Below are 71,387 nucleotides of genomic sequence, written 5' to 3'. Positions count from 1 at the left end.
CCTGGAAGTATTCTGCTACGCCAGGTACCACTGAAGACAGCAGGTCACACACACACACACACACACACACACACACACACACACACACACACACACAGAGGGGACAAACCTCTGCCCCACCTCTCCATTATTCTCATTTTCAAACAGTCTCCTTGACGAGGGCTTCATTCAGAATAAAGGACCACAGAAAACTCTTCCTACAGGAATTAGCTTACACGGCACTGCCAATGGCCATTTCTAGTTTTGTTTCCACACCTACAAACCTGTTTTAATGTCCTCCTAACCTGCTTTGTGTTGTTGGCAGTGAGGAGCCTGAGGAGGAGGTGAATGAGGCTGAGGCTGCGGCTGCAGCCTGGTCCGTCCCTCAAACACCAGACTCAGAGGGGGAGGTAGAGAGGTGTCTGCTCGAGAGCAGTTCTGTGGAGGAGGAAGAGCCAGTGGTGGCCAGTGATGAGGCGTCTCCAGCCTCTGGACCTGATGCTGGGGCAGAGCACACCCAACAGGAGGGGCAGGAGGGAGAGGTGCCCAGCCAGGCAGAGGAGACCCAGGGGGAGGAGCAGCAGGCCAGCCCCTCTCCAGCTGAGAGCCAACCAGAGCCCAAGAAAAAGATCACCTATACCAAGATTGTTAAGGAGGGACGGAGGTTCAACATTGACCTTGTGTCTAAGGTTGGTACAGTATATTGAGGTGTTAAAACATTGAGGGGCAATGCTGCAAATTAACACATTGTTCTGTGTAAGTGTATTTTTTTTCCCCCTGTAACCTAATGTTTAATTGACTTTAAGGCTAGACCATTTGAAATGATGCAGCTAAATGCATTCTGTTGCTTATTCGTTAAATTGTGACCGTCCCCAGCTCATGTTCTCTCGTGGCTCACTGGTGGACCTCCTCATCAAGTCCAACGTCAGCAGATACGCAGAGTTTAAAAACGTCACCCGCATCCTTACCTACCGTAACGGGAAGGTGGAACAGGTAGAGAACACACACACACACACACACACACACACACACACACACACACACACACACACAAATGCAGAACTGTGATGTAAGATCTGTCAGATTTAAGTGACTTTCCGATTAATGTCAGATTAATGCTGTGGCACAAACAGCTTTTTAATCTCTGCTGAATTAAAATTTTATATGATCTTCAATGTGTTTACGTTTGATTTACTGAGTGGTGGTTATGACCATCGGTTTTTAATTTGAGTACTTCAATCACTCTGCTCAAGATAGCTGTCCCATGTTTGACCCCACACACTCTCACTTCTCCCCTCCCCCCTGCCTTTTTATTTTTACACCTCCCTCACACAACCTCACAATTACTTTCTCTCGCCCTTTCTCTCTCCCTCTCTTTCTCTCTCCCTCCCTCCCTGGCTGTCTCCAGGTGCCCTGCTCCAGGGCTGATGTTTTTGGCAGCAAGCAGCTGACTGTGGTGGAGAAAAGGATGCTGATGAAGTTCCTCACCTTTTGCCTGGACTTTGAGCAGCACCCAGAGGAGTACCAGGGTAGGAACCCCCCACCCCTGGTGATTTTTCTCCAGTCTTCTACCCCCAATGTTCTCTCTCCCTATCCCAGTCCTTTACCCCTGGTACTCTCTTTCAGTGCTCTCTCTCCCTATCTCAGTCCTCTATCCCTCACTCCTCTACTTTCTCAGAATGGCGCTACAATGGATAGCAGCCGTTTTACAGGCTCTGGTCCAATTCTGCTACTTTGTGGGGGTGTTTGTATTGATCTGAACTTTTTTTTTGTACATAATGTTTCCGCCATTGTTTCCTATGACCGGAAAAAGCTTCTGGACATCAGAACACCAGTCACTAACTTCGATTTGGATGAAGATTTCTACTTCAAAGAGTCAGAGGCACAGGACTTACTGCTCACCCCAGGCCACAATCATCGAGACTCTAAAAAGGCAGTGTAAGAGAGGCTGACGTGCGGGGGCACCCTGACGAAACTAAGTCGGCGAGTACATAAACCGCCTCTACCCTCCGTTCTATTGGCGAACGTACAATCACTGGAGAACAAACTGGACGAGCGCCGTTGGAGATTATCATATCAACGTGACCTGAAGAACCTTAATATCCAATGTTTCTCGGAGTGGTGACTGAGCAAGGACATGGATAATATGCATCTAGCAGATTTTTCATTTCATCTGCAGGACAGAACGGCATCATCGGGTAAGCTCAAGGGGAGAGGTGTGTCTCTCTTTGGAGGATGTTTTGAGGTTCTGAATATCTCATGATAAGCTGTAGGCGATATTATTTACCCAAAAAGTTTTAAATCCGTCATACCTAATTTCTACCAACATGTCACCTGAGGCGAAAAAAAAAACTAGATTGCCTTTACTCCACGCATAGAAACGCATATAAAGCTCTCTCTCGGCCTCCATTTGACAAATCTGACCATAATGCTATCCTTCTGATTCCTGCTTACAAGCAAAAATTCAAACAGGAAGTACCAGTGACGCGCTCAATACGGAAGTGGTCCGATGAATCTGATGCTCAGCTACAGGACTGTTTCACTAGCACAGACTGGAATATGTTCCAGGATTCATCCGATGGCATTGAGTAGTTTACCACATCAGTCGTCGACTTCATTAATAAGTGCATCGACGATGTCATCCCCACGGTGACCGTATGTACATATCCCAACCAAAAGCCATGGATTACAGGCAACATCCGAACTGAGCTAAAGGGTAGAGCTGCCGCTTACAAGGAGCAGGACACTAATCCGGAGTTTATAAGATATCCTGTTACGTCCTCCAACGAACCATCAAACAGGCAATGCATCAATACAGAACTAGGATCGAATCCTACTACACTGGCTCTGACGCTCATTGGATGTGGCAGGGCTTGCAAACTATCACTGATTACAAAGGGAAATCCAGCCACAAGTTTCCCAGAGACGCAAGCCTACCAGGGGAGCTAAATGCCTTCCATGCTCGCTTCTAGGCAAGAAACAATGAACCATGCATGAGAGCACCAGCTGTTCCGGACAACTGTGTGATCATGCTCTCCGTAGCCGATGTGAGTAAGATCTTTAAACAGATTAACATTCACAAGGCCACAGGGCCAGACGGATTACCAGGCTGTGTTCTCTGAGCATGAGCTGACCAGCTGGCAACTGTCTTCACTGACATTTTCAACCTCTCCCTGACCCAGTCAGTAATACCAACATGTTTTAAGCAGACTACCATAGTCCCTGTGCCCAAGGACGCCAAGGTAACCTGTCTAAATGACTATCGCCACCTTGGCACTCACATCTGTAGCCATGAAATGCTTTGAAAGGCTGGTCTCAACACCATCATCCCAGACACCAAGGACCCACTCCAATTTGCATACTACCCCAACAGATGACGCAATCTCTTTCACTCCATACTGTCCTTTCCCATTGACTAAAGCTAAGGTAAGTTCCCTGGGACTGAACACCTCCCTCTGCAACTGGATCCTGGACTTCCTGACGGGCTCCCCCAGATCGTGAGGGTAGACAAACACATCCGCCACGCTGACCCTCCACACGGGGGATCCTCCGGGGTGCGTGGTTAGTCCCCTCCTGTAATCCCTGTTTACCCATGACTGAGAGGCTGCGCACGACTCCAACATTATTAAGTTTACCGGCGACACAATGGTGGTAGGCCTGACCACCGATGATGATGAGACCTGGCATTGTGATGCCAGGACAACAACCTCTGCCTCAACATCAGCAAGACAAAGGAGCTGATCGTGGACTACAGGAAACGGAGGGCTTAGCATGCGCATTCACCTCGAGGCTGTAGTGGAGTGGGTCGAGAGGTTCAAGTTCCTCGGTGTCCACATCACTAAGGATCTATCATGGTCCACACACCAACAAAGTCGTTAAGAGGGCACAACAACGCCTCTTCTCCAGGAGGCTGAAAAGATTTGGCATGGGTCTTCAGATCCTCAAAAACATCTACAGCTGCACCATTGAGAGCATCTTGACAGGCTGCATCACTCCTTGGTATGGTAACTGCTTGTCATCCGATTGCAAAAACTACAGAGGGTAGTGCGTATGGCCCAGTACATCACTGAGGCCAAGCTCCCTGCAATTCAGCACCTCTATACCACGTGGTGTCAGAGGAAGGCCTTAGAAATTCAGACTCCAGCCACCCAATTCATAGACTGTTCTCTCTGCTACCGCATGGCAAGCAGTGCCGATGCACCAAGTCTGGAACCAACAGGACCCTGAACAGCTTCTACCTCCAAGCCATAAGACTGCTAAATAGTTAGTCCGGGTAGCTTTTTGGTTAGCTATTTAACTATCTGCCTTCACCCTTTTTGCACCCTTTTTTTACCCATCACATACGCTGCTGCTACTGTTTATCTGCTACTTTATTCCTAGTTATGTGTACATACAGTATCTACCTCAATTACCTCGTATCCCCTGCAAATCAACTCTGTACTGGTACCCCGTGTATATAGTCATTACTCATTGTGTGTTACTCATTGTGTGTTTATTACTTTTATTATTACGTGTTTTAACTTTATACTGAACAAAAATATCAACGCAACATGCAACAATTTCAACGATTTTACAGAGTTACAGTTCATATGAGGAAATCAGTCAATTTAAAGAAATTCATTAGGCCCTAATCTATGGATTCCACATGACTGGGAATACAGATATGGAGATGTTGGTCACAGATACTTAAAAGAAAAAAAAAATAGGGGGCATTAATCAGAAAAACAGTCAATATCAGGTGTGATCACCATTTGCCTCATGCAGCGTGACACATCTTCTCATAGAGTTGATCAGGCTGTTGATTGTGGAATGTTGTCCCACTCCTCTTCAATGGCTGTGCGAAGTTTCTGGATATTGGTGGGAACTGGAACACACTGTCGTACATGTCGATCCAATCCAGAGAATCCCAAACATGCTCAATGAGTGACATGTCTAGTGATTCCAAGAATTGTGTAGATATCCTTGCGACGTGGGGCTGTGTATTATCATGCTGAAACATGAGTTGATGGCGGTGGATGAACGGCACGACAATGGGCCTCAGGATCTTGTCAGGGTATCTCTGTGCATTCAAATTGCCATCGATAAAATGCAATTGGGTTTGTTGTCTGTAGCTTATGCCTGCCCCATACCATAACCCCACCGCCACCATGGGGCACTCTGTTCAAAACGTTGACATCAGCAAATCGCTCGTCCACATAACGCCATACATGCAGTCTGCCATCTGCCCGGTACAGTTGAACCCGGGATTAATATGTGAAGAGCACACTTCTCCATGGTGCCAGTGGCCATCGGAAGTAAACATTTACCCACTGAAGTCGGTTACGTCTCCGAACTGCAGTCAAGTCAAGACCCTGGTGAGGACAACGAGCATGCAGATGAGCTTCCCTGGAACACGTTCTGACAGTTTGTGCAGAAATTCTTTGGTTGTGCAAACCCATCAGCTGTCTGGGTGGCTGGTCTCAGACGATCCCGCAGGTGAAAAAGCCGGATGTGTAGGTCCTGGGCTGCCGCGATTACACGTGGTCTATGGCCGGTTGGACGTACTGCCAAATTTTTGAAAATGACATTGGAGGTGGCTTGTGCTAGAGAAATGAACATTCAATTATCTGGCAACAGCTCTGGTGGACATTCCTTCAGTTAGTATGCCAATTGCATGCTCCCTCAACTTGAGACATCTGTGGCGTTGTGTAACAAAACTGCACATTTTAGAATAGCCTTTTATTGTTCGCAGCACAAGGTGCACCTGTGTAATGATCATGCCGTTTAATCAGCTTCTTGATATGCCACACTTGTCAGGTGGATGTATTATCTTGGCAAAGGAGAAGTGCTCACGAACAGCGACCTAAACACATTTGTGCCCAAAATTTGAGAGAAATAAGCATTTTCTTTTTAATGTATGGACAATCACTGCGATCTTTTATTTCAGCTCATGAAACATGGGACCAAGACTTTACATGTTGCGTTTTATATTTTTGTTCAGTGTATAATTTTTATATATTTCCTTTCTCTCTGCATTGGTGAGAAGGGCCTGTAAGTAAGCATTTCACTTACGTAACTCTAAACCTGTTGCTAATGAAGCATGTGACAAATAACATTTGGTTTGATGATTTGATCTCTCTCCATCTTAGGCCTCTCCCTCACTCCTACCTTCTCTCCTCTCCAGACTTCTCGGAGCATTCCTTCTGGGACTTCCTGCAGACCAAGAAGCTGACGGACAACCTGCAGCATTTCATCCTTCACTCCATTGCCATGGTGATCCCGGAGGTGTGCACGGTGGAAGGCCTGAGAGCCACGCAGCACTTCCTGCGTTGTCTGGGGCGCTACGGCAACACGCCCTTTCTGTTCCCCCTCTACGGCCTAGGGGAGATCCCTCAGTGCTTCTGCAGGTCAGTGGTTCCTCATGTCTGGGTTTACCTCACCCCACTGGTACATGATGATGAGTCTATCCTACTGTACATAACAAAATGTACACACGACTATAAAGTCACTGAATTCCAACTATGTATTTGGATTGGGGGCCAGACCTATATTGACAGGGTACTAGAGATGGGAGGTGATCTTTGTGATTAGGGGAATGGGGATGAGACCTGGGTTTGTGCTCTGACTCCGAGGCTCTCTGCTCCGCTGGGCTCTGGATGGCAGCTTTTAGCACTGCAGGTCTTCAGGGAGCTCTCCTGTGAAACTGTAGCACTTAGAGCCGAGTGAGCTTCAGGATGTGTCCCCCACGGCTGCTGCTCATACTGCTGCAGGGGCCATGGCGGCTCACAGCCAGGCAATGGGAGAACAGCTCCCCAAAGGCCGTGGATGCAGCTGGATATAGCCTAGCCTCGAACACTTGTCCCGGGGTTAGGCATATGACTCTGCCTGCCTGCCTGCATGTGTTTCCATCCTCTGAATGGGAGATATCCACACCATGGAGGTGTGTTGAGCTGAATGCATGGGTGCCAACATCCCGAGCGGAGCTGCACATACGACAGAGCAGCCTTGACCCTGGAGATGGAAGGTAATGTTCTTTTGCAGCTGCAGTGCTGTCAAAGTCAGTGCCATGCCGCCGATCTATCTGCGACGCAATCAATTTGCATCCAACTAAATCCATCATGGAGATTGGCTGCACACCTCACGGTACAGAGGTGTAATAACACAGACCAGGTTTTAACCTTAAATGAATCATGTTGGAAATGAGGGCAATATGTGCTTGAGCTGTGTAATGCATTTATTCCCTGAGAAACTGGTTTTGGTTGAAGCAATTATAGCAGAATTGTTGCTTTATTATAATACACTTTTTTTTCTCTTGCTATATTGTTCTAGTAATTCATAGACAATTATGAATACATAGTTAGAGCAACGGAATGGAGCCATGTCTTGCTCGTCGGGCTTTTATCTGTCAGAGTACATGTAGAGACATAACTCCAACATGTAGGAGATGGAGGTTGGATTCATCTTCCACCTGACTTTTAGAATTTTAATAAAGGTCCTCTGCTCGAGGCTCAGTCATTTGCATATTTGATTCCCACTCCTTCCCCCCTAATCTACTCCTCCGACGTTCAGATAAGCAAGGTAAAGAGCCGACACATGATCACACCTGTCTGTCGCTGCACAACTCTCTCTCTCTCTCTCTCTCCCTCCCTCCCTCCCTCTTAGTGGCAGTGAATATCTGTTGTTCATGCATACTGGATTGCCATGTCTTTATTTTTGTTCTACAGGTGATAATAGTTGGAATTGAGCTGTTACTTTAACCTCCCTAGTTTTATATTGTTTGAATGAAAACGTCACGCCTCACCTTGAGTTCAAACCCTGACTCTGTTGGTCTGTAGGCGAGGTAGTTTTATTCTCAGTGTCTCCTCCCAAACATTTTAGGTAGCTACGGTTCCAATGTTTGTGTTTTTGGAACGTTAGAACGGTGAAGAAGTGGGTGGAGAGAACAAGAAGAAGCAGTAGAAAATGTCTGATGGGTAAGGTGGAGTCTGAAAGTGATGAACAAAAGAAGCGGAGGTAGGGAGTACGAGGTATAGGGAGAAAAAGTATTTGAGAGCGGTGTGAGTGAGGGGTGGTAGTGAGGCGGGATCATCCATCAATGTGATACCTGCCTTGCAGGTGATGGATGGATAGATGGCCGTGCAAACTCAATAATGCTCACTCTCTCAGGTTATTCACAGATCAGCGAGCAGCACTGCTAATAAAGTGATGAAATGCTTTTGTGTCCTTGCCTGGATTATTCCTCAAGTTTTGACAGGGAAGACTCTTTTTAATTTCTAAATAACCTTTGGCGCTTTGACTGCAGTAGTCCGTCTTCTGCCTCTGTCCCTCGCACCGTTCTATGGCGTGTGACCGCGGTGGTGGGGTGGGGGTGGGGGGTAGACCTCCATTCATTTACCCTGAAAAAGAATTTGGCCGTGACACGCTTTGATTTGCATGCCGTGTTGCCACGCTCCAATCAGACAGCAGTCAGAATGAAACAGATTGAGAGGATGGGGGAAATGCATTAATTAGTGCAGATGATTGTCTGTTGAGCATTCAGTCACAGATCATATTTCCTCATCTTTTTTTTTCCCACTCATGGAGCAATAAACATCTAATTTATTCGGATCCAACAGGATTTAATTTTGTGCAGAAGGCCTCGCCAGGCGCCATGGTGCTTTGTTTTCTTTTAATTATTGGCCAACCATTAGCCCCCCACTCTGCCTCCCAGCTCCCCAGATTACAGCAGAATCTTCCAGCAATGATTTTTGACAGGTAAGTGCTCTGTGTACGCACTGTAATTTTGTTTGTTTAGCGTGTCCTGGACATGGTGAGGATTTATTGTCCACGTCCGTGACTGCCGGTTAAACCCTCTGAAAACCATCTGAAATCCTCCCAGGACCCTTTAAAACCTCCCACCCTTTTCTCCTGCTTGGCCGTGGTGGATGAATGCATGCATCTACAGAACCTGCAGCTTCTCTTCCACCTGGTCTTCTAAGGGTTGAGTCGGGGGGCTTAGTTCAGCACTGGAACATCTACAGGAGACCCAAAGTGAGTTTCAGGAGACCCAAAGTGAACTTGAAGCACACGGTATTGCTAAGCAGTGGTACTCAATACACCCACTCTGTCATACACTTTAGATTTATCTCTGAACTGTAAAGGAACCGAATGGATCATTTTTCGAGCATTTCTCCATCTGAGGAGGAGGAGGTATGCACAGCACTTGCTGGCCCTACAGGTTTGTCGAACGTTGAGAGAAACACCCCCGGACGTCAATGTCATGACTGAGAGATGAGAAGTCTAGCGAACACTGCAGCGATTCAAGACCTAGAGGTGGACACGTCCAGTGTAAACTTGTAAATGCATTCTCTGCCATCATCTAAGGTATGGGATTGAGTTGTCAAGAAAATGAGGACTGCCAGCCTTTTTTAAGGCTGTTCTATTTATTTCTGCCTTGCTTGAGATACTGCCGCTAGAGCCTCGAGCTTATTTCTGCTCTTGTTACATTACCTTTTAATTACAGAAATAACTAGTTGGAGGCAGTTGTTTTGTATGAGAGGGGAGAGGAGGGTTGTCGAAGATTTATTTTGGATGTGACCTTCTCCACACTAGCTACAGCTGTAATCAGTGGAATTAATAGCGTAATCAAATTATACACAAACTCATAAATCATCGCCGAGCGCACTGTCACGGAGTTCGGCTATTAATGGCCCCTATTGTTTTGCCACCGTATTAAAAAATCACGTCCCCTGATTCCCGCCTTGATAGGAACTGAAATGCCATTTAGAGGCTATAAAGACCGGGGGCTCAGAGGGGTCCCAGATTTTCACAACTGTTAATTTAGCAGCGATGCAGAGTGATGTCGCAGATGCCAAGGGGGGGGGTGAGTCAGGGCCGGCCGCGCTGCAGCGGCGCCTTTTCAGCCGGGGGATGGCATCATTGGGACAGACAGCGGCCAGTTAATTAGAGTAATATCAGCTTAAACGTCTGTCAGTTAGGGTTAATGACATCAAAAGGGGTTCCCTGGCGTCTGAATGGGGTTCTGTAGAGGCCATGCGATGGGCCTGGATGATTGCCTGTGAGTTTTATTCTCTTGATGTTTTATTAAGATGCCATGTCTGGTAATTCATCTATGGGGCAGGTACAAACCTTTTTAGGAGCAACGGTGATGGTTGTCTGTGGGGTAGGCGTGTCTTGGTCCCTCCTCTCCATTCCTCCCTCTGTTTTCTCTCGACCTGCTCTCCCCAGTCCGTCACAGCTGGCAGAGCTCCCTTAAACCCCAGCCATCTCTCTCCGTTATTCCCACTGTGTTGAAAGAGCCAGTGCCAGGCTCATAGACCTGTGCTGTCTGTATGCAGCTGCGTCTCTGTGGGTGGAGCACACATTAACCTGGCCAAAGCACACAGTCTGCACTGTGTTCGCCACTGTTTTACTTCAAAGTAATTCAACCCAAGTATACTTGATTTTTGCAAAGTTTTGCCAAAGCAAGGATCATCCACAGTTTTTATATGTAATTGTCACCACATTAAGTTGTTTGAGGTGATTTGGAAAAAAGTCACATTTATTTGTCATACACATTTTGGAGTATTTTATAGTGCATTGCAGTGAATATCCTATATGTTTATTCACTGACTGGCCACTGTCTTAAAGGACTCTTTTGTGTATTTTTCTCAGGATGTGTGCTGTCTTTGGAGGGATCTATTGTCTTCGCCACTCAGTTCAGTGTCTGGTTCTGGACAAGGAGTCCGGCAAGTGAGTATTCCATCGCCAATTCACCACAACACACACACCAGTCCCCTCCCTTCCCCCCGCCACAATAAAGAAGTGTGAGAACAAAAAAAAAGTGAGAACAAAGCAGTAACAGAGAGCTGGATTTGTGTTCTGGGCTGAGATAACAAAAAAGCAGCCCTGTTCTCGTCAAGCCCCTTTGTTCCAGCCCTCCAATCAGGGAGCAACCTCGATTAGAAGTAATTTGTGTATGTGGTCCTCCAAAACAAGGAAAGAAGAGGGGGTCCGGAATATAGATACGAAATTAATTCTCTGGGAGACGGGAGAACCAACCCCCCCCCCCCGGCCCCACCTGAAGCAGCCAAGCTCGGAAGACAAATCACAGGCCCTGCCACTTGGGCTGGCGATGAGTGATGCTGGTTTTTCCTCGTGGCCTTACCTCCACTAATTGATTTTCATCTGAAGACAAAAAAGCCCTCTGTTACTGCCTCTTAAAAAATGAGAGTTCATCTCCAGTCTCCCTTGATTAATCTGTGCTGATAATGTGCGTCAGGCCCTACTAGAAAGCCCTTTTAATGAGTTTCAAAGGTAGATTGTTGTCATAAACTAGGTTAGATTAGTTTTTTTTTTTTGGAAGGCTCGATATTGAGATTCTTTCATCTTGGTGGTGGGTGACCCTGGGGGCTAGGAATCTTGTGGTGGAGCAGCGTCGTGAGGAGTAATACTGTATGTGCTCTCTCTCTCTCTAATACTCGGCCCAAAGACTGAAACTCCCAGCCCCTGTCTCTACAGCCAGTCTCTGATGTTGGCCATTGGGGAAATACTGCCTTCTGGGACCTCAGACTGGAAAGTGCAGTTCCTTTGATAATGTGTCCCTCTTTGTGCAAAATGCTAATGGTACTCAAGTCTTTGGTTACGGCTCTCTTTTTCATTTGACGTATCCACGTGCGGCCGGTTGGGATTTCCTAGAGTGCTCGTGGTTCATGGTTTTTATCTACTTACTACCCAGCGCTCTGCGAAGCCTAATGCGCGCCACACACTGACTCGTCCCCTCTAGTCAGAAGTGCCATTTAACACATTGATACGTGCAAAGTCAATGGCAAGCGCTAAAGCACAGACCCGAGTCAGAACCAGCCGCGGTCTCTCCTAGTTTTCTGTGTGAACGGCGTTTCAGGTTGGAGCTGATCCAATGCCATGTCAGTCAGCACTAGAGAGAAGTCCATAAACGAGCGGTGAGGCGTGGCCGAGAGGGCCGCGCTGTTCTCCACGTGCGCCGCACAGGTGTCCACTCTGCTCCTTGTTCCAAGGCAAGCCTAATACATCATCAGTGGGGGAAAAAGTTTTGCGAAGGTGAAAAAAAAAATACAAAAAAATGGCAAGGTGTCTGCCAGGCTGAACAATGATTTTAATTTCCCCGGCGTCATAAATTACCTCCTTATGTCTCCTCTTATTACATACATAAAGCTGAAAAGGGTAGAGGGAGATTAATAATGCAGCACCAGCAGTGGATGATGTGACCTAACATCCCAGCTGCCACTCGTCTGTCCTATCCTGTCCTGGACCTGCTCCTCCATACTACTACAGCAGACACCTGCACCGCTTGTCTGTCTGCCTGCCTGTCTGTCTCTCTCCTGACTCCACTGACCAGCCGCTTCACTCCTGTCACTATCCATCCCTTAGTCTTAATGCGCTTTGATCCTAGTCACTTCCAACAGAGGAGAACTTGACTGTGACAGTAATGTCCAGTAAGTCATGTGGGGGAGAGTTAGTTTGTTTCACTTGGCCGAAGTAAAGAGTTGCTTCCAGTTGAGATGTTTATCAAAGTCGTAACTGTGCATGACTGTGTATAAGGCTGTGACCATGATTGCTATGTGTATGACCTGCGTGCTTTATGAACACTGTTTATCAACTACAGTTCTGATCAATAAAGCCTGCCGTGGCCTTGTGGGTAGGGGGACGGTAATCATACTATTAGTGGTTACTTCCAAGCTGGACCTTACCTTCTTTTTATGTCTCGGCTCAGGTTATGCCTGCAGATGACAGTGGATATACATTTAGTGTTGAAGCACATTTACTTCATCCTCCTATTTAAGATGAAAATAGTAGTTATGTTTATTTAGATATATAGCACTCATGAAGGTAGTTTCCAGGATGTGCAGTATTTTTTGCTTCAAGAAACAGTGGGTGTTCTCTCAGGGATGTGAAGGTTGTGGCCTGTATCCCGTCTCCTATAGCCCATATCCCACTCCATTGGTTTAGGATTGATTTGAACTGCCAGCTCCCACTGCCAAGCCCCCTCCTAGTAAATAAATCTTCATTTACATAAACAGTCCGTCCTGCAGTCAATCTCTCCTAGGTGAGGATTATTCGGAGGGGTGCGGGTTTGGAGGGGGGTGGGAGCGAGCGTTTTGGAGTGCCGCTTGCCTTCTCCTTTATTGTGTTGTGAAAGTCCATTTCAAGGATGTCACCCCAAGCCCATTAGTTTGGATAATGAGCCCTATAAAGCACATTTATAACTCTTGACATAACAAGCAGACAGATTCCCCACCGTTCCCCCTCTGTCGGAGAGGAGCAACGCAGGAAGGTCACACTGCTGCTGCCCAGGACAGGGGGCTCAGAGAGCCTCGCCTCCCCTTGTCCTGCCTCTCCTAGCCTCACCTCGCTCACACTGGCTAACTCACAGATTGTGCCAATCTGGCCAATGTTTTGGGTTCTGTTTTGTGCTTGCATTGTTTGGACAAAAAAAGAGAACGTATTCAACTCTGGCTTTTCTTACAAAGATTAATGAATCAGCCCAGGCCATTTGTATTTGTTTCGACGGTGGTGCATTGAGAAGCTGCCAAAACAATCCTTCTCTTTTGTGCTGGACTATAGGCTGTAATGTTCTGAGGCACAGATGCCAACTGTATTCCCTTTCTTGACAAAGGTCATTAATTAATACCATCTCATGAAGCATACAGCTCAGGTCGGTAAAGGTGTTTGGTATAACAATGGAGTATTTATTTTTGTGTTGTCAACAAACAAAAAAATGACGTGGCCACAGATCTTCTTTTTTCCCCCCCGGACTAAAGGTCCCGACGCTTCAGATCATGTTCTGCGCATGTGTTTATTTGTTTATTCTCTACTTTACGCACAGTCTCTGCTCTACTGGGGTGGCAGGTAGCCTAGTGGTTAGAGCGTTGGGCCAGTAAACGAAAGGTTGCTGGATCAAATCTACGAGCTGACAAGGTAAAAATCTGTCATTCTGCCCCTGTATTTACAGGGTACTGTTCCCTGTAAATAAGAATTCGTTTTTAACTGACTTGCGTAGTTAAATAAAGGTTCAATTTAAATTAAAAATAAATACTCGTAGAGAACACTCTGGGGAATGGTTCTCAATTAATAATAAATAATAAAGTTAGATCAAAGCTGAATCAATGTCTGCAAGATCACACAATGACAGAATATAATGTTACTGTAATACAAAAACACCACTACATTTTTCTTTCATGTGGCCAAAACTCAACAGCGCGCACCACTAGGCAAAATACACAGGGAGGCTATGTTAGTTTCTTCAAGGGAAATTTCACCATTTTTCAAACGGCACCACCCCAACATCAACATATGTGAAAATGGCTTTTCTATGTTTTGTAGTAAAAAAAAATAGAGGAAAATGGGTGTTTCCAATGACACCATCAACCAATTAGCAGGCAATGCCTACTCGTAATTAGTTAAAATCATGACGCACATTGATGACATCATTTAGCGTTTCTGTCTTTTTTTTCTCCCCCACAAAACATAGAAACGCGTCCTTTTCACATATGTTGATGCTGGAGGTGATGAATATGAAGTAGAAATTTTGAGAAATGTCCCTTTAACACGATATGCTAAAACGTGCTCACTGTACATCATTCAAAACAGCACTGTACGCTACTTCGGAACAACACTGTAGAACTCCAAATCTAAATGCATATCCCCATGAAACCGATTGAGATTTAATGGATGGTATGTAGATGCTGCATGGACGTTTCACTGGTAAAACTTGGAAGAATTATCATTCATGATTGACTGTGAGAAATGTGAAGGGAAGGAGACCAAAGAAATGTGTCCGTAATGTATAGGTAAAGAAACACATGCACAGAACTTGATCCGAACATGTGCAGAAGCTTTGGGACCTTTTTAATCCAGGGAAAAAAAGGGTCAGGGACAAGTCGTGTTCGTAGCCACTCAACGGATGCAAATCAAAACCGCATCTGTAGACTTAAGCAACATATTTATGGCATACTCCTGAGGACGAGTATACGCCCACACCATTCTGTTCACGGGTTGACTCATAAGCCACAGTCCCCGCTGTTAAATCCGTGGGGCGGGTTTAGGGTCATGAAATATTGTGTGGATGAAGGGCGGGTTGAATAAAGAGAAAACGATGCATAAAAAAAATCCAGAAATGTATAGTTTTAGTGCAATTCATATCTATAGGCTACATTGAGGTTTTTCTTTCATTATTTGTATCTGGCATTTGTGTGTAAGCCTAAGCTTTAGGGCCTAACTGTATGAGTGCCAAATACACGCCAATCACCAAATGCTTTTGGGACTGAGGCAGAAAAAGTTAAAGTCGTCCCACTGAGGCAAATGGGATACATTTGGAACTGTACATTTTCTCTATTTGCGGGTTAGAATCGGGTGCAGGCCTCCGATTTTCACTCGCATACAACTGAGTGTACAAAACATTAGGAACACCTTCCTAATATTGAGTTGCACCCCGTTTAACCCTCAGAACAGCCTCAATTTGTCAGGGCATGGACTCTACAAGGTGTCGAAAGGGTTCCTCAGGGATGCTGGCCCATGTTGACTCCAATGCTTCCCGCAGTTGTGTCTAGATGGCTGGATGTCTTTGGGTGGTGGACCATTCTTGATTCACACGGGAAACTGTTGAACCTGAAAAACCCAGCATCGTTGCAGTTCTTGACACACTCAAACCGGTGTGCCTGGCACTTGTTACCATACCCCGTTCAAAGGCACTTAAATATTTTGTCTTGCTCATTCCTCCTCTGAATGGCACACATTCACAATCCATGTCTCAATTGTCTCAAGGCTTAAAAATCCTTCTTTAACTAGTCTCCTCCCCTTCATCTACACTGATTTGAAGTGGATTTAACATGTGACATCAATAAAGGATCACAGCTTTCATGGAAAGAGTTTATAGTCGGGCAGTTGCAGATGGGTTATTAGCAATTGCGGGTGGGTGCGGGTGACATACTTAATATAACATAATTTAAAAAGGTAATTAATAAAAAATTATAAGTAAAACTTTCACTTAATTTTTGGTCATATTTTATAAAAATCTGGAAACACTGGACAGTTACTTTAATCTTTTTTCCTTTTTTTTTTTCTCTTGTTCAAGGTGCAAAGCTGTGATTGACACTCATGGTCAGAGAATCAGCTGCAGTCACTTTGTGGTGGAGGATGGTTACATCGGGGCAGACCAGAGGAAGAACACGGATTCCAGGTGAGAGTGGCTCCCAATACTCCTCCTCAGCACCTTCTCTACCTAGCCATTGATACTGGTCTCGCCTACAGTTTCAGGCAGCACATTCATTTAGTGAGAACAGTGCATAGCCTACATAGAGGTGACATTTCTTGTGAAGTCAACTTGGGAGGAGGGGTCTCTGTGCCGATAACGGAGGATCTTTCCTCAGGTCTTTGTGCGGTAGGACACTTTCAGTGGTGTCATGGTGAAAGGGCTGATTATCCCAGACACACTCCACAGACCTGGCTGCAGGTGACTGGGCTCTGCTCTGCTCTGCTCGCCACACCGCTGCCTGCCTCCGTCAATGGAGACCTTGACATTTACACCACTGACCCCAATTAGAGCATGACTAATGCTCTTAAAGACGGCAGCGCAGAATGACTGGGCCGGCCCGGCCAGAACCAACCCAGCCACTGTTCTGTTGTAGCATGGCCCAGACTGGACTGTCTCACAGCCAAAATCTACTGCAAAAAAAAGAAAGGAAAACAGTGCAGTAATAATCTAATAATATTGGTGCTGCTGTTTTTTTTTTCTCTTTCTCTACTGTTGTCCCCCCCCTTCCTCTCTTTCATCCATCCTCTCTCTTTTCACAGGCAGATATCCAGAGCTGTTCTCATCACAGACCGGTCAATTCTGCCATCTGATTCTGAACAGCAGGTAGTATACTGTTGTTCTCCATATGGCTCATCCCCTATCCTGTGTCCCACACAAAGAGATGTTTTGACATATTCAAAGGGAACACACATCCCCCCCCCCCCCTTTTACAAGCACAAAATACATTTAAATGCTATTCAGATATCCAGTGTGGCTTAGCGGTATTCCTGCCGAGCCTGCATTTTTGCTACTCCTGTTGTTTTGCATTACATTATATTTTATGCTCTATCACATTTGTATAGATTCTTGGTCCGCGTCCAAGTTCTCAGCGAAGAAACAGCAAAACATCAAAGCTAATTTGGGAGATCATTACAATGGTTCTGACGTGCGGCTGTCTACCATTTAAGATCTCCAAATAAATTGCGGAAAAAGTAACCAGTTCAATGAAAGCCCCCCCCTAATGCTGTTTGTTGTGACTGGTTTGGAATTTGATAAAATAATCCTACCGGCTGGAGAATGGGAATTGACATGCTAGCATTAGGTACGCTAATTTGAGTGCCAGTCTTCGATATGGATATGAAAAACATGGAATAATGGCATAGAACACGTTGAATGAAATCTGATCAATCCAATTCCCTAATGTGTCTGCATAAAGAGAATATATCCATTGAATTTTCATCCCTTCTTTCATGGCACAAGTTTGTTATTTATTTTTTTTCTTCCCCGGCTGAAATCCGGCTTTGAATATCACTCACAAAGGACAGAGGGAAAACCGTGTGTAATTTCTGCTCATTAGGTAGGAGGGAGAATATGAAATTAATTTCTGTGTCTTGACACAGTGTGGAAATGGAATATTACATGACTGTGTGACAAAACGTAATTAAATATGGTCTCTTTGTAATTAGCTGTTGGATGGTCCTGTGGAATGACAGTGTGGACCGAGGCAGATACAAGGGGGAGATTGGCCCTGGCTGTCTCTGTCCCCTGCTTTCCCCCTCATGGGAGAAACTGACTTTCCTTCCTTAAATTTGTCCACTTGATTAAAAAGGAGTGATTTCACTTCTGCTCCAGCCAGGAAGGACATTATAATAACATCCAGGGGATTCATATAAAAGGATTACAGGGATCCCATTACTTAGAACTGCAGTTTGGTAATAGGCTTTAGGATTGTCTTGCACACTTCATTAGGGCTGTGTGTGTGAGTGCCTTACGGAAGCACTGCACTTTGTGTGGTTCAACTCTCTGTCGGTCTGTCTAACATACCTGTCTGTCTAACGTACCTGTCTTGTCTCTATATGCACTGTAGATCTCCCTGGTCACTGTGCCTCCCGTGGAGCCTGGTGGTCCCCTGGTCCGTATCATAGAGCTCTGCTCTTCCACCATGACCTGCATGCTAGACACCTGTGAGTCCAGCTGCACCCCGGCCACTCTCCCCTCTCACCCACCCAATGCCCGGGACAGGGGATGGGGGGGGTCGTATTAGGCAGCGCCATCTACATAGAGGGCTGTTGTTTTAGAAAGCTAATTCCGACGATGCTTAGAGGAGGCAGTTGTTCTGGCGGACTAGCGCTGACATCAGGGTTGTAAAGGCAGACTAGAATTAATGGAGGAAATGAGACTGAAAACCAAGACTGAGAGAACTGGGGTGAGTGAATGATGGCGTCTCTGAACATTCCATCTCCTGTGTGTGTATAGAGCTTTGGGTCAAACTGCTGCTGCTTTACCGGGTCACTGAATCAGTCGCTCAGACAGCTGGAAATATGACCCGGTTTTCCCTTTGAATTGTGGCTCCAGTAGCAACGACGACGACGATGATGATGATGATGATGATTCCATCGTTAACCGTAGTGTTATTTATGAGTGTTATTGTTTTTAGCAATCCTGGTATTATTTCCCAGTCAGTCATCACACTTAGATAGATGAGCAATGGTGACAGCTGCCCATTGACCATCTCCATAGGGGAGCTGGTTGTGGGCGAGAGAGGAGTAATCAGCGGAAGTCCACTCCCTCACTCTAGGAATAGAGTCTGGAATGATGGAATTGTGAAGTGGAGCCATTGCTCCTACTGTGTGTGTGTGTGAGAGGATGGAGATGGATAGCTGTAGCATCCCTTAAGTAATGTAGTTCTACCTGAGTGGATCAGTTGCAATCATAAGATGATGATGAGCTTGACAGGCCTGCGACACACACACACACACACACAAAAGGTAAACCATTCATCTGCATTGAATGATACTTGCAGAGTTTACAGTCTACAGAATACCTATTTATACTGATGAATATGTACCAGGCCAATCTGATCAGAGTGTCTTCCTCAAGGGCAACATGGCTTCCTGGGGTTTGAACTAGCAACCCAATCGGAACAAGGGTGTTTTGCCATTTTCAAATGGAAATTTGGCCATGAAATGAGCTGTCTTAACAGTAAAGTCTTCTCTCTCTGGCTACTTTAAAACTTAAAGGCATGAAGACAGCAGATATGCACCCGATTCTCCATCCGCTAGGTTAGTGTCCCACAGAACGAGCATCAAGTGTCTCAGTGGACAGCCCTGCTGTACAACAGGGTAATGTCTATCCTCCCAACTCTCCTGGTCTTTTTTTGTTTGGGCCCTGAGCTGACAGAGTGGAGGGCCTCCAGAGTCCCAGTGTGAGTGGAGTGTCACATACGTCCTCTGAGCGGTATCGCCATGGACCCTCTGGCCAATGATGCACCTCTCATCCCACTGGGGAGGCCTGTATCCTCCATCCACCCTCTACACACCCCCCCTCCCCCCCCCAGCCAGCACGGCACAGTCAGGAGCTATCCGGTTCCCATTGCTGTAGTTGCTCCTTTTGAACCCCCCCCCCCCAAAACCTGTCAACCTGCGAGAAAGAACAAAAAGGAGAGAAGGAGCCCTACAGTTGTCTTGAGCTCTTGGGATTGCCCAGGATCCTACTCTCTGGATCCCAGTGCTGCCACCGTTAACATGGTGTTCACAATACCGCCCTGCAGGACTGGGGCTGAACGCTTTGAAGATGAAACCACCTCTTCCCCCTCTGAGGTCCAACACCATGCATCCAAAGCCCAGCTCCCTCCAACCCCATCCTCTCTGGGCACTTTTCATGGAACAGTCCCAGCCACGCTGCCGGAGGAGATACTGATATGGCCTAGCTGTGCAGTGTGTTAAGGAACAGGTTGTTAGGGAACTGACTGTGGAGAGTAATTAGACAATGTTCCATCTCTTTAGGGAAGGTCCCTCTCACACGCTACAGGATAGACGGGCTGATGTGGACTTGGAGGACAACATCTGCTAATGAAGCAACAATGATATTCTGCTTGGCTAGTAACACCGGGTTGTATGTGTGCTCTTCGTCTACCTTCCTAATACAGATCTGGTGCACCTGACATGTTCCTCTGCCTCTGGCTCTGCCCAAGAAGACCTGGCTCCTGTGGTGTCCAGGCTCTTCTACACACCAGCTAGTCCTGGAGAGGAACCCGCAGAAGGTACAGTAGGAAACGCTCACTTGACCCCGTTTTTTATTTTTTTTATACCGTCAAATATCCATCTAACCTCTCTCCTGGCTTGATTTACATACCATCACCTTCACACATCACTGTCACTACTTGATTCAGAATAATGTGCTCAGATGTTCTAAGTACCTCGTGATATCCATTCCTAAAGAAGAAAGATCAGGCTAGTTTGTAGTTGGGTGAGAATGCGCTGACATTTTGTCGGGCTTGCTTGGAGACGTTATCAGTAATACAGATGATTGATATTGATGGCTGCGTGCCGAACTGGCGTTAGACCGTTGTCCCATTGATTCCCATTACCTTCTGTCAGGCTCGGCTTGGTTCCTTGATGGCGAATTAGCACATGACCTCGGACGGAACCTCCTTTATTACGCCGAATTATAGATGTTCTGTTTCAACATGTTTCTCTAGAGATGTTTGCCTAGACCTAGCTTATATCCTTAGGGTTCTTACTTGTCATGAAGCTGAGTTGTTTTTGTCAACAACAAAAAAAACAACATTTAACATACAGAACATGGATCTTTTTGAGCATGGATTAAATTAAGCATATCAGTTGATCATCTTGGCCTCGTTGGGTGCTTCCTTTTTGTATGGTTTGATTGTGAGTAGCCTACCTTTTTGGAACTCAACAGATTAATCTTTTTCTCTCACACACCGGCCACCATTCATTCTAGCCTGAGCGCAAACCCTCATGCTGGCTTTCTACCTACAGAACAGAATTGGGCACAGTATTTACTTAGCAAGGAATGCAATGGAAATGTAATGTTTAATTAGCTCCAGCATCCCATTTGGCCTGGACTCATAATTTATGAGTCTGTCTCCTCATGGGGAACGAATTTGCCTCTAGAACCAATAACGTTTGCCATTTTGGATTTGAATCCCTTTATTGCTACTTAATGCAGATCAATCTAATATATTGGAGTAGTCAGTTGTTTTTACTGAGGCAGGGATCTGCTCTGTCCGTGGTAGGTTATGGCTTTTCTCAAACCTCGTTGAGGTCAGTTAAAATAGCAGCTCCATTCTGACCGAAACCAACAGAGATCCACAATCGCCTCTTGAAGCCATTTGTTGTTTTATTGCTGTTTCTCTACGGCTGTGAGACAAGGTCATCATGAAAGTGACAGGCGTGATTGAGATCCCTCTCCTTTTCTCCTCTTTCTCTGACATCCTCATTCCCTTTTCTCCACCACATCTCTTTTCTGACTCATCTCTCTCTTATTCTGCTCCCCCTTTTTCAAAAAAAATCTCTCTCCCTTTCAGCCCATCTCTGTCTCTGTTCCTTCATTTTGCTTTCTCCCTGCCTGTGTGTGTACACGAGTCTCTCAGGTGGTAGGCCATCGCCGTGCAGTGTGGGGCTGTGCTCTGTGACGCCACCCTTTTTATCACAGGAATGAGGTAGTAGTATTTTAATTAAAATGTCAGAACAAATACTGTGAGAGTTATTGAGGATGAATCACTAGATAAGGGGAGCAGTGGGCCAGAACAGGTCAAAGAGACAAAGTCACCTGGCTGGCTGGCGGCTCCTCATTCATCCACTGGGTAGGAGGTGTGGTGGTGCGGGGGGGGGACGTGGGGGACGTGGAGGGGTGCACAGCAGAGGCTCTGGGGGGGGGGGGGGGTTGCAGAAGGTTAGGGGTAGGGCTGGAGCAGTCGGGGGCAGGTGCACATCTATGAGCAGGATGAGGACAGGTTGGATTGGGCTGGCTCCTACTCTAGATGATCCCACTGGCCCCTACTCTAGATGATCCCACTGGCCCCTACTCTAGATGATCCCACTGGCCCCTACTCTAGATGATCCCACTGGCCCCTACTCTAGATGATCCCACTGGCCCCTACTCTAGATGATCCCACTGGCCCCTACTCTAGATGATCCTGCTCTAGCCACTTCATTGGAAAATGACAGTTTGAACCAATGCAGCGTTGTGAAATCTGGTGTTTTTAAGAACGAATGCATTCCAGAAGAGACTGTGTGTTGATGTGTGGTGGCAGGCCGCCCAGGCAGAGAGCCAGTGGGTGTTAGAGGTGGCTGATATTTGGGGGTGTTAAGCTCCAGGCGTGTGGAGGGCCCCGTCAGGAGCACAGCTCTATGCTAATCTGACATTTCTCACATCTGTGACGGGGCTGTGTGGAAAAACTAAACAATGATGTCTAATAAGGTGTCGTTGGTGTGTATTTGGTCAGGTGTGTGTAGGTGTGTATTTGGTCAGGTGTGTGTAGGTGTGTATTTGGTCAGGTGTGTGTGTGTGTAGGTATGTATTTGGTCAGGCGTGTGTAGGTGTCGTTGTTGGTGTGTATTTGGTCAGGTGTGTGTAGGTGTGTGTATTTGGTCAGGTGTGTGTGTGTGTGTGTGTGTGTGTGTGTGTGTGTGTGTGTGTGTGTGTAGGTGTCGTTGTTGGTGTGTATTTGCTCAGGTGTGTGTGTGTGTTGGGGTGTGTGTGTGTAGGTGTATGGAGAAGATGTGTGGATGGACAGGGGTGTATGTGTGTAGCTGTATGGAGAAGATGTGTGGATGGACAGGGGTGTATGTGGTCAGGTGTGTGTGTGTGTGTGTGTGTAGGTGTATGGAGAAGATGTGTGGATGGACAGGAGTGTATGTGGTCAGTGTGTGTGTGTGTGTGTGTGTAGGTGTATGGAGAAGATGTGTGGATGGACAGGGTGTGTGTGTGTGTGTGTAGGTGTATGGAGAAGATGTGTGGATGGACAGGTGTGTGTGTGTGTGTGTGTGTGTGTGGGTGTATGGAGAAGATGTGTGGATGGACAGGGGTGTGTGTGTGGGTGTATGGAGAAGATGTGTGGATGGACAGGTGTGTGTGTGTGTGTGTGTGGGTGTATGGAGAAGATGTGTGGATGGACAGGGTGTGTGTGTGTGTGTGTGTGTGGGTGTATGGAGAAGATGTGTGGATGGACAGGTGTGTGTGTGTGTGTGTGTGTGTGTGTGTATGGAGAAGATGTGTGGGTGTATGGACAGGTGTGTGTGTGGGTGTATGGAGAAGATGTGTGGATGGACAGGGGTGTGTGTGTGTGGGTGTATGGAGAAGATGTGTGGATGGACAGGTGTGTGTGTGTGGGTGTATGGAGAAGATGTGTGGATGGACAGGTGTGTGTGTGTGTGGGTGTATGGAGAAGATGTGTGGATGGACAGGGGTGTATTTTGAGGTTGGGTGGCCTTTTGAAGTGTCGTCACGTTGATGGTGCCACACCTCTGCTGCTCTCCAAATTAACTAAATCACTCTGCTACCCAAGGCAGGAAAAGTAACACATATTATAATTGTGTGACATTTTGGTAATGACCACACTGACATTTCAGACTGACACCTTTTTCTCTCTCTTTCTTTGGGTACCTTTTTTTGGTCCCTTACATTTTAAAGGGTAATGATACAGAATGACGGTTTTACGCTTTGAAAACCAGGAGCCTTCTCGCAGCTCCAAATCATCCTCTCTCGTTTTTGTTTGACCGCTTCAAGTCTCACTCACGGACCGATCAAAGAGTGTCAAGAAACACTTTCCATGTGCCTTGTCGGCAAACCAAATGTCACCCCATTAACAGAAATCATGCTTCCCACAGATAAGCTGTGTTGAAAGGAGCCTGTTAAGTTCCTGTCTCTTCTCAAACACTGAAGGAAATATTCCTACAAGACTAAATTGGCACCATTATGGCTGAGCATTTCTACCCGAAAAAAATGAATTGCATTAATGATTCAATTGTTCGGTAGCTTACTGTTACTAATACCCTGTTATCTAGTACTCCGGGAGTTTGTCTCAACGGCAGACATGAGCTGCATCCGTATAGCAGTAACACATATATCATATGTTCCCGAAACATTTCAACTATATCAAATGATTCCTCCATTGATCTTCAGTGCGACTTCTGTCCGTGCACGGCTCTCCGTAGAAATCAGAACACTACATTACATTCATGACGCCGGTCCTTCCCCATCCAGGAGAGGAGGAGAGCAGGGGACCGACGGTGCTGTGGGCCCTGTACTTCAACATGAGGGACACCTCTGCTGTGGACAGGAGCAGCTATGACCTGCCCAGTAACGTACATGTGTGTGCCAGCCCTGATACCGCCCTGGGCAGTGACCACTCCATCAAACTGGTAAGTGACAATGTCCCGCGGATATTTTTTTTTTTTTTTACTGTCACGCTAAACTTGTAAGAATTGCGTTCTTTAACGTTTATATCATTGTTAAAAATCGAGCAAATAATTGGCTAACGATGACTTGCGTCACTAGCCTGGAAGTGTACTGTCCAATGGGGCTGATGGTGAAGATTTGTGTTTGTGTGTTTGTGTTGTCATCTCTCTCTCCAGGCCGAGGCAGTGTTCCGCCAGCTTCTCCCTGACGAGGAGTTCTGCCCCCCGGCCCCAAACCCCGAGGACATCATCTACGATGGGGAGGGGCCCCAGGGGGAGGGCCCGGGCTTTGAGGAGGCTGTACCAGCAGAGGGTGCTGGTGTCCAAGGAGGAGAGAGCGCTGAGAGACAGGAGGGAAAGGAAGCAGTGGAAGAAGCGGAGGGGGCGGGAGATGCAGTAACACAGGAAACTGGGGCTGGGGATGAGCCGAGCCCCACCAGTGAGGAATAACCCCACACACCCTTCCGTGTACAAACAGACTGCTGCCTTCTGCCTCAGAGTCCTGGCATGTACAGCAGTCAGTCAGCACTCCTCGAAGGCATGGCTGGACTCTGTGGTCTTGGTAACCAGATAGCGTTCTCATCCCCAGAAAGCCTTAGAGGGATCATCTTCACCATCTTTGATGTGGTCACCTGCAGAGACATTATACATATATATATATATACAGTATTTACATTGATATGCACAGTATATTAATGGAGTCATTTCTTTACTGGGCACTATATAACGCTCTACTCACTGTATTTTTCCTCTCACCTGAGGTTGATGTAAAGGTTCTTCCGAGTGGGTGGGGGGGGGGGCTGTTTCAGGTCTGCTTTGGGGATGTGATTGGTTTTAATGGGTTACCCCCATTTTCTTCATTTATTTATATTTGTCCTTTTTTTTTCCCGTCTGCTGCTACTGAAATATTTTGCAGCAGCCTGTTCTTTCTACTTGCCGTTCCATTGTGATGTGTTCTTAATCAGGGTCTCCGGTGTAGAGCCCAAAGAAATGGTTGCCTTTTTCCTTTTTGTACTCATGTTCGAGTTTTGCTCAGCCAGAGGGCCTGATGCAGTTTTGTTTCCCGCCTCTTGTGTATGTCTGGAATGGGTTTCTGGGTGTTTTTAAGGACTACAGTACTTGCTTACAGGAAATATGAGACTCCTCAATAAGAACCCCTCCCAAAACACTGGGCAGGGGATAGCCTCGCAACTGAACTTGCATGTTTTCACACACTCTGCTGTGCCATCCAATTGTACTGGAACCCCATGTCTCTTTTAATGTGCTTAAGTATTTAAACTCTGTTCTCTCATATGTATTGTCGCTGTCACTATCATTTTTAAAAGGTTGACAACATTAAAGTGCTACTGAAAAACTGCTCCTGTATCTCGTTTTACAATGTCATTTACAGTGAAGTTGGAGATCAGTTTCCAACTGAATTGGAAGAGGAGAGGTAACAGAACAGAGGCAACAACAGCAGAAGGAGCGCTCCAATGACACGCCCCAGCTCTGTGGCTTTGACAGGTGTGAGCCAATTTCCGTTCGGAAAATCTGATACAACTGTAACAATGTGTGATGTGGCTGCAGCTGTCGACGGAGCACGACACACTCTCACATTAGCAAGGTGTTCCTGCTTCCAGAACAAACAAAGCTCCACAGTTTACCTGGAAAAAAAGGGAGGTGAGAGAGGAGCGAAAAGGGAAGGTAGAGAGCGAAGGGTTTGATGACATTTGTTTTGCGGTGGCGTGACAGAACAGATGGCTCATTACGCCTGTGAATGCACAGTCTCTCCGCTCCGCTCACGGGGCTTTGTTTTGCCGTAATTTGATCTCCGCTCTGTTGAGAGTATTTACAGATTCAAGGGAGATGAATTACTGTAAAACACATGGCTGGGTCATTAAGAGCTGGCAAATATGCTCTTATTGGAGGAGAGGATAAAACTAAAAAGGATTATCAAGCTACATGTAGAGTAGGAATATAGTAGTAGTGTTTTTCTTACGGTATATGTTCTGTTTGCTTAGTTTAGTGTCACATATCTGACTATTCTTGGAGACAATGTATGGCTTTTGTGCTTGATATCTGGGCCTGAAAACTATAGAGAGGAGCCGGCCTCACTGTCTCCTCAGTAACATCAACAAACACTGCAATGTCACCCTCATCTGTTACGGCAGTCAAAGACCTTTTAGAACAGGGCATCAAATCAAACTGACATATCCTCATTCAAACATACTTCCCATTTAATATCGCTTGTATTTCCAGGATATTTTCCTAATTTAGTGTCACCATTTAGTGTTTGTAGACTCATTGTTCTTGTTTTTCTCCACTTAGTGACCCAGCCTCTCAATGGTATCATTGGGAATCAATTTTCTGCATGGAGAGTCGTGACATTAAAATGCAAAAGGGTAAAGAGAGCCACAGGCTAGACACCTAGCGGGGCAGATTTCACTCACTCTGTGGGGGGGCAGACTCATAGAGACGGCAGAGAATGTGCTCTTATGCACAGTAGATTTTTTGTTACAGGAAATGCTTTCTGTAGATTTCTTCAAAGATAATTTACATCAGACGTCCTTTTCTGTGGAATGCTGCAGAAGAGTTCCTTAGGAATTCAAACATGATAATTGGTAAACACGCAAATCAGTGAAATTACTATACAAACCCTGTACAGTAATTAGTTATGCCTCAATGGCTTGCAAGAGCGCATTTTTCATATTCTTAACTTGTTTATTTGCATTGTCCCTACCTACATGGTCCGATCGAGTGAATGATCTCATTTGTACTATTAAACGATCATTAGCCATTCTGCCTATGGAAAACACAACAGGTTCTTTAGAATGTTACTCTCCAGTGAAATATTATGTAGAATAGATGATAGACCTTCAGTCAGCTAGTTCACTGTCCTGAGTGAACATGGCGTTCATGTTGCATGCACTCACTGACATCTAGTGGCGTTCTACGGTACTGTACCTTTTTCCAGAGAGATCCTGATGATGCTACCAGTGACCACCTGACCTTGCATCGCTGCAGTAATCTCTCTCTCACACACACACACACACACACATTTAATGCGTGCGTGACCTTTTCCAAAGTGCAGCCATCTATTTGGAGCTGTGCCTGGAGATGTTAGTGAGGAGAGGATGGTTCCCCTCTTCATAGTGGGTTTTGAGCGACGTTGCTTGGAATTTGGTGAGGATGGATCATTGAGGGGATGATGAAACCCACAGAAGAGAAAAGGGTATGTAAAATATTTTGTTGAAATACCTTTTTAGTGGAGTCCAAATAGTTTCCATGATTCCATCAAACATACATTTGAGTTATTCAGTCATATTTTGACAGAACAACAAACAAAAAAAACGCTTTGAGCATCTATACTCCTTGAGAAAGTGTTTGTAAGATGGGCCTGACAAAATGTCATCAGTTCTGCTGTTTTGTGTCAGTGTGTTTTGCTCGTGACGAGTGGGTGAGGATGACCGAGAGCCAAGGTGGACACGAGCCGAACCGAACTCAAGAGTTGAGAGCTGTCGTTGTTCGCAAGAAACAAAGAGAAAGCACATTCAAACTGCGGGTCATCTTCTTGGATGACAGTGAGAGCATATTTGAGGTTGAGGTGAGAAGTGTATTTTTCATAACTATATTCCAGTCAACTTGTGACCAGAAGTTACATGTATTCATACATTTATTTACACACAGGCCAAAAGACAGTCACTGCCTTGTGTGTTTGTAAATGCAAATACCTCTGCTTATTGTAAACAGAAGTATATTCAGATGTTATCATTTTTATTATTACAGTTAAAATGATTCTTCTTCCAATTGTACTCTGTTGGCAATGCATTTCACTTCCTTTTAAGACCCCATTATCCCTGTTGACCGCATGCAGTATTTTTCCATCCAAGCCATGGGGCATTTTGTGCATCTATGTCATGAGTGAAGGGATAATAAGTGAATAAAAGAAGAGGTTGCTGAGTGGTTCGGTACAGACGGATGCGAATGACTGCAGGGCAGCTTTGAGTTAGCAGGGTTTTAAAGTGTCTAAGGTGGCCCGATTTCTTCACCCCCCTTTGGATATTGAACATAAAGCGCTTTCATTTGTTCCAGCCTACCTCTCATCATTGGACTCTTTCTTTATTCTGCAGTGAAATGCATGGTCAAGTCATGTCGAAACTCCACAACTTCACACAGCTTAGTTGGGGAAATAAATAATGATTTAAGATCTGGTTGTGATCTGTGTAAGCTGAATTACTCTACGTTGTTATTTATGTAAAGGAAATGCCAAATAAACACTTCAAAGTATAACTTTAATATTTACTGTTTACAGCAAAGGATCCTTGGAAATGATTTCTACAACAAAGTATGTGGGCACCTGAAGCTGTTGGAAAAAGAGTATTTTGGCCTTGAATTCCGTCACCAGTGTGGCAGTTATGTAAGTCGTTCAGTAGAACACATACTGTACTGTAACTCAAATATAGGTTTGACTAAGGGATGAAAAGAAGAGTGAGTAAGACATTATTTGGATACTCCATCTGTAGATGCTTTAGACTATCACTAACATTTCAACTAACTATACTAACCCTAGCCCTAACCAGTTGTGTAAAGTACCTAAGTAAAAATACTTTAAAGTACTACTTAACTCACTTTTTGAGGTATCTGTACTTTACTTTACTATTTATATTTTTGCCTACTTTTACTTCACTACATTCCTAAAGAAAATAATGTGCTTTTTACTCCATACATTTTCCCTGACACCCAAAAGTACTCATTACATTTTGACAGAAAAATTGTCAAATTCACACACTTATCAAGAGAACATCCCTGGTCATCCCTACTGCCTCTGATCTGATGGACTCAAACACAAATGCTTCATTTGTAAATATCTCTGAGTATTGGATTGTGCCCCTGGCTGTCCATCATCAATTTAAAAAAAAAATGGTTTGCTTAATATAAGGAATTTGAAATGGTTTATACTTTTACTTTTTGATACTTAAGTACATTTTAGCAATTCCATTTACTTTTGATACTTAAGTATATTTAAAAAAACAAATATTTTTAGACTAACTCAAGTAGTATTTTACTGGGTGACTTTCACTTTTACTTGAGTAATTTTCTATTAACACATCTTAACTTTTACTCAAGCATGACAATTGAGTACTTTTTCCACCACTGGCCCTAACCTTAAACCATATCCTAAACTTAAAGAGATACTTCGGAATTTTGGCAATGAGGCCCTTGATGTACTTCCCCAGAGTCAGATGAACTTGTGGATAACATTCTTATGTCTCTCTGTCCAGTATGAAGGAAGTTCGAGGAAGTTTTGCAAGCTAGTTAGCATTGGCTAACTAGCTAGCTAACTAACATGCTAGCAGATATCCATAGACTTTCAGTCACTGCGCTAACGCTAGCAAGCAGTTGCTTATCAACAGATAGTTTGTTGACATTATGACCATCTGTTGAGCATCTACAGATGGAACATCCAAATAAAGTGTGAACAAAGAAGGTACACTAAATTATGTCACTCCAAGCTTTGGATGCTAATCTGATCTGTATTTCTAATCCCAGATGTGGTTGGAACTGCTAAAGCCCCTGGCCAAGCAAGTAAAAAGTAAGTTGCAGGTACAGTTGAAGTCAGAAGTTTACATACACCTTAGCCAAATACATTTAAACTCATTTTGTCACAATTCCTGACATTTAATCCAAGTAAAAATGCCCTTTTTTTAGGTCGGTTAGGATCACCACTTTATTTTAAGAATGTGAAACGTGAGAATAATAGTAGAGTGATTTTATTTAAGCTTTTCTTTCTTTCATCACATTCCCAGTGGGTCAGAAGTTTACATACACTCAATTAGTATTTGGTAGCATTACCTTTAAATTTTTTAACTTGGGTCAAACGTTTCGGGTAGCCTTCCACAAGTTTCCCACAATAAGTTGGGTGAATTTTGGCCCATTCCTCCTGTGTGTAACTGAGTCAGGTTTGTAGGCCTCCTTGCTCGCACGTACTTTTTCAGTTCTGCCCACAAATGTTCTATAGGATTGAGGTCAGGGCTTTGTGATGGCCACTCCAATACCTTGACTTTGTTGTCCTTAAGCCATTTTGCCACAATTTTGGAAGTATGCTTGGGGTCATTGTCCATTTGGAAGACCCATTTGCGACCAAGCTTTAACTTCCTGACTGATGTCTTGAGATGTTGCTTCAATATATCCACATAATTGTCCTTCCTCATGATGCCATCTATTTTGTGAAGTGCACCAGTCCCTCCTGCAGCAAGCATCCCTACAACATGATGCTGCCACCCCCATGCTTCACGATTGGGATGGTGTTCTTCGGCTTGCAAGCCTCTCCCTTTTTCCTCCAAGCATAATGATGGTCTGGTCATTATGGCCAAACAGTTCTATTTTTGTTTCATCAGACCAGAGGACATTTCTCCAAAAAGTACGATCTTTGTCCCCATGTGCAGTTGCAAACCGTAGTCTGTCTTTTTATGGCGGTTTTGGAGCAGTGGCTTCTTCCTTGCTGAGCGACCTTTCAGGTTAGGTCGATATAGGACTTGTTTTACTGTGGATATAGATACTTTTGTACCTGTTTCCTCCAGCATCTTCACAAGGTCCTTTACTGTTGTTCTGGGATTGATTTGCACTTTTCGCACCAAAATACGTTCATCTCTAGGAGACAGAATGCGTCTCTTTCCTGAGCGGTATGATGGCTGCGTAGTCCCATGGTGTTTATCTATACTTGCATACTATTGTTTGTACAGATGAACGTGGTACCTTCAGGCGTTTGGAAATTGCTCCCAAGGGTGATCCAGACTTGTGGTCTACAATTTTTTTCTGAGGTCTTGGCTGATTTCTTTTGATTTTCCCATGATGTCAAGCAAAGAGGCACTGAGCTTGAAGGTAGGCCTTGAAATACATCCACAGGTACACCTCCAATTGACTCAAATGATGTCAATTAGCCTATCAGAAGCTTCTACAGCCATGACATCATTTTCTGGAACTTTCCAAGCTGTTTCAAGTCACTGTCATCTTAGTGTATGTAAACTTCTGACCCACTGGAATTGTGATACTGTGACTTATAAGTGAAATAATCTGTCTGTAAACAATTATTGGAAAAATTACTTGTGTCATGCAGAAAGTAGATGTCCTAACCGACTTGCCAAAACTATAGTTTGTTAACAATAAATTTGTGGAGTGGTTGAAAAACAAGTTTTAATGACTCCAACCTAAGTGTATGTAAACTCCCGACTTCAACTGTAATTCATGCAAAGTCTTGTGAATTCTGCTATGTGGACTGAATCATGCTATCTGTCGTACTAAGACAATGGGGAATGAGCATCAAGGATATTGCTCCTCTCTCCTACAGACACCAGTGATCCAACGTTCCGCTTCATAGTGAAGTTCTTCCCCCCAGACCCAGGGCAGCTGCAGAAAGAACTGACCAGGTAGGTCGCTCTCTCTTGTTCTTCTGTTGAAAAAGGTTGTGCCAATTGACATACGCCCCAGCTATACAAATGGTTTGGACCTCTTGACTAAGGGAACTTATTTGGTACAGAGAGACATGATGCTTATTCAAGACACATTCAAGCTTATTCAAGTTCCCTCTTGCAGGTACCTGTTTGCATTGCAGATTAAACAGGATTTGTCCAATGGGAGTCTTACGTGCAATGATAACAGCGCTGCTCTCCTCGTCTCACATTTATTGCAGTGTAAGTACCCTGGGTACCCTGGGGTTTGTCGTTGAAGAGTAAAGCCACATAATATGATCATGATTACAATTGAACTACAGTTTTATCATAATAGTGGCATGTGTTTGTGGTGACGTCTCCACTGTTTCCTTACACTTGTAGCAGAGCTAGGTGACTACGAGGAGGAACTTGACTTGCAACATCTAGAGAGCAAGAAGTACGTACCCAACCAGGAGTGCCTCCACAAGAAGATCCTGCGCTTCCACAAGAGGCACAGGTAGATACCTCCCGGGTTCAAGGGTCAGAGGCTAAAGGCTCTCTGGCAGCTGGGAGGGGCCAGAATAGGGCCTACACTGCTCACTGAAGTAGTTAGTGACTCAGACATACCAGGTGTGAAGGTGTGATGGTTCTGGCCTTCTGGTGGTGAGGTGACTGTCGCATCGTGTTGAGGTGACAGGGGGTTTGGTGGTTAGGTGAATTTAGGATTTTGCTAGTGCTGCGTGTGTTCCAGGGGCCAGACACCAGGTGAGGCAGACAGCCAGCTGCTAGAGGTGGCTCGGAAGCTGGACATGTACGGGATCCGCCCACAGGCTGCCAGTGATGGAGAGGGCACCAAGATCAACCTGGCCATCACACACTCTGGAGTGTTGGTCTTCCAGGTAATGGCTGGGCTCGTCACAAAGACCACTTAATGAGATGTACAGGAGTTGTACATCGGGCATGTGTAATATACTATGTTATTTCATGCAATTACAGTGGATTGTACAGCATGGACTATGTCTCTTTTAGAGAGACAGACGCTGGAAACAGATATGCCAAGAAGTAAACAGAACCAAGAGAGAAGTTTTTATTACCGAGGTTTACATTTGGACTGTTTGTCAGTTTGTACTCTTGATCTATGTTTCTCTCTTCTCCCAGGGCAACACTAAGATAAACACTTTCAGCTGGGCCTCAATCCGCAAACTGAGTTTTAAAAGAAAGCATTTTTTGATAAAACTCCATGCTAAGATTGTGGTGAGTTTTTTTTTGTTTGAGACGTTAAGTGTGACTGAGTGGTCAAATAGGATTTCATTAGTTACCAGGTGTTTGTTTGTTTGTTGGTTACATGTGGTTTTATTCAAACAACATGCTGCTTTATTTCCATAGAAATGACCTCTATTACATCTGTGTGTGTGTTTGTGTGTGTGGTCAGCCCTCTCGTAAGGACACGGTAGAGCTAGCCATGGCCAGCCGTGATGTGTGTAAGGCCTTCTGGAAGACGTGTGTAGAGTACCATGCCTTCTTCCGTCTCTCTGAGGAGCCCAAGTCCCGACACAAGTCCTTCCTCTACAGTAAAGGCTCCTGCTTCAGATACAGGTCAGACCACTAGATACGTAAGGGGGAATTTATTCATTTGTCAAAAGCCTTTACCGTTTACTCAGTTTGATAACACTGTGCTACCCCTCTCTCTAGTGGTAGGACGCAGAAACAACTGTTGGACTGTGTCAGGAGAGGTGGGAGGAAGAACCTGCCTTTTGAAAGGTTACAAAACTTATTGGGGAGGTTTCCCGAACACAGATTAAGCCTAGTTCTGGACTGAAAAGCAATCTTAATGGAGAATCTTCATTGAAGATGTTTTTAAGTCCAGAAAGAAAGGTTTGCATTGCTTGAAAATGGTTAAGCAAAGCAATAAACCCTTGTCTTTCTAAACCTCTACGTTCCAGGAAGTTCTACAAGGCCCACTATGACAACAGGCAGTGCAGGTCCTCTCCTGACCTCCTCACTGATGTCTCCAAACAGGTACAGTGCCTTCTGTTATATGGATTTCTTTGTTGCATGTTGATTTCTTTGTTTCATTTATTATTATTATAAACAGAATTTAAAGGGTGTTGAGACCTAGTGAAATACACTTGAAATAAATTGTGATTTGATAGATAAACCATTAGCAGAATTGCATGTGCTCTAAACCAAACTTGTAGATGCACAAGTGCAACAGGAGATTTCCTGTGAGTCAATTCCAACGGCTCACTTCTGCATTGTTTTTGCAGTTTGTTTTGACAACTGAAGTTTGTAATGTGAGGTAAAGTTGTAGTATGACCACATATCCTTAGGCATGCTCTTTTGAGATGACAGAACTAGGTGTCACACAGTTCAGTTTCTCCTGTATGCGTTTCAAACCTCCGGCTCAGTGCCAGTCTCTGTTCTAAATGCATTCCTGTGTCTCAAGGTGCAAATGGACTTCTGTTCTTGCTGAAGCTGAATTTTCTTGGAACGTGTTATAGACGCCACCTCCATTCCCTTAAATTGGTCCGCATGCCTCGTACTCTACGGCCAAATAAATCATTTATGATTACATGTGCCATCAAGCAAGCAGCACTTTGTGTACTCTACTTCTGAATGGGTTTCACCATCTTGCCAATGCAATCTTTTTCTGCCAAGTATAAGTGAGCCAAATCGATGTTGATACTGTCAGACACAGCCTACCGTAGGCTAAACGGCAATGCTAGTACAGAACATAGTGTATTCTATCCTGTCCTCTATCGTTTGATGTGCAGTGAATACAGACACCTACTGTGTACCTAGGACTCCTCATCCCTGCTTCTGTAAATATTATTCTGTCAGTCATGGGCGCAACTTTGGTTTTAGAAGTGGGGGGGACATAACTTGGCGGGGGGTCCTCTCATTTTTGGGGGCATCTAAAGCTAATTTCCTGCATTTCTACACAATCTAATATGATCCATGGCACTTCTAGCCGTTCTATTTAGAATAACAAAAAGTAAGCAAAAATGCCCACAGTCATCAAGCTAGGTATGAGATCATTATTAATAATGGCGCGGGAGGGGATGACTGCCGTTTTACTCCTTACCAATCGTTTTTTTTTTGTGTTGTTTGTAACTTCTTTTGAACATAATGTTTCTGCCACTGTCTCTTATGACCGAAAAAGAGCTTCTAAATATCAGAACAGCGATTACTCACCTCGAACTGGACAAAAAAACATTTTCTTTAATGAGTCTGATGCAAATGATAAACTGCTGCTCCCGGACCAGGCCCAAATCCCCGTCATTCGCATGAAGAAGAGATGTCGATACAGGGGGCGCAGATCCGGGTGCCTTGTGAGAATTCGTCGGTGAGTGGGTAACCTGCCTCTAGCATCCTTCCTATTGGCCAACGGGCAATAATTGAAGAATAAACTGGATGAGCTCCATTTGAGACTATCCTACCAACGAGACATAAAAACTGTAATATCTTATGTTTCAGAGTCGTGGCTGAACGACGACATGGATAAAATATAGTTGGCTGGGTTTTCCATGCATTGACAGGACAGAACAGCTACTTCCGGTAAAACAAGGGGTGGTGGTTTGTGTCTATTTGTCAATAACAGCTGGTGCGCAATCTCTAATATTAAGGAAGTCTTGAGGTTTTGCACCTCATGATAAGCTGTAGACCACACTATTTACCAAGAGAGTTTGTCTATATTTTTCTTAGCTGTCTATCTACCACCACAAACCGATGCTGGCACTAAGACTGCACTCAGTGAGCTGTATAAAGCCATAAGCAAACAAGAAAATGCTCATCCAGAGGCGGCGCAGCTAGTGGCCGGGGACTTTAATGCAGGAAAGCTTAAATTTGTTTTACCTAATTTCTACCAGCATGTCACATTTATTTATATTTTTTAATTTCACCTTTATTTAACCAGGTAAGCTAGTTGAGAACAAGTTCTCATTTACAACTGCGACCAGAGGGGGAAAAAAACTCTACACCACCTTTACTCCACACACAGAGATGCATACAAAGCTCTCCCTCGCCCTCCATTTGGCAAATCTGACCATAATTATATCCTCCTGATTCCTGCTTACAAGCAAAAACTAAAGCCGGAAGTACCAGTGATGCGCTCAATACAGAAGTGGTCAGATGACGCAGATTACAGGCAACATCCGCACTGAGCTAAAGGCTAGAGCTGCCGCTTTCAAGGAGCGGGACACTAATCCGGACGTTAATAAGAAATCCCGCTATGCCCTCAGATGAACCATCAAACAAGCAAAGCGTCAATACAGGACTAAGATTGAATCATACTACAACAGCTCTGAAGCTCGTCGTATGTGGCAGGGCATGCAAACTATTACGGATTACAAAGGAAAGCCCAGCCGTGAGCTGCCCAGTGACACAAGCCTACCAGACGAGTTAGATGAATTCTATGTGCGCTTTGAGGCAAGCAACACTGAAGCATACATAAGAGCACCAGCTGTTCCGGATGACTGTGATCACACTCTCCGTAGCCGATGTGAGTAAGACCTTTACACAGGTCAACATTCACAGGCTGCAGGGCCAGACGGATTGCACTGACCAACTGGTAAATGACTTTCCTGACATTTTCAACCTCTCTGTGACGTGTCTGTAATACCTACATATTTCAAGCAGTCCACCATAGTCACTTTGCCCAAGAATGCCAAGGTAACCTTCCTAAATGATTACCGACCCGTAGCACTCATGTCTGTAGCCATGAAGTGCTTTGAAAGGCTGGTCATGGCTCACATCAACACCATCATCCCAGAAACCCACTCCAATTCGCATACTGCCCCAACAGATCCACAGTTGACACAATCTCTATTGCATTCCACACTGCCCTTTCCCACCTGGACAAAAGGAACTCCTACGTAAGAATGCTGTTCATTGACTACAGCTCAGCATTCAACACCATAGTGCCCCCAAAGCTCATGACTAAGCTAAGGACCCTAAGACTAAACACCTCCCTCTTCAACTGGATCCTGGACTTCCTGACGGGCCACCCCCAGGTGGTAACACATCTGCCACGCTGATCCTCAACACAGGTTCCCTCAGGGGTGGTTCTCAGTCCCCTCCTGTACTCGCTGTTCACACAGGACTGCATGGCCAAGCACAACTATAACACCATTATTAAGTTTGCCGACGAGAAAACGATGGTAGGCCTGATCATCGACAACGATGAGAGCCTATAGGGAGGAGGTCAGAGACCTGGCAGTGTGGTGCTAGGACAACAACCTCTCCCTCAATGTGAGCTGATCGTGGACTACAGGAAAAGGAGGGCCGAGCACGCCCCCATTCACATCAACAGGGCTGTAGTGGAGCGGGTCGAGAGCTTCAAGTTCCTTGGTGCCCACATCACCAACAAACTATCCTGTCCAAACACACCAAGACAGCCATGAAGAGGGCACGACAATGTCTATTCTCCAATAGTCTCACGAATGAACAACCCTCACAAATAAAGTACAAAGACTTTTGATTGTCTTTTTTAACACATCCTCTACATCAAATATCAGCCAGCCGGAGCCGCCTGCACCCCCGACCCCCACCAGTCTAGTCAATAACACAACTTCCTTCCTATCGTTTTTATTTTATGTCTCAAGGAAAAGCAACGTTTAATATAAACACACATACACATTAACACACACAAACAGTATATCCTCCATATAATTCATATCATAGGCCTAATAGTACCGTAGAGCTCTTTTTACTTGCACACAATATAGATGGGTCACCCCGTCTTGCCCCTAGGGGTCCACAGCCCTGTAGCTCCCCAACTCAACACACCCCACTCAGCTTTAGCAGCTTAGTGAAACATTCATTATTTGTTCCAGGCAGTGTTGTAGTATTTGAGACCACATCTTGAGTGTCACATGTAGAAGTGTGCACGTTTTGTAAAACACAAAAGGGCCAGTGGTGTAGTGGATGGTATACGCAGCTATAAACCGTATACCCACTTTTCCAGTGGGCATTGCTTATACTCTCTTCTTAATCCCTAATGATGCATATCAAAAGTAGTGTAGTGGAGGTATATGACTTATTGATTATGTAGTACTATAGAGAAACATGCACAAAGTAGCCTACACAATCGCAAAGCACGTTCAAAATATTTACATGCGCGCCGCACACACACCCTAGTTTCAACGGAATATCATCTGCAGCTCTCAACTATCATGCGCAGCTCTCAACTGATTTTGGCATGAAGCAGCTCACAGAAGAATGACATCGGTAGCTGGTAGGGTAGGAAAGACATTACAACGTTTGATATCTACCAGTAAATGCTAACTAAGACAAAATGGGTATGTAAACCAAGTACTGAAAATGTTTAGTCCGAAGTGTTGGTCACGCTATTCAATACACATTTTGCGACGTGGAATTGTCATCATGCGCTGTTTGCATCAGGGCGTAGACATGGGATGGCCCTGGTTGGACAGATGTCCACCCACTGGGGGGCCAGGCCCTTGACAGGTCCACCCAATCAGGTTGATGTGGTGTAAGCATTGTTTTGGACATAGACCATCAATTTTTGGTATTTTTTCTTTTTTTTAATCAAAATTAGTTTTTGGACAGAAAATGTCTTCTGGAAAATGTGAACTTTCATGAGCCTTAATAACAAACTTGTATGCTATCGGTAAAAACAAATCAAATTGTTAAATTAGGAGCCTAGTTGGTTTAGTCACAAAAAAAGTCAGGAACCTTCCCGCTAGCCATGATGGGCTGAGATAATGGCTGCGCTGGACATGCCGAGAGATGAGTTTGGGTTGGTCTGCTATGTAGCGCGCTTCTGTCTATAACAAAGGGCTGCTCATTATGTGTAGGTAATGCTTTCTAACGTGGATTTTTAAAAAGATGGCACAAATAACTGCAAAAGTGTTGCCCTCCACCTTCTGGAGGTCAGAGCTTTGAAATCTGTGGAATGCACGGTGGAAGTAGAGTATGATAGCTTAGTAGGTCGAAAGTTCAAATATGCGGAGGGAGTCAAAAAGAGAACATACAGGCTGTTCTATAAAACACCTGTCTCCAGATTACATTTTCAAAACTAAGGGCAACCATGGCATCTGTGGCAGAGAAGGAGAAGCATTCATCCATGTATACAGGTAAGAGAGTCTACCTAGCTACATTTTCAGATATTATACATTTCAAATTTTGTTAGAAAGTAGTTAAATCGTACTGTTAGCTAGCTAGCTAACATTAGCTGGCTGGCTCGCTAACTAACGTTACATGTATGATCTGTGTAGAAATATTATTCGTATCTCAGAGCCATTTGCATTGCTAGTTATAGCCTAATGTTAGCTATCTAGCTAACATTGAATCTAGTTGGTTAACTACCTGCAGATTCATGTAGGGTAGTAATGTTATGAGTTATGGTTAATTGTTTAGCTAGCTAGTTACATGTCTAAACAAGACTCCACTATGCAAGGTACCATTTCACTGTACTGTTTACATCTTCTATATCCTGTGCATTTGACAAATAAACAGATTTTATTTGATATAATGTGTGTTTACCAGAGACGGTAATGCGAAGAACAGTATGACCTGCACCAAAGTCAAATTAGGATATAACGTTAGGCCAATGAGACAAGTTAAAAAAATGTCCAAGTTAAAAAATTCTCAGTTAGAATGCCCTGCTTTTATTTTGCCACACTCAGAACCGTAAGCTATTTTCTGTAATTAGCTCGCCATTAACTTGTAAATAATGATCTTATAGCGAGTTTATCTTCCTGTAATAACAAATACAAATTAGCTAAAGTTAAGACGTTGTCAGCTATATGATGTGGTCATTATTTGAACTGGCTAGCCAGCTAACAACGAACCAAAACATTGTTTATAAAGTTGCTTTTAGTTGCCTGGTTTGCTAGATTGACATACACTACTGTTCAAAAGTTTGGGGCCACTTAGAAATGTCCTTGTTTTTGAAAGAATAGCACATATTTTGTCCATTTAAAATAACATCAAATTGGTCAGAAATACAGTGTAGATGTTGTAAATGACTATTGTAGATGGAAACGGCTGATTTTTTAATGGAATATCTGCATAGGCGTACAGAGGCCCATTATCAGCAACCATCACTCCTGTGTTCCAATGGCACATTGTGTTAGCTAATCCAAGTTTATCATTTTAAAAGGATAATTGATAATTAGAAAACCTTTTGCAATTATGTTAGCACAGCTGAAAACTGTTGTCCTGATTAAAGAAGCAATAAAACTGGCCTTTAGATTAGTTGAGTGTCTGGAGCATCAGCATTTGTGGGTTCGATTACAGGCTCAAAATGGCCAGAAACAAATAACTTTCTTCTGAAACTCGTCAGGCTATACTTGTTCTGAGAAATGAAGGCTATTCCATGTGACAAATTGCCAAGAAACTGAAGATCTGGTACAACGCTGTGCACTACTCCATTAACAGAACAGCGCAAACTGGCTCTAACCGGAATAGAAAGAGGAGTGGGAGGCCCCGGTCCACAACTGAGCAAGAGGACAAGTACATTAGAGTGTCTAGTTTGAGAAACAGATGCCTCACAAGTCCTCAACTGGCAGCTTCATTAAATAGTACCCGCAAAACACCAGTCTCAACATCAACAGTGAAGAGGCAACTCCAGGATGCTGGCCTTCTAGGCAGAGTTGCAATGAAAAAGCCATATCTCAGACTGGCCAATAAAAATTAAGATGTACAGAAGAACACAGGACAGAGGAACTCTGCCTAGAAGGCCAGCATCCCAGAGTCGCCTCTTCACTACAATCATGGTCTTGAATTGGACTCACATTTTTCTGGTCTCGGAACCCTTGTCCCCATCCCAGTCTTGACTCGGTCTCACTCCCTCTCCGGTCTTGGTCTTGACTCGGACTCGATTTGCTCCGGTCTTGGTCTTGAATCGGTCTCGAGCACAATGCTGGTTTTAGGTGTGTTAGGCCAAGGCCAAAGTGGCAACCAACAGTACGGGCAGACCCCCAGGGCCAGGACTGAGCAGCCCAGCACCTTGGGATTTCCTAAATAGGTATCTCCCCTGACGTGGACATGTTTTCAATACAGACTCCTTTTGTTGTACAGTATTCCATATAAGGCATCCAGACCTTATGAAAGTTGCACAGTGTACCCTTAATCTTGTAATAAATAAAATCTAGTGATACATAACTTGGCATTTCTTCCATCCATTGTGGGAGGATAACCAACCTTCCAATTAATGGTATTTGCATTTCTTAGCCGCTATAAATGCTATATTACACAGTTTCATCTGATAACAGCCTCCAGTATCAACATTTCCAAGGAAACCAAAACAGTGAGAATATGCAGAGATTAAAGAATTTACTCTTTGTCAGAATTCAGCCAGCCTTCACAAGACCGTAAATATGTCCCCTTTTGTGTTTTACACCTCCAGCAGAATAATTACATTTCTGAGTGCATGATATTCAGTTCAACTGGTATATAGTTAGTTCTATGGATGGTCTTAAACTGCAGTAATTTATGTCTGAGATTATATGAACATGATTGGGCATTCTAACATCTGTATCCATTCATCATCATCAATAGCGTCTTCCTCACATTTTTGTTTGACATGTTTTGTGTCATTGGGAAAAGCCTCTAGCAACCCTTGATACAGTTTGGATATCAACTTTAAAGGTTTGTCAGACTGCCTTAAAATAGTTTAAATCTTCTGGCTTGTCCAGTGTTTACTGCACTGAGAGAATAAAGTGTTGTATCTGAAAAGTTCACTTCTGCGCTGTCACAGACTGGTCTTCCCTGGCTGCTTGACCCTGATGAAACCCCTGTCACCATCTGATCCTGCTCAGATGAGGCATGACAAAGTATTACCTTGGTGTACATTTCTACATTATATTATCCAAAAATAGAATCAACAGTTCAATCATTGAAATTACCATTACTCCCAGATCCCAGACTGTAGCCGGTATACCCATCAACACAAGATGGAACTTTGCATCCATTCACTATAGCTCAAAATTCACGTAAGCTGCAGGGACACCATCGGATTCTGCTAAGACATGATGAGCATAGTGTTGTGTACTGACTGTGCATTGTGACAATGATGCCTGTAGAGCTGGTTATACCATGTCAGTGTAAAAAGTAAGGAATTAGCTAGGACAACTGACAGTTCAATAATCTTACATTGCTATAGTGACTAATAAAAACATCAGAATATTAGTCTTCAATTGGTTGGCTGCTGGTTTCATTGTTTGATTCAGGTGTAGTGTGATTGAGGCAAAAATAATAGCTAAAGTTAGCCAACTTTTGGCTAGCTAATGGTACAACATCAAACTGACTTCTGTTGAAACGGGACAAAACAAAGGCTACAAAACATTTCCATACACACAACAGCTGTTAAATACTGCTACCTGACAGATGGCTAAAGCTGAACTGGCTGTGGTAGCACTAGCTACTAGAAAGCTAACTAGCTGTTAGTAGTTCATTCACTTCAGTTGAGAGGGTATTAAACATTAGCTAACATGTCAGTTACACTACTAGCTCAGCACTGAGAGTAAATAATTGTTTTCAAACAGCAGTGACCTTGCCAGCTAGATCAATCAACTAAGGAGTAGACAGTTTCTGCTCTGCTTTCTTATAAAACTCAGAGAAAAAGCGTAACAGAAAGCAGCTGCCTCTGTTCATCTCGCTGTGCCGGAAAACAGCCTACCCAACGCTCTAAGGCTTCTGCATGGTCCTGTATCACACTGTGATAAATACAATTTGGGGGGACAAGTACAATGGTGAAAGTTACACACCTGCTGTCAGTGATATCAGGGTGTGTGTGTGTGTGTGTGTGTGTGTGTGTGTGTGTGTGTTCCAGGTGTATGAGCAGACCTGTGGGTTCCCCCATGCTGGCTGTGCCCCGGGTGGGAAGCGCAGTCAATCTGCTGTGGAGGTGCTGTTCACCACTATGGATCTGGAGGGCCCCCCGCCCCACACTTCTGCCTTCGGCCAGTCCCGCTCCTCTTCCTTCTCTGGGGCTGGGGCTGAGCCAGGGACCACAGCGCTACAGGGGCTGCGGTGCCACAGTGAGAGGGCCACCCAGAGCTTCAACCGTAGCAGCAGCAGTGTGGCTGAGGGGCCTCAGAGGGGCCGACTGCTGGCCAATACACAGCAGCTGGTCCTGCTCTACCCCAGCCCTCACTCCCACCTTTACCCCTACCCCTGCCTGGAACTGCACCCCATTCTGCCTCTCTCTGCTCAGGCCTACATGTCCGGCTGCTCCTCTTTCTCCTTGGACCACGCTCCAGCGCCTCTGTCCCACTACGGCCCCAGGCCCGCTCCCCAGGCCGCCCTCCTGGACGACTTCATCCGCTCCTCCAGTTTCTCCAACCCCTCCTCATTGTCTCCCTGTCTGCGGCGCCAGCGTCATCGCTACAACGTGCCTCCAGGAATGGCCATCGCTCCGGGGCTGTATGCTGCCACTCTGGCTGGTTGTGGGGCTGGTCGAAGGGAATTTGGCAGAGAGGAGACGGCAGGCCACTTCAGTGATGACTCCAGCTACCAGGCAGGCCTGCCCAAGCGCTCCTGGAGCCAGTCTGATATGAAGGTCCTCCGACCCTCTGCCCCAGCAGCAGAGTTCCGCCCTCTAGGTCACTACCCTCACCTATCACGCCGACACTCGCCTGCACGCCCAACACACCTCCCTCTTAACCTGTCCCCCATGCCTGAACGGCCCGCCTCTGTGTGCGTGCTAGGGGCCGGGAGCAGGACAGGGAGTGGAGAGATCAGCCTCAGTGACTCAGACGTCATGTTCCCATACTACTGCCCAGGGCTAGGGAAACTGGTGCGCTCTGGCCCCCTGGCTCGGATGCGCATTTCATCTGGTAGTCTGCAGCTGGACGAGGGGGAGGAAGACTCCTTTAACTTAAGTGACCCTGAAGGCAGTGCAGCAACAAAGCGGTCATGAGCCAATCAGAGCGTTAGTACTGGGACAACCCCCTTGCTATCCCTAGTCAATCACAGCTTATTCTCTTTGGTCACAATGGGAAGTCCTCCTGACCCAATAAATCTCTAAAAAAGGGTTTTTGTGACCATACCCCCAGTCTTCACAGAGTCATTCCCACAGGCCCTGATGGTTCCGGTCACTAGTCATATTTGAAGATGAAGGCATGAGAGACACACCAAACTGATGGACCTGACTTAAGTATGCCTTGAAGAAACCGTCAGACAATTAGACTTTACATTAACAAATGTAATTACTTGCACCACATAAGATGAGTACTTGGATGAAAGACAAATAGCCCCGCTTCCCTGAGTCTTAATATTTGAGAGCTGAATTTTGATGGGCCCTATAGGCTACTGTACTGGTCTCACCTCACTGTCAACTGTTATTGGAATATTCCTAATGAAACAAGTCTTTTGAAAATGTGGTTTCTGCACATAGACACTGGTTCCGAAGACTGCGATTGTGGAAAGAATAAGACTTTTCTATGAACTACTTAGCTGCACATAACAGGAAAAGTGGACCGTCTACAGAAACAAAATGGGAATACTGTAGACTTGTCCACCCTTCTGCCGTTGAAAGATACTGATGCAATTAAATGTATTTATGGAATACTGACACAATCAATAAAAAAAACACAGGAATTCATAATTTAAATATTTATTTTCAAGACCAAACCAAAATGAATTTTGCAACGATTGAAGCAGACTATCCAATATATACATTTGACAGCTTCCTGTAAAGCTAAGTCAAGTTTCTTTTATAAAGTTCAGATACAGAAATATAAAAAAAAAAAAAAAAAACTTGTTTTCCATCTGCATGTAATTGATGAGGAAATACAAAAATATGCAATGATCAAATGCATTATTGCCTTCACAAACGTATTATTACTATTTAATGCATTCGATGATACATGACTACAATTAAGTTTTAGGCACCATTGGATGTTAAGTTGGCATCCTTCCTCCCTTCCAAAAAGGGGCTCTGTCACCACCACACCAAAGATGGCACCCTTTTGTATGCGTCTGAGCTTGGCTGATAAAATCTTCATTTGGGATTTGTTCAAAAAGGACGAGACTCCCCGGTAGAGTACTCAAGGACTCAGACCAACATTACAATACCGACATTGCCATTTCACTTGTCAAGTATTTTTGGTAGAGAGCGTAGTGTCTTTAAGACAGAAAAGTACCCCCCGTCTCCCTTGAGATCTAGTCTAAGTAGGGAAATAACTAGCAAGCATATTTAGAAAATGCTGCACCCTCCCAATCAAAGTGTGTGCAGTGCATATTTCCTTCAGAAGTAGATCTCCAAAGCCTCCAATAGGATTGCCCTTCTAGAGCAAAGATCCCATAAGATAGATATGATTTGTATCTTTTGGAATGAGAGAGCGTGATACATCTTTTGTGTAGCAAAGTCTTCCCATTTCCTATACAGTCTTTCCTAATGCCCAAACAAGTGACCCCTTTTCCAATTGTCACCGAACAAAAGTTTCCATTTATGGACATCCACTGGTCTGAGCCTTTCCCCCACCCACGGACTGCTCTCAGCAGAGGTATTGAACTCCTGTGGTTTGACTAGATATGCAATTCTCCAAACAGCAGGTTTCTAAATGCTACAAGTGACATGAAGATGGTAAGCTAGATATCAGAAACAAGTGCAGTACACTGAACATCTACAATATAGCTACTTAAAACATTTTTAGTAGCAGTAAAAAAAAATGAACTCAAAATTGAAAACTAAACTATCCTTAATATCCGACTTAAGTAGACGTCTTATGCTCAGCAGAAGATTGATGTTACGTCCATAATCTTTTATAAGACTAAAATACTATTGACTAATATAACAGTAACACGCTCTGCTTTGGGCGCCTACTTTTAACAGGGGTTAAATAAAATAGCATAAACATATTTCAACAAATATACAAAAAAAGAAAAAAAATAGAAGACATTTTTGGTTATAAGATCAGTGAGTGTGCACAGCAGGAGTCCTCCCTCTTTCCCTGCATCCAATGGTCCTGGGGGAGCTGATCAGAGGAGAGGCATGGAGGATGGTGGGAAAAGGAATGGGGGAATGATGGGAAAAGGCAGAGAGGCTGATGATGCACTCTGGAGGCGTGGTCCTCATCAAGCGTCTAAACCTGCCCTCCACATGCCACTAACTCACAGAAAATCTGATGGAAAAGTCCACAGAAAGAAAAACACAGTTGAAGGCCACCTGCTCCAAATTGTAACATGTAATCTCCAGCAGAACCATCTAGCCAATAGTCTAGTCTACGTCACTAACTATAGTCCCCCCTCCCCTGCTGTCCCCTAACTCACCTCTGGAACTTGTCGATGATCCGGTTGATCATCTTGTCTGTGACTCCAGGGCAGATGTCCTCAGCCAGGTGGAGGTTTTTCTCCAGCTCCTCTATCCCTCCCTTCATCTGGCCATCTCTGCGCTGCAGCTAGGAGCGGTGGAAATGGAGAGACAAAGGCAAAACAACAGATTACTCAACTTATCTTTCCAACTGTTATAAAAGAGCGCCGATGTAGAGTCTCTACCTCAGTGAATACCGGGGCGATCAGTGTGGTCAAGCTGGCAGACTTCTTCAGGAGGTCTTGGTCCTGTCATCAAATGGGAAGCAGAGGAGAACAATATAGACCCATGATACTCTCCCGAATTGTTAGCATTAGCCCACTAATCACACAACTAACATTGTAATTACATTCACTTCCTTGTCCTCCCACTCAGGCCAACTCACCGTTCCATTGGACACATTATTCGGGTCTTTCTTCTTGCGAACAGTAGTAAAGAACCAGCCTGACTGGGAGGAGTCGTTCTCCTTGTTGCTGGACTCCCTGGGAGACACACAACAGATAGGATTATCCACAGGTTTAATGTTACTGTAATTCAGACAGGGTCTCAGATCAAACCTTTACCAACTCTTAGTCAAGGGTACAATGTTTAGAGCCTTCACTACTCACGAGTCAGAGTCTTCCGAGCTGGAGTCTCCGTCACTGTGTCCCTCAGCTTTCCAGCGTTTCAACCGGTCTATCAGCTCAGTGAGGTAGGACGTCTTCTTGGCATTCTTCACTATGAACTTGTGCTTCAGAAGCTCCTTAGCTGTTGGCCTCTATAAAGGGGAATATTGGCCCACAATTAAAGGCAGGCCAACCATGGACTACCCCTAAATAACGCAAGATCGTCAAGTAATGGAACTATGAGAAATAAAAGACAAAGTGCTCAGGCCTTGTACTTACAAATGAAGGGTCTTTGTTGAGGCAGGAGTCTATAAACTCTTTGAAGGTCTTGGAGAAGTCTCCGCTGAGGGTGGGTGGGGTGTTCTTTGGTATGAGGAAGAGGACCCGCATTGGGTGCATGTCTGAGTTGGGAGGCTCACCCTTGGCCAGCTCGATGGCAGTAATGCCCAGAGACCAAATATCAGCCTGGAGGAGGGCGAATGTGTTAGCGAGGGACTGGAATTCCGTGAAAGTAAGTTTGCGGGATTTGACAGCATGTCTATGTCATGAAAAGAGGACACGCCTTCAATTCCAAGTACCCTCCACTAAACACAGAAGAGAACAGAAAGCTGCTAACCTTGGAGTCGTAGGCAGACTGTTGGATGACCTCGGGGGCCATCCAGAAGGGCGTGCCCACGAACGTCTCCCGTTTGATCTGGGTGTCTGTCAGCTGGCCCGCCACGCCAAAGTCTGCCAGCTTCACTTCGCCAAACTCGGACAGGAGCACGTTGGCCGCTGCCAAACCCCACACACAACCATGATCATGTCAACAGCAATGAGTGAAATCAATACATGACACACTACTGGCACAAGAGCTAGACTACATTAACCCTAATACTGCAGCTCGTCTCTACGGAAGATATTCCACCCACACACACACACACACACACCTTTGATGTCCCTGTGAATCTTCCTCTCAGAGTGGAGGTAGTCCAGGCCCTTCAAGATCTCCTTCAGCATGGTCGCAATCTGAAACTCATCAAATGCCCCTGCTCGCAGCTAGACACAAGACATACTGTGAGCACACATACGCAAACCCACCAACAGACAGGGGGGGGGTGAAAAAACACTGACATATTGTAACTCTTACCAGGTCCAGAGCAGAGCCACCACCAAGGTACTCCATAATGATCCATAGTTTACTGCCCTGTACAGAGAGAGAGAGAGGTAGAAAAGAGGGAACCATTAGACATGATTTTAGGCCGAGGTGCCGTAGGTAAACCCCCCCCAGTTCCGCCCCCCGGGAAAGATTTGTATCATGTTCTGTACCCGTTTCTTTACCTCTAGGCTACTGTTGTCACCCTTCCTTCACATTTCTCACTGTTTTACCGGTGAAAACGTCCATGCAGCATTTGCATTGCCGACCATCTGATCTCCATCTGATCGGTTTCATGGGAATATGCATTTAAATCTTTAGGTTATGCCCATATTTTGCTTAGTTGCGCACGCTGTTCAGAAAGATGCCACCATTCGCACAATCATTCTAAAATCTCATAATACACGTGGTGTTTTGTCTTACAGTAACGCTATACTATTATAGTCGGTTCTCATGTACAATACTATCATTATATATGACTTTGCAGTCATTTTTTATCTTTGATTTAACTTTATTAAAACGAGCGCCATTCACCAGAGTAGCCTGTCCTCTACGAGGAAAGCAGAGACTGTGTATATAAGTAGAATTCCGCACATGCGCAGTCGCTTCGGGACCTTTCACTTCCGGGAAGAGGGGTCCAGAAAAGTCAGATCCCCAGCCACTCCGATGATTTTCATTTCAACCTCATGCGGGAGCCACACGTGGCTGTGAACATGTTTTCCATGCAGAATGTCTTATGCGCAAATAGAAATAACCTACTGTATGCGGATCCTCACCAATGCCCTCAACCCAAGTCCCGACATGTGCGAGGCTTGGGATTTGTCCACTTCAAACATATTGGGAGATCATCCAATAAGACTCCTTAACTGATGCATATAAATCACGCGATGCTCCAGATTGAGGCACGAGGGAGAAGGTGGGCTGTAGAACAAGAGCATACTTAGAGTGAAAGGTGGAAAATCTGGCATTCATCAAGCCACACCGCTCTCAGCAAACATTTCAGGGGTGGGTCACGTTCACCCTCTCTTCTAGAAATACAGGTATTGTAACATAGCAAAAGAGGGTTCTTCTGTTTAGCGTCACTGTATTTCTAATGGTACGGATTGAGTCGTTACCGTTTAAGGAACAGACAATCAACACCTTTTGAATTGTAGCCGATTACACTCGCAACTGTGAAACAAAGCTTTACATAACGTAATTTGATCGCTGAGAAATTAAATTAATTGTACTCAATTGGCCATTTGAATTTTTGGGGTTCACATAATATTCAATAAATACAGTATCAGTCAAAGGTTTGGACACCTGCTCATTCAAGGGTTTTTCTTTATTTTTACTGTTTTCTACATTGTAGAACAATAATTGATAATGAAGACATCAAAAAAAAAGTTAAATCTAAATATATTTTAGGTTCTTCAAAGTAGTCACCCTTTGCCTTGATGACAGCTTTCTTGGCATTCTCTCAATCAGCTTCACCTGGAATGCTTGTCCAACAGTCTTGAAGGAGTTCCCACATATGCTGAGCACTTGTTGGTGGCTTTTCCTGTACTCTGGGTCCAACTCATCCCAAACCATCTCAATTTGGTTCAGGTCGGGTGATGCGGCACTCCATCACTCTCCTTGGTCAAATAGCCCTTACACAGCCTGGAGGTGTGGTGGGTCATTGTCCTGTTGAAAAACAAATGATAGTCCCACTATGCGCAACCAAATGGGATGTCGTATCACTGCAGAATGCTGTGGTAGCCATGCTGGTTAAGTGTGCCTTGAATTCAGTGTCACCAGCAAAGCACCACCATGCTTCTCGTGTTTCTTGGCCCAAGCAAGTCTCTTCCTCTTATTGGTGTCCTTTAGTAGTGGTTTCTTTGCAGCAATTCGACCATGAAGGCCTGATTCACGCAGTCTCCTCTGAACAGTTGATGCTGAGATGTGTTACTTTTTAAAATGTTTTATATTTATTTTAACCAGGAAAGTCAGTTAAGAACAAATTCTTATTTACTCTAATGAACTTATCCTCTGCAGCAGACAATAACGGACTGGCCATCTGGCGCGCCGGGAGTTTTCCCGGTGGGCCGCTTGACAATTTGGGCCTGAGCAAAGCAAAATATAAATAACCCCACCCCCCCGCTTAAATAAAAATAACCAAGTGCTGTATGTCTGACTGGCCCAGGCGAGTGGGCTGCCAGCCCTCTGCCACTCTGGTTGGGTATTACATCTGTCAGCCTCTCCCCCCCCAGCCAATTACTTTTGGTCCAGTCCATTCTAACTTTACCTGGGCCCCGCCCCTTTCCCCATCTCTGTTAAGTGGTGACATTTGGATTAATAGTCGAGTGGAGCAAGACGGACAAACAAAAAGAGAAATAATGTAAAGGTGGTGCTGAAAAGTAGAGAGAGAAGAGGTTGACGTCCCTTGAGGCTGATGCAGCCAAATGTTTTAAAATAAATGATTAATTTGGCGCCGTTACCAGTCACTCACCCTAATGAGCCCGAAGGCACTGGCAGCAGAGAGGAGAGAGAGCAGCCCATTGAGCCCAGCGATACCAGTTCAACTGTTAGCCAAGGTTTTGCAGCTGAAGCGGTAAGACAGAAGACAATAGGGATAGAACAAGCAATGTTTGGGTTTGGCTAGCTGGTTATTCAGCTATATCGGGTGCCTTTTGTTGAAACAAGCTCTCGTCAATGTCACTTTTCGTGAACCAACCAATCACAGCCTGGATGGGGCGGGACATTAAAAAAAGGTTGACGTGCTACAGCAAACTTTGGAAATGTTGAACTCATTGTTAGTACTTAGCATTAACCAATTAGAGACAAGGATTTAAGGACGGAACAAAAGCTACAAAAATTATAAAATGTTGGTTGTCCATTTCTTAAACTGCTGTATTATCCAATTGGAATTAATATTATATGAAATTATATGAATATACTAACATTATACTATTATATTAACATTATACTTTTCATTTAATGTTATAATATTATACTAATTACTCATCCAGGTTGAGGATAGTGCATCTGCAGTGGACAGATGTGGACTGGACCGGAGTCAGGATACCAATGCCACTCTAAATTTTGATTATTTTAAAGAGGCTGAAGTCAGGTGACCTAGATGTTTTTTTTTTAGTTTCCACCCCCAACAAAAGTGTGAAGTCTGTGTTGCAGAAGGTTTTCTTTTGTAAAAAAAATGGGACCAACAGGAAGTGGCTGTCATACAGCGAAAAGAACCATGCTTTATTCTGCTTCCTTTGTACGGCATTTGCAAAGCCCACAGAGAACAGCCCTTTCATGAATGGAATGGCAGACTGGAAGCAGATCCATCAGACAGTGGGAGAACATGAGAAGAGCGTTATGCATAGAGGTTATGCAGAGGCATACTTTCTAAGGTCCTCCGACGGTAACATTGAGAGCCTGCTCATCGGCAGTCAGATGTCTGCTCATAGAAGGCAAGTGCTAGAGCGCATTATAGACGTTGTTTTAAAGTCATAGGCAAGAGGGGTCTGAGCTACAGAGGCATGCAGTCTGAAGCAGCTTATACGCTAAATGACAGCAGCATTGACCATGGCAACTTTCTGCTGGGAAAGTACGACCTGTGTATGAAAGAGCATTCTCTGCCTGCATAGAGAAAAGCAAAAAAACTGCATGAGTCTGGGTCAAGAGGGGGCGGAGGCTCTCTAATCACTCTTATCAAAGACTACCATCAATAACGTCATTATCGCCATCCAACACACAATACAGGCCACCATAGCAAGTGAAATCCAGGAAGCTGGTATGTCTTCAATCCAGATTGACACTACGCAGGACATTACAAAACAAGATCAATGCTCTGTCATAGTCAGATATATGTCGAACATCATCCATGAGAGGCTTGTGGCTGTGGTGAAATGCGAGGCATCCACTGGACAATACTTTGTCCAGGTACTGTGTGAAGTGCTGGAAAACATGCTTGACATCAGCAAGTGCATTGGCAATTCCACTGATGCAGCCTCCAGTAAGGCCAGTATAAAGGCTTCTCTGCCCTGCTCTCTGCAAATGCCAACAATTAAGTGCATGTGTGGTGCTATGAACACATTTTGAACCTCGTTTTGGCAGACAACAGAGCGTGTCTTGGTAAGTGGGTCACTTTTTTCTCTCTCATTAACAACATTGCTCTGTTCTTCTGTGAATCCTACCAGAGGATGAACATTTGGGAAAAGGAGAGCAAGGACCCAAGACACAGAAGTCTTGCTCCAATTGGAGAGACACGCTGGTGGGATAAAGACAGTACCTTAAAGAAGGTCTTTGGAGCTTTTGGAAATCCAGATGAGGGTCTGTATGTTGATGTCCTTCTCACTCTTTCAACCATACAAGTTCAGAAAAACATCAACACTACTGCACGGGTCAAGGCACAAGGATACATTGAGGGGTTGCTGAAGTATGAAACAATACTTACAGCTCAGATATTCCTCAGAATATTTCAGGTCACCTCACCAGTCCCAAAATATCTTCAAACAAGTGGAATGGACATTCCGTCTGCGTATGGTTGTGTCTACAGAGGAGCAGCTGAAAGGAATGGCAGGAGATTTTGAAAAAGTCAAGGCAACTGCAGACACATTTGTTCAGTGGGCCAACAGGAAGTTGCAGGAACAGGATGAGGAAACAGAGCTGGAGTTAAATGAAAAGGGCTCGAAAGAAGAAAAACATTCCTGGAGAGATGGCACAAGATGAGACTTTTACTGGGGCAGAGTGCGCATACAGGATTGGTGTCCATACTCAAATTCTGGATATATAGTTATAGATAGCATCCATCGGCGATTTCTGAGTAATGGCACTTTGTATGCGGACATGGCTCTTCTGGACCCTAAAAACTTTAGTCAGATAACATCCAGTGCCAGTGGCCTTCCACAGACAGCCCTTCAAGAACTAAGCAAATGTTTGATCAAATTTTGACAGCAGAGCAACGGTGGCCAATTTACAGAGTGAGCTCATGAGTCTAGGTTTAAACAATATGGATTTGAAGAATACACAACCTGGACTATGGAGGATCATGGACCTGAAGGAAATTAAGACGAGGTGGAGATGGTGAACAAGAGCTGTTCATCTTGCAAGGACTGTCCAGTGTGTTGCTACCGTATTTTTTGTCAGTACAACCTATTGACTGACGCGTACCACATTCTGGGCCTTGCTTACAAGTTCCTACTTACCCTGTCAATAACCCAGGTAGCTTGCAAGCGGAGCTTCTCTACTCTGAAATTCATCAAGAGTATGCTCAGGAGCACTCAACAGCACCTGGAGGCTTTTATGCTCACCGAGCGAGATGTTTAAATGGCCCTGGACAGTGACCTGGTTATAGATGGCATTGCTGAGAGAAGTGAGCTGCAGAAATGTCTAATTTGAGGTAGAAAATGTTTATTTTATTCTGACTTTTTCATCCCCAGTCCGTCCCTGGCAGCAGAGGTAACTCTGGGGCTTCCTTTTCTGTGGCGGTCCTCATGAGAGCCAGTTTCCTCATAGCGCTTGGTGGTTTTTGTGACTGCACTTGAAGAAACTTTCAAAGTGACTGGACTTCATGTCTTAAAGTAATAGACTTAATTGAAATGCATTCCAGGTGACTACCTCATGAAGCTGGTTGAGGGAATGCCAAGAGTGTGCAAAGTTGTCATCAAGGCAAAGGGGGACTACTTTGAAGAATCTCAAATATAAAACGTGTGTCATTTCATAGTTCTGATGTCTTCACTATTATTCTACTATGCGTCCAAACTTTTGACTGAGTTTTATTTTTTTATTATAAATTTGCAAAAGTGTAAAAAAAAAACGTTTTGCTTTGTCATTGTGGTATTGTGTGTAGATTGACAAGGTAAAAAATTAAGAATAAGGCTGTAACGTAGCAAAATGTGGAAAAAGTCAAGGGGTCTGAATACTTTCCGAACGCGCTGTATTATTACCACTTGTGAATGATGCCCAGCTTGTGTGGATTAAGGCAAAAAACAGTCCATGCCTTTTTTTGTGACCTCATGTAGCCTAGCCCATAGTGCTATATGTTTTGATGAGGTTTGTATCACAACTGAAGAGGCCAAATAACGTCTTAAAATTAAGCACCCTAATCCGCTTTACAATGGGTGTAGAGCCTAACTGGCAAACATACGCATCGCGAGTTTCAAGTTGGGAGAAGATTATTTTCACCAGAAAAATGCACCTTGATAATAACTGCATTACATGTATAATCGCATTTGCGGTCACTTTGAGAATGCCGTTTTCCCACTAATGGTATACTCACGCATATAGCCTACTGCCGTGTGTGCATTGCTGCGCTTATAATGTGAAGAAATACCAGAATAGTTTACCAAAGTTTTAAGCTAAATGTTCTCATCTGTTGTGTCAGTCTCATTGCTTAAAAAAGTTTTTGATGCTAATGCATCGCATCCCACAACTGTTTGGAATATTTATTCCTTGCACAGAATAGGTCAACTTTTGGACTATTGGGGATAGTAGATTTTTGCTGTTCATTAGGCATACTCATCTTGTTAGCTGACGAAAAGTAAATGTAGACAGTTCTTTCCATATCTTAAATATGCGCCACGGATTTGGATAAGGACGCGCGCAGTTGCATCCTTCACTTGTAGCCTGTGAGAAAGACCCGATCACGTGACAGAGAGCCATGTGAGTGAGAGGTGCTTTGGAGCACGCAGCCGGGAGAAGGGAATTATAATTAATTATTGTATTCAACCCATGGGCACAACGGCCACTGGCAGCAAAAGGCATGGATTCTTTTAGGGGGCATTACGGCCACAAAAGGGGATGCCTCCGGGAAATTCGAGGCATTATCAAGTGCTTGTCTAATTGTGAATGAGAGACTGATGAAGTGTGTACAGCCTGAGCAAAAAAACTAAGCAGAGCTCATGCCTTTCATGTGACTTTTTTCAAATCATCATTAGTCGCATCATGTAGCCATAGAATGTACTAAAAATCAAAACATATAGCCCAACGTTTGTATCACAACTAAAGTAACATAAATAACTCTAAAATTAAGCATATAGGAGTTCCTGTTTCTTTGTTAACCGCTCAACACAGAATAGCTGCATGTGCGCACTCCCTCAAATCGCTTGGAGAAAATATTATTTATATTTTATTCAGCTATGTTCAATTGTAATCTTCATAATATCAAAAAAATGCCACGGAATTCTAAGCTAATCTTGTCAGCTAAATGATCTATTGTAGCCATCAGCCATATGACATAGCCAGATCAGGACCTAACATAAGGCCAACTCAGAGTATACTATTCTGTTCTGAAATAGACTACATTTTCATCATATCATGTTTCTTTAGCCCGGTCTAAAATAATGGATTTATTGTGATGGTGTAGGCAACATGGATTTAAATGGAGATGTTCCAAAGGTCTGCATCAGCGGCTTGTAGACCAGGAGATGCTAAATGTGTTTATGTTAATTACCGTGAGACTGGCAGTTATTTGCTTGACAATCACCGGCTGACAAAATTTCACGACCACAGCCCTACTTCCTCCCCCTGAAATTGTGTGCTACAATATGCCATTCTATATTGTTTCTCAACAGGGAATCCATGTTTACTTGACAGAACACAACCTTTTTTAGCTTTTTGCCACAAATCAAATTGAAAGAGTAGACTCCTTTTTCTGAGTAGATTACTAATCTACTGCCTTCCCTCAAAGTCAAACCCACAGTGATTGATTGACAGGTCTAAAACCCTACCAACTGTGACTCAAACATCCTGCCCCCTCCCTGACAATCCCACCCACAGTGATTGATAGGCCGAACTGTTAAAGGGATAGTTCACCCAAATTACATTTGTTTCCTTACCCTAAGTGTCCACAGCAACAGAGCATATAAAATACATAATTTGAAGAACAAACATCATTGTGGCAATTTATTCATATTTTAAGGTAAAACTGTAAATATGATTAACCTGTTGGGGCTAGGGGGCAGTATTTTCACGGCTGGATAAAAAAACGTACCCAATTTAATCTGGTTACTAATCCTACCCAGTAACTAGAATATGCATATACTTATTATATATGGATAGAAAACACCCTAAAGTTTCTAAAACTGTTTGAATGGTGTCTGTGAGTATAACAGAACTCATTTGGCAGGCAAAACCCTGAGACAGATTCTGACAGGAAGTGGATACCTGATGTGTTGAATTACCTTTAAGCCTATGCCATTGAAACACACAGGGGCTGATTAATGTTTTGGCACTTCCTATTGCTTCCACTAGATGTCACCAGCCTTTACAAAGTGTTTTGAGTCTTCTACTGTGAGATCTGACCGAACAAGAGCCTTGGAACGGTGATGGCCGATTAGACTCTGGCGCGCGAGGTCATGTTGGGTACCCTCGTTCCAATACGTTTTAAAAGAGAATGCATTCGTCCACCTTGAATATTATTCATGTTCTGGTTTAAAAAGGCACTAATGATTTATGCTATACAACGTTTGACATGTTTGAACGAACGTAAATATATTTTTTCCCCTCGTTCATGAAGTGAAGTCCGGCGGGCTTAGATCATGTGCTAACAACACGGAGCTTTTTGGACATAAATGATGAGCTTTTTTGAACAAAACTGCATTCGTTATGGACCTGGGATTCCTGGAAGTGACATCTGATGAAGAGAATCAAAGGTAATGGATTATTTACATAGTATTTTCGATTTTAGATCTCTCCAACATGGCGGTTAGTCTGTATCGCAAAGCGTATTTTTCTGGGCGCAGTGCTCAGATTATTGCAAAGTGTGATTTCCCAGTAAGGTTATTTTTAAATCTGGCAAGTCGATTGCGTTCAAGAGATGTAAATCTATAATTCTTTAAATGACAATATAATATTTTACCAATGTTTTCTAATTTTAATTATTTAATTTGTGGTGCTGACTTGACTGCCGGTTATTGAAGGGAAACGATTTCCTGAACATCAACGCCATAGTAAAACGCTGTTTTTGGATATAAATATGAACTTGATAGAACTAAAAATGCATGCATTGTCTAACATAATGTCCTAGGAGTGTCATCTGATGGAGATTGTCAAAGGTTAGTGCATCATTTTAGCTGGTTTTATGGTTTTGGTGACGCCTGTCTTTGAATTGACAAAACATTACACACAGCTATTGTCAATGTACTCTCCTAACATAATCTAACTTTATGCTTTCGCCGTAAAACCTTTTTGAAATCGGACAACGTGGTTAGATTAAGGAGATGTTTATCTTTCAAAGGGTGTAAGATAGTTGTATGTTTGAAAAATGTGAATTTTGACATTTATTTGGTTTCAAATTTGCCGCTCTTGAAATGCACCTGCTGTTGATAGGGTGCACCACGGGTGGCACGCTAGCGTCCCACATAGCCTCAAGAGGTGACAGGTTTAATGTTAAAAAGGTCATTTTACTTGAGAAAATAGTTCTGATCATATAGGATGATATCCAAAACAACTAACACACTGAATTCATACATTTTCAGTAATTTTGTAAAGTCATGTTTTCTACTCAATACCACAACTCATTTTACCAATCTAGGATGTAAAGTCGCTAAAGTATTCAATAATTTAGCTGTGTATTTCGGACAGAATCAAGGCATTAGAATTTACCAGAGGCCACCAAAATAGAGCGCAATCAGACTTTTTTTAATTAATTTTTTTATGTATTATCTTTATTTAAAAAATGTTGCACGGGCATGGCCCCCCCAGCCCGGAACTCCCTGGCTGGCTACATTTTCTACTTGGCTGGCTATGCCATATACTTACAGAAAACACATAGGATAAAAAAGCAATACTCCAAGCCACAGCTCCATACTACTTATCAGACAGAGAACTGATACTGTATACTGGTTGTTGGGGTGGGATGGGGGGTGGGGGGGGGTGGGGGGGTCCATGGAGGGCTTTTGATCATTTTTATTGGATTCCTCATGTCTTACTCATTGTTAGGAAAACTTATGATCCAAATCGGATGTAAGGTTCTATATTTGTGGACGATTATATGAAACCAATAAATAAATAAAAAGCCAATTTGGGTGCAATCAATTATCTTAATTTCTCAGATATCAAATTATATTTCAACCAAATCTTTCAGGAATATTCATTTGATGTTTCTAACAATTAACGACTTCAGAACAATCCGAGACGGTGGGTGTCAAATCCTCTTTCTGGTGCTTTTTTGAGGTGGGACGACTGCAGTGTGCGTGTGTGTTACCTTGAGGTAGGAGCCGTAGTACTTTGTGACGTAGGGGCTGTCACACTGGCTGAGCACGGTGATCTCCTGCTGGATGTCCTCGATCTCATCCTCAGCCTCCTCCAGGTCTATGGTCTTGATGGCAACCACATTCTGAGTGCGGTTGTCTATGCCCTTGAACACCTCACCGAAGGAGCCCTTCCCAATACGCTCCAGCTTGGTGAACAGCTCCTCAGGGTCTGTCCGGCTGTTCTGAAGATTCAGAGACAGAGACATAGCAGTTATGTGGCAAAAAAATAAAACATTCCTTACCCCAGGACACCTCAACAGGCGACGATACTAGTTTGTACTGCTGAATGAGTCAAACAGGAAGTTGCCATTTCTTTAACGTTGAACGGTGTGGCTACATAGTTTATTGATAGGCCGGCTATATAAAACCGATGATCAACTGTTTTATAAAAGAATAGCCTACCCAATTTGAAAAATCCATATAGCCTAATCTGCACTGTTGTTGCAATGTAACCTATCACTAGATAACCACAAGCATGTTTGCAAAGAGAGCCTGTTGGATCCAAATAAATGATAAGCTTAAGAGAAGATTATTGCCAAACCTCGTTCGAAATGTGGGACATTTCAAATACAGCAAAGGTGAAAGGGTGTGGCATTGAGTTCACTTGGAAGCAGACGTGTTTTGACCTGAAAATGAGGTTCAACAGACAGACTTATGCCCTAGTGCATTTCTCAGTGTTTCCGATATTTTAATTTAGCAGCGGTGGTCCGCCGCTGCTAAATCATGTCCTCCACTCCAAAAAACTAAGTACGTGGAAAAGATAATGGAGCTATACATTTTTGAAAAAAGATCAACTTTGAGAACTAACAACCAACTAAATAAAAACTAGACAGTCAGGAAGAATCTAAAATTCAAAAAATGTCATGGCATGGGGCCCCCGTTGATATGGTTATAATGTTTGAGTCACTCAGATGGCATAAGAACATCATGGATAAATTTGTAGAATTACAGGAAATTTGCTTTAAAACTGCTATTTTTCTCAGCCCCATGGAAAAATGTGTAGAATTGCAAGAAATTTGCTTTAAAAACAGCAAACTGGTAGCCACCGCTGCTGAAAAAAAATACTAGGGGAAACACCAATTTATTAATCTGCACAGAGAGTGGTGGAAGTCAGTGGCACCAGCCTTGATCTCTCCCTGCCCTGACTATTAACCTGTTTGGGATAGGGGGCAGTATTTTCACGGCCGGATAAAAAACGTACCCGATTTAATCTGGTTACTACTCCTGCCCAGAAACTAGAAAATGCATATAATTAGTAGATTTGGATAGAAAACACTCTAAAGTTTCTAAAACTGTTTGAATGGTGTCTGTGAGTGTAACAGAACTCATATGGCAGGCCAAAACCTGAGAAGATTCCAGACAGGAAGTGCCCTGTCTGACAATTTATTCTCCTTCTGGGACATCTCTATCAAAAATACAGCATCTCTGCTGTAACGTGACATTTAAGGCTTCCATTGGCTCTCAGAAGGCGCCAGAAAGTGGAATGACGTCTCTGCAGTCTCTGGGCAAAAAACAGCAGGAGTTTTTGTGAGTGGTCAGGCAGGGAACAATGACACTGGAGATGCACGTCCACGAGACGACTCCATGTTTTTCTTTCAGTCTTTGAATGAATATAACGTCGCCCGGTTGGAATATTATCGCTATTTTACGAGAAAAATAGCATAAAAATTGATTTTAAACAGCGTTTCACATGTTGCGAAGTACGGTAATTGAATATTTTGAAATTTTTTGTCACGAAATGCACCCTTCGGATAGTGACCTCAACGCACGAACAAAACAGAGCTATTTCAATATAATTATGGATTATTTCGAACCAAAACAACATTTGTTGTTGAAGTAGAAGTCCTGGGAGTGCATTCTGACGAAGAACAGCAAAGGTAATCCAATTTCTTATAGTAAATCTGAGTTTAGTGAGCACCAAACTTGGTGAGTGTCAAATTAGCTAGCCTGTGATGGCCGAGCTATCTACTCAGAATATTGCAAAATGTGCTTTCACCGAAAAGCTATTTAAAAATCTGATACCGCGATTGCATAAAGGAGTTCTGAATCTATAATTCTTAAAATAATTATGTTTTTTGTAAACGTTTATCGTGAGTAATTTAGTAAATTCACCGGAAGTTTGCGGTGGGTATGCTAGTTCTGAACATCACATGCTAATGTAAAAAGCTGTTTTTTGATATAAATATGAACTTGATTGAACAAAACATGCATGTATTGTATAACACAATGTCCTAGGAGTGTCATCTGATGAAGATCATCAAAGGTTAGTGCTGCATTTAGCTGTGGTTTTGGTTTTTGTGACATATATGCTTGCTTTGAAAATGGCTGTGTGATTATTTTTGGAAGGGTACTCTCCTGACAATCTAATGTTTTGCTTTCGCTGTAAAGCATTTTTGAAATCGGACAATGTGGTTAGATTAACAACAGTCTTGTCTTTAAAATGGTGTAAAATAGTCATATGTTTGAGAAATTGAAGTTATAGCATTTTTAAAAGGTATTTGTATTTCGCGCCACGCTCTACCATTGGATATTGGTGAGGCGTTCCGCTAGCCCTGTCTGGCAGGTTGGCACAGAGGCAGGAATAGAGGACTTTGTCTTTGGTCACCTTTGGGTGTGTGGGGCTTCAGTGTGACAGGACTGCCTAGAATGGCAGCAGCGTCAGTGTCTGGGCAGAGCCTGGCTCATGGCGTCACAGAGGGCCAGAGGGTCTCACAGAGGGTCTCCTTCACCAGGTCTCACAGAGGGTCTCCTTCACCAAGTCTCATGCATCTAGACCGTTCTGTCTCAGATAAAGCTGTGAGCACTAGACTAATCTGGAGACTGGCCAGGCCAGGACCTTAATCAGTTTGTTACCACCACATGGCAGAACATGTTTGGCTGGAAATAACTTCAGTCAACAGAATTTGTTGGGAGGAAGCTAGCTGTCTAAATTCAACAGGCCTATTCTGATTCAAAACTAAAAGCTGAAGAGAATAGGCCCCTGTGCATATTTTGGAAAGAACATGCAGGCAGCATGCTCAACATTTAACATACACACGTCGTGTGCATGGACCCGTTTCCAATGCAGTGTTGACAACTAACCTAGCGCAGACTCGGGTGTTGCCCACAGCAAACAAGAGTAAGGAAAACTTCCTCTCAGGCTACACCCTCTTCAAGATGACAGAACACTTCAATGTGGCCAATGCTACTGGTCATTGTTGCCAGTATCATACCAGTCTCACAAAACAGTAAGGCTTGCCACCTGATTTAGCATCAGACTTTGGACTGCAGGTAGGCCTAATGCCTAAACGAGAAAACAGAGGAAATCACAAGGGAGTTGCTGATCTCCCTGGAGGGAGAGAGACAGGTGGGTATCCTGCAGTTAGGAATTCATTTGCCAGAGCAATGAAGCATGGTGAACAAACGTCATTACTAAAGCCCCAGGGAAATTACTAATATCAACCACCTCTTATCAATGCAGCCTTCCTGCTGTTGCACAAGGCAGCTTGAGTACTGGAGTTCTGCAAAGTAGCCTTAATGTCTATGTTTTGCAATGACCATAGTAGAACTTCGCAGGGAGAGAATAATCTGCAGATAGGACAATGAGAGAATGTTCATATTTGTCACAATTGACTTTCCTTGCCTTATAATATGTTACATTTCAGACGTGTTAGATAAGTGTGGCTAAACTGAAATAGAAAACACCTAAAGCCTAATCCCCAATTTAATAAATTGGTATACAAAATATAACTGAAAAAGCATGGAATCTTTCAACATCTCACTTTGGTAAAGTAATGTCATAGTTCCGCCCACAAGGGTTCTTCTCATGGAGCAATCTTCCCTCTAATGTTCAAATCATCAACGACAGAGACTAGACCTAATGATGTAACGTTATTGCACTGAAATGTTCTCATCCATATCAGATTACAGGCTGTAAATGCAGAACAGCAGTTGTAGCTAGTGGCTTAGGCCTATTTCAAGTCCCAAATCTAATGAACGGTGACCATATGGCAGCCCAAACAATGTATAATTTGCCAAGGCAAGGGATACACAAAAGATGCTTTCAGTAGACCAGAGGCAAACACCTGTGCCTTTCTATATACAGTTGAAGTCGGACGTTTACATAAACTCGTTTTAATGACTCCAACCTAAGCGTATCAACCACTCCACAAATGACTTGTTAACAAACTATAGTTTTGGCAAGTCGGTTAGGACATCTACTTTATGCATGACTCAAGTAATGTTTCCAACAATTGTTTACAGACAGATTATTTCATTTATAATTCACTGTATCACAATTCCACTGGGTCAGAAGTTTACATACACTGAGTTGACTGTGCCTTGGAAAATTCCAGAAAATGATGTCATGGCTTTAGAAGCTTCTGATAGGCTAATTGACATCATTTGAGTCAATTGGAGGTGTACCTGTGGATGTTTTTCAAGGCCTACCTTCAAACTTACTGCCTCTTTGCTTGACATAACCGGAAAATCAAAAAAATCTGCCAAGACCTCAGAAAAGAAATTGTAGACCTCCACAAGTCTGGTTCATCCTTGGGAGCAATTTCCAAACACCCGAAGGTACCACGTACATCAGGAGCAACAATAGTATGCAAGTATAAACGCCATGGGACCACGCAGCCGTCATACCGCTCAAGAAGGAGACACGTTCTGTCTCCTAGAGATGAACGTACTTTGGTGCGAAAGGTGCAAATCAATCCCAGAACAACAGCAAAGGACCTTGTGAAGATGCTGGAGGAAACGGGTACAAAAGTATCTACATCCACAGTAAAACGAGTCCTATATCGACATAACCTGAAAGGCCGCTAAGCAAGGAAGAAGCCACTGCTCCAAAACTGCCATAAAAAAGCCAGACTACGGTTTGCAACTGCACAGGGGACAAAGATCGTCCTCTGGTCTGATGAAACAAAAATAGAACTGTTTGGCCATAATGACCATCAATATGTTTGGAGGAAAAAGGGGGACGCTTGCAAGCGGAAGAACACCATCCCAATCGTGAAGCACGAGGGTGGCAGCATCATGTTGTGGGGGTGCTTTGCTGCAGGAGGGACTGGTGCACTTCACAAAATAGATGGCATCATGAGAAAGGACAATTATGTGGATATATTGAAGCGACATCAGTCAGGAAGTTAAATTTGGTCACAAATGGGTCTTCCAAAAGGACAATGACCCCAATATACTTCCAAAATTGTGGCAAAATGGCTTAAGGACAACAAAGTCAAGGTATTGGAGTGGCCATCACAAAGCCCTGACCTCAATCCTATAGAACATTTGTGGGCAGAACTGAAAAACCATGTGCGAGCAAGGAGGCCTACAAGTCTGACTCAGTTACACCAGCTCTGCCAGGAGGAATGGGCCACAATTCACCCAACTTATTGTGGGAAGCTTGTGGAAGGCTACCTGAAACGTTTGACCCAAGTTAAACAATTTAAATGCTACCAAATACTAATTGAGTGCATGTAAACTTCTGACCCACTGGGAATGTGATGAAAGCAATAAAAGCTGAAATAAATAATTCTCTACTATTATTCTGACATTTCACATTCTTAAAATAAAGTGGTGATCCTAACTGACCAAAGACAGGGAATTTTTACTAGGATTAAATCCTAGTAAAAATTCCCTGTCTTTGGTCAGTATGTATATATATATATATATATATATACACACACACACACACGGAAAGTATTCAGACCCCTTGTCTTTTCCACATTACAGCCTTTTCCTAAATGTATTAAATTATTTTTTCCCCCTCGTCAATCTACACACAATACCCCATAATGACAAAGCGAAAAAAGGTTTAGACATTTTGGGAAATGTATTAAAAATAAAAACAGAAATACCTTGTTTGAAAGAGACCGTTTTTCTGGAAGCTGTGCCATTTCCCCCACGTGGGCCAGCCCCCTAGCAATTCAAGTACTAGCCAATGAGCTTCCGGCCCTCGCCATCTGAGTGACAGCGAGCAAGATACACACAGCAGAGCAAGAGCAATGACATGGTGCACATATGTGACGTAGTACGCAACTTTCTGGGACCACTTTTGGCTTATGAGCGCTACTTTCAGAACTTCTGGCTAAAAAGTATACAAAAAGTACAGATGCTCTTTAATACGACTTTGTGAATCTCTTTAACAGGCTGAGCCAGAACAGCTTCAATGCACTTTGGCATAGATTCTACAAGTGTCTGAAACTCTATTGCTGGGATGCAACACCATTCTTCCACGAGAAATTCCATCATTTGGTGTTTAGTTGATGGTGGTGGAAAACGCCGTCTCAGGCACCGCTCCAGAATCTCCCATAAGTGTTCCTTCCATTGGGTTGAGATCTGGTGACTGAGATGGCCATGGCATATGGTTTATATCATTTTCATGCTCATCAAACCATTCAGTGACCGCTCGTGCCCTGTGGATGGGGGCTTTATCATCCTGTGGGCAAAGCCATGGAGGGGCTTCTCTGCAACTTCGCTATTACACTTTGTTATTATCAGTAGTACTTTATTATTATTATTATTCAAGTTTTTACCTCTAAATATTAGTCTAGTATACAAATTAAATAATGTCAGATTGGAGAGGAATTCTGGGAAAATGCAGATTCCAATTTTGACGCACTAAACCATTCCCACCAAGTCCGATGCGTTTCCCCTCCACTTCCCCGATCGAGTCGCATAACGTCACCAATGCTACTGTGGTCATTCTCTATGGAAATATGTTGTTCAAAGTGGCTAGAGGACGCAGTAATGAGAGAAAAATAATATATTACTGGAAAAATAATACACTACTGAAAATATGATATAGGCTATGCATCCTATCGGATGAATCATGAAGAGAGCTAGGCTACGTTTCATTCAGTTGCACCACATTTAATATGAGAAAAAACGCAAAACTGGCACCTGTCGTCATTCCTCGCACATATGCTGACTCTGCAACAAGACATAGAAAACAACAACCTATCTGATTAAAGAGATGAAGTCCAGACAGGCTAGGCCTATTTTAGTAAACTGTATGAATGGACATAAGGAATTAGTGAACTCATACATGCACACCACCCACCTAAAAGGACCCATCAACCAAGCTGCCTGCAGCACATCTAACTCAAACACATAAGCAAATCCTGTTTGTCCTTTCCCAAAAACATTAAAAACCTGGCCTTCAAATCCTTTCTGTAGAATATCAAAATTAATGCTAAATCAATGTAGCCCATCATATAAATTGACGAGGACCAGTGGTGGAAAAAGTACCCAATTGTCATACTTCAGTGAAAGTATACAGTACATTCAGAAAGTATTTAGACCCCTTGACTTTTTCCACATTTTGTTACGTTGCAGCCTCACTCTAAAATTGATTCAATCTACACACACACCATAATGATTGTAATACATTTGCATAAAAAAAATAATAATAATGAAATATTACATTTATATAAGTATTCAGACCTGTTACTCAGTACTTTGTTGAAGCACCTCTGGCAGCAATTACAGCCTCGAGTCTTCTTGGGTATGACGCTACAAGCTTGGCACATCTGTATTTGGGGAGTTTCTCCCGTTCTTCTCTGCAGATCTTCTCAAACTCTGTCAAGTTGGATGGGGTGCGTCGCTGCACAGCTTTTTTCAGGTCTCTCCAGAGATGTTCGACCAGGTTCAAGTCCGAGCTCTGGCTGGGCCACTCAAGAACATTCAGAGACTTGTCGCGAAGCCACTCCTGCATTGTCTTGGCTGTGTGATAAGGGTCGTTGTCCTGTTGGAAGGTGAACCTTCGCCCCAGTCTGAGGTCCTGAGCGCTCTGGAGCAGGTTTTCATCAAGGATCTCTCGATACTATGCTCCGTTAATCTTTCCCGATGCTAACTAATCTCCCAGTCCCTGCCGCTGAAAAACATCCCGACAGCATGATGCTGCCACCACCATGCTTCACTGTAGGGATGGTGCCAGGTTTCCTCCAGACGTGACATTTGGCATTCAGGCCAAAGAGTTCAATCTTGGTCTCATCAGACCAGAGAATCTTGTTTCGCATGGTCAGTATCATTTAGGTGCCTTTTGGCAAACTCCAAGTGGGCTGTCATCTGCCTTTTACTGAGGAGTGGCTTCCGTCTGGCCACTCTAACATAAAAGGCCTGATTGGTGGAGTGCTGCGGAGATGGTGGTCCTTCTGGAAGGTTCCCCCATCTCCACAGAGGAACTCGGGAGCTCTGTCAGAGTGACCATCGGATTATTGGTCACCTCCCTGACCAAGGCTCTTCTCCCCCGATTGCTCAGTTTGGCCGGGCAGCCAGCTCTAGGAAGAGTCTTGGTTCCAAACTTCTCCCATTTAAGAATGATGGAGGCCACTGTGTTGTTGGGGACCTTCAAATGCTGCAGAAATGTTATGGTACCCTTCTCAAATCTGTTCCTTGACACAATCCTGTCTCGGAGCTCTACGGACAAGTCCTTCGACCTCATGGCTTGGTTTTTACATTGTCAACTGTGGGACCTTATATAAACAGGTGTGTGCCTTTCTAAATCATGTCCAATCAATTGAATTTACCACAGGTGGACTCCCAATTTATATAAACATCAAGGATGATCTATGGTAACAGGATGCACCAGAGCTCAATTTCAAGTCTCATAGTAAAGTGTCTGAATACTTATATACACACATACACACACATTTCTAAAAGCCTGTTTTCTCTTTGTCATTATGGGGGAGTGTGTAGATTGATGAGGGCATTTAAAAAAAAAATAATACATTTTTTAATAAGGCTGTAACATAACAAAATGTGGAAAAAGTCAAGGGGTCTGAATACTTTCCGAACGCACTGTAGATACCTTAATAGAAAGTTACTCAAGTAAAAGTATTTGGTTCTAAATATACTTAAGTATCAAAAGTAAAAATCATTTCAAATTCCTTATATTAAGCAAAGCAGACGGCACCATTTTCTTATTTTAAATGTACGGCTTGCCACAGGCACAGCTCAGACAATTTACAAATGATGCATTTGTGTTTAGTGAGTCCACCATATCAGCGGCAGTAGGGATGACCACGTATTTTCTTGATAAGTGCGTGAATTCGACCATTTTCCTGTCCTGCTAAGCATTCAAAATGTAACGAGTACTTTTGGGTGTCAATGAGAATTTAGGGAGTAAAAAGTACATTATTTTCTTTAGGAATGTAGTGAACAAAAAGTTGGCAAAAATATAAATAGTAAAGTAAAGTACAGATACCCCCAAAAAAACGACTTTACGCCACTGACGAGGATATAGAGACAATTGACAACTATTAGAAAATAGAAACATGCACGCAACCTGTCCATAGCCTAATGATCAGCCATTGATCAATTTTAGTGAAGCAATGGGGGTGATGAATACACTTTCCCCCAACACATGTAAATATTGTACTATAAATTGGCAATGAACTGGAGGGGAAGTTTGAATGGCGAGAGTGACATGTAGCCTAGCTCTGGTGTGATATGATCACATTGGCTAAATTCATACCTTGCTGCACTGATGCATTGCAAACGTTAAAAAAAATATCAAAAAAAGGCAGAGAAACGAATTAATAATTCACACAATTAACCCAGATCTGCCATTGGCAGTGGTGGCATGTCAGTGTCATCAGTTTATTTTCGCATGTTCAATTTTACGTCTAACTATGACGTTTGGTTATGTATTTCTCACGTGATCAAACGTGAACGGAAGAGTCATCTGTCATTGAACTACAAACACTTCATTTAAGAATCCCTACTGTCAACCAATCACCGACGAAGGGGAGTTGACTTCGGCAAGCCTCAACAACAACAAAAAAGTGCTTGAACCCTGCCGAACACCAAACCGTCGTGATAATATATGCGCGAACTGTTTCGACTGGGACGCATAGGTTACGAAGTCTTGTGCAGATCAAATACACCGCTGGAACGCTGATTAAACTGTTGAGTTTAGTTACGTGTCCTAATAAGTCTAAAGATTGTTCAGAAAACCAGGTGTTTTAATCGGCGTATGCTTACTTTGATTTTGACATTACGCCGATTAAGATAAGCGGAGTAAAGTGTGTACATGACTATTTCCATACGTTACTCGGTCTTGTACTGCCATAATCAGTTTAATATCAAATTATTAGTGTACGTGTAGCTAAACGTACGTTGACAGACGTGTCATTCCTTCCTGTGAACTGCCGACATATACCTGAGTGCTCATAAAGCTGGTTAGCTAACTGATTTGTGTCATGCTCGCAAAACGGTCTAGCAACAATACACCAACTGGATACAAAACTAGCTAAGTTAGCTAAGTAACTTAACTACAGCCGCTAACGTTAGTAAACTAGCTAGTTATGAAGTTACACACTAACAACGTCCTGCAATCTTGCTAACTGACGTTACTCAACTAAATGCAAGAAAGCTATTTAACGTGAAATGGTTGTTGTTGAAAAAGTTGGGAGGCCTCCACTTACCTGCATCCCAGGCACTTGCACCGCAACCGGTGACTGGGCCATCTTCCGCATCCAAAGGAATAACAGAAAACCAACCGATTAACGTTTGTTTTAGATAACTAGCCTAGCGAACTAACGTCAGGCAACCCAGTTTGCGGTTTATTATTCGCTAGTTAACGGTAGCAACCTATTTTCCTTTGAAAAACGTAGCTAACTGCTAAAGTCGTCGTAGCTAGCTGACATTACACACCCAGCCTTAACGCTAGGCTAGCTACTTCAAAACAACAGGCGACTGACTATTCCATGACATCAATCTTGATGTTTCAACATTAATTTATAGTTGTAAAACAATGTCTTTGATGTTACGACAGGCTATTCATCTGTGTATTAAGCTAGTAAAAAATACAATCCAAAAGTGCAAGCAGTCGACGACTTGTTGTCAGAACTACGTTGATGTGGCTGGCTGGCTTTATGGCGCGTTCATATGCAAGTGGGAACTCGGAAATTTTCAACTTGCAAACTGATTATCGTTATACACGTGCTGCGTTCAATCAGTCAGCAAGTCGAACATTTCAAAGTTTCCTAGATCTGACTAGTAGTTGAACGCAGCAAACGTTATTAGCGCTCAGCAGTTGGGTGGAGCCGAAAACTGTACAGAGACATTTGCGTCACTGCTTTCTCTCCAATTGTGTGATTGCGGCCCCCAATTTGGGGCGTTCCTGCGTGTGGGCATTCCTACGTCTGCTGTAGTTCTAGTTTAAAACTGGTATAAAGTAAAGAAGGGCTCCTGCATATGCAGGAATGCCCACATGCAGGAACGCCCCAAATGGCTGGCCGCAATTGCACCCTTTTGCTTTTGCCAATTTGCTCCAAAATCGCGTAATTTCAATTCCGACCGTTTCTTGATGTGGGCCTTCACCAGGAAACGCCCACTGGTGCCTGCCATTGGTCAGTAGTGATGGGCATTCCGGCTCTTTTCAGTGAGCCGGCTCGTTCGGCTCAGCTCACCAAAAAGAGCCAGAACGTCTAGCTCCCAAACGGCACTTTAAAAAAATATATATGTTTTGTATTTTTTCAAGTCAAACAGTTTGCGATAGTCAAACTATCATTGGCGTTAAAACAATTCTAATCAAATTATTAAATGAATCATACCCTACCTTAACCACAATGTATTTAAAAATGCATTGGTTTGTTATGAAAAATAATGCTAGTAAACATTTGCCTTTAAAGTATAACTTTTTTAATGTATATAAACAAAGTGCATATAAATCTAACCATTCAAAACGAATACAATCTGAACAGCATAATAATAGAATACTGCACCATATCGAAGAAAAATAAATAATGTGCAAAACTGCAGCATCCCACTTAAAACATTGAACTGGTCCCTTGTTTCTCTTTATTGCCACGTTAAAACCAGCAGCACACAGCAATGCTGACCATATTTTTCTTTCTTTTATAAGAGATTTGCATTCAGAAATGCAAGCTGCCTCACTTTCGAGGGGCTGATGCGGTCTCTTCTCTCAGTAATTATTTGTCCCGTTTTAGAGAAGACCCTCTCAGAGGGAACGGATGTGGCCACTATGCAGAGTCTCCCTGTCATGACTTTACAGATCTTTGGAGGGGCTCCTCCAAATAGGATCGGACCTCCATTATGGCATCTGCTGAGGGATTCCTTCGTGCTGCATCCCCAGTTGCTCTCTCGTCAAACAGCATCCAAACAGCAGACGTTTGTGGCTCTACTGCTGGTGCTTCCGCTCCATCTGATCCCTCTTCTTCCTGTTGCCCTGGTGCCTGAGCCAGCTGACTGCTGGGGCTGTCCCTCCGTGCTGCTGAGGTTATTCTTTGAAGAGCCTCATCAATTTTTGCACTTTGTTTTATACACACACACAATTAAAAAGTTATACTTTAAATGCAAATGTTTAATAGCATTCTTTTTCATAAACAAACCAATGCATTTTTAAATACATTGTGGTTAAGGTAGAGTATGATTTCATTTAATCATTTAATTATAATTGTTTTAACACCAGTCATAGTCAAACTATCGCAAACTGTTTGACTTGAAAAAAATACAAAACATATATTTTTTAAAGAGCCGTTTGGGAGCCAAAAGTGCCGGCTCTTTTTGGTGAGCTGTGCTGAACGAGACGGCTCACTAAAAATAGCCGGAATGCCCATCACTAGACTGTGACTGTGAGTGAGTTGGCTCAGCCCTCCCTCACGCATCTTTGGTTCATTGGTTGACACTGCGTGTCTGATCTACAGGAACAACAGGTAAGGCTGTTAGTCTGAGCAGACAGTCAGCTTGAGCATTTAGGCCTATATTATTAAATTTTTTTGGTTCTTTGAATTAGTTCATTCTATTCATATCTTATTTTTAAAATATTTTATAGTTTCGGCTCTTCTGTTATGCGAGCCGGCTCCCAATGTTCACCTACAAAACTGGCACTTAGAGCTGATTCGTTCACGAATGACCCATCATTAAAGGTCAGTTCCTGCACAGTCCCATGCAGTTGATATTGAGGAGACTACTTGATTTACGATGTTTAAAAAGCACTCGTTTTAAAGGAATGCTTTAGATATCATACTTTGCATGAATGTCTGTGGATGGGGGTTATTGATGCGCTCATACAGTGCTCTCTGAAAGTAATATAATTACTTAACTTAGAGTGCATTAGGAAAGCATTCAGACGCCTCCACATTCTGTAATGGTACAACCACAGGATGTTGGCGGAACCTTAATTGGGGAGGATGGGTTCGTGGTAATGGCTGGACTGGAAATTGTGGAATGGCATCAAATACATCAAACAAATGGTTTCCATGTGTTTGAAGACATTCCATTTGCTCCGTTCCAGGAATTATTATGAGCCGTTCTCCCCTCAGCAGCCTCCACTGGTTGCAGCATTATTCTAAAATCGATTAAATCATTTGTTTTCAT

At 43.7% G+C, this 71,387-nt stretch overlaps 3 protein-coding genes across 5 annotated transcripts in view; 2 read left to right on the top strand and 1 right to left on the bottom strand.

Annotated features, from left to right (window-relative positions):
- chm (CHM Rab escort protein) overlaps positions 1-25,768 on the top strand; it is a 33,946-nt gene extending 8,178 nt beyond the window's left edge. For both annotated transcript variants that reach the window (XM_014195970.2, XM_014195971.2), the window contains exons 4-15: positions 1-24; positions 305-668; positions 856-972; positions 1,388-1,508; positions 6,143-6,365; positions 10,612-10,689; positions 16,049-16,153; positions 16,768-16,831; positions 18,075-18,171; positions 20,136-20,249; positions 24,218-24,375; positions 24,589-25,768. The exon at positions 1-24 is cut by the window's left edge. In XM_014195970.2, coding sequence (XP_014051445.1) covers positions 1-24; positions 305-668; positions 856-972; positions 1,388-1,508; positions 6,143-6,365; positions 10,612-10,689; positions 16,049-16,153; positions 16,768-16,831; positions 18,075-18,171; positions 20,136-20,249; positions 24,218-24,375; positions 24,589-24,861 — 1,738 coding nt within the window. In that variant the 3' untranslated portion in view covers positions 24,862-25,768. The remainder of the gene's footprint in view (positions 25-304; positions 669-855; positions 973-1,387; positions 1,509-6,142; positions 6,366-10,611; positions 10,690-16,048; positions 16,154-16,767; positions 16,832-18,074; positions 18,172-20,135; positions 20,250-24,217; positions 24,376-24,588) is intronic.
- Positions 25,769-26,888: 1,120 nt separating this feature from the next.
- Positions 26,889-44,394, top strand: frmd7 (FERM domain containing 7). The gene is made up of 13 exons (XM_045716886.1): positions 26,889-27,622; positions 27,825-27,994; positions 28,703-28,807; positions 29,941-29,983; positions 31,739-31,817; positions 31,984-32,081; positions 32,223-32,337; positions 32,572-32,719; positions 32,979-33,074; positions 33,253-33,416; positions 33,513-33,581; positions 33,764-33,839; positions 42,619-44,394. Exons 2-13 carry the CDS (start codon positions 27,854-27,856, stop codon positions 43,705-43,707), a joined length of 2,223 nt encoding a protein of 740 aa, XP_045572842.1. The 5' UTR covers positions 26,889-27,622; positions 27,825-27,853; the 3' UTR covers positions 43,708-44,394.
- On the bottom strand, positions 44,388-68,939 carry LOC106602941 (serine/threonine-protein kinase 26). Of its 2 annotated transcripts, XM_014195968.2 has the most exons (11): positions 68,471-68,939; positions 58,013-58,243; positions 47,836-47,892; positions 47,636-47,744; positions 47,323-47,480; positions 46,986-47,171; positions 46,710-46,858; positions 46,487-46,583; positions 46,287-46,349; positions 46,062-46,189; positions 44,388-45,913 (listed from the first exon to the last, which is right to left on the bottom strand). In XM_014195968.2, the coding sequence occupies exons 1-11, from the start codon at positions 68,519-68,521 to the stop codon at positions 45,898-45,900; spliced, it is 1,245 nt and encodes a 414-aa protein (XP_014051443.1). In that variant the 5' UTR covers positions 68,522-68,939; the 3' UTR covers positions 44,388-45,897. The 2 variants fall into 2 exon arrangements, with proteins under 2 accessions (XP_014051443.1, XP_014051444.1); XM_014195969.2 differs by lacking the exon at positions 44,388-45,913 and having other exon boundaries at positions 46,058-46,189.
- Between the last annotated feature and the right edge of the window lie 2,448 nt (positions 68,940-71,387).

The sequence above is a fragment of the Salmo salar genome, chromosome ssa04 (assembly GCF_905237065.1).
Source record: "Salmo salar chromosome ssa04, Ssal_v3.1, whole genome shotgun sequence".
Classification (NCBI taxonomy): Eukaryota; Metazoa; Chordata; class Actinopteri; order Salmoniformes; family Salmonidae; genus Salmo; species Salmo salar.
The sequence above is the reverse complement of the archived record's forward strand: the minus strand, read 5'-3'. Positions and strand labels throughout refer to the sequence as shown.

What these genes read in the sequence shown, in the direction of transcription:
- frmd7 (XM_045716886.1), top strand. Translation starts at nt 27,854, where the DNA reads ATGACCGAGAGCCAAGGTGGACACGAGCCGAACCGAACTCAAGAGTTG. An exon ending in CTGGAGTGTTGGTCTTCCAG is followed by an intron (nt 32,720 to 32,978) that starts GTAATGGCTGGG and finishes CTCTTCTCCCAG; the next exon opens with GGCAACACTAAGATAAACAC. An exon ending in TCACTGATGTCTCCAAACAG is followed by an intron (nt 33,840 to 42,618) that starts GTACAGTGCCTT and finishes TGTGTGTTCCAG; the next exon opens with GTGTATGAGCAGACCTGTGG.
- LOC106602941 (XM_014195968.2), bottom strand. Translation starts at nt 68,521, where the DNA reads ATGCGGAAGATGGCCCAGTCACCGGTTGCGGTGCAAGTGCCTGGGATG. An exon ending in AGTCTGCCTACGACTCCAAG is followed by an intron (nt 47,172 to 47,322) that starts GTTAGCAGCTTT and finishes GCCCTCCTCCAG; the next exon opens with GCTGATATTTGGTCTCTGGG. An exon ending in TCGCCCCGGTATTCACTGAG is followed by an intron (nt 46,190 to 46,286) that starts GTAGAGACTCTA and finishes CACCGCTCCTAG; the next exon opens with CTGCAGCGCAGAGATGGCCA.